Source organism: Equus caballus, chromosome X (assembly GCF_041296265.1).
Source record: "Equus caballus isolate H_3958 breed thoroughbred chromosome X, TB-T2T, whole genome shotgun sequence".
NCBI classification, from domain to species: domain Eukaryota; kingdom Metazoa; phylum Chordata; class Mammalia; order Perissodactyla; family Equidae; genus Equus; species Equus caballus.
The window spans coordinates 75,757,157-75,818,104 of record NC_091715.1 but is presented as its reverse complement, the minus strand read 5'-3'; the positions used below and the strand labels follow the sequence as shown (position 1 = coordinate 75,818,104).

Genomic DNA, 60,948 nt, shown 5'->3' with positions numbered 1-60,948 from the left:
ATTCTGGTGAGCTAGTGTGTATATGACAGGTAAGCAGAGTTTTGTTAAGGATATATCATCAGTCTGCTGCTGGAAATAATATTCTGGGATTTAAAAAGGCTGAAATTAGGCCGAATGAATGCCATGCACACCACAGCAGGGTTGATTCAACTCTTCTCAATGGCTGATATAGGGGAAAGACAATGAGTTCACTTTTAAATATGATGAGTTTCAGGTGCCTGTGGGTCGTTCAAGCAGAGATGTCAAGTAGGCAATTGAATTATGGAATTGGAGGTAGAAACATAAATGTGGGCATCATCAGCCTACAGATGGTAATTGAAGCCATGGGAGTGGATGGTAACAACTAAGGAAAGAATATAAATTTAGAAGAGAAAGTAGTCCATAAGTGAACTCTTAGGTAACTCCAACATTTGATGTCAGATAAAGATCAATTCAGAGCGAATGATCTTTCCACAATATCAGGCTATCTCCCAGACAGAAGGCGAATTGCATTTAATCATTTGACACAATTTTATATTAAGCACCTTTTATATGCCAGAAATTACTGTGGGAATTTGGATAAATCAATAAACAAAATTCCAGACAATAGGGGAGCTTACTGTACACTAAGTTTCTTTATAATGAAACAGAGGTTCTAGGAGTCTTCCCTTCTATAAAGCCTCTGGTTCTCTGAGAACCTTAATCCCCCACCTTCAATATTAGAAAGAAATCCTACATGCCACCCTATCCTCCCTTTTCTCCCACTCCAGCATCTTCTTTCAGTGTTGCAAGTGACTTTAGCTTTCTTACAAATTTTCTGGTTGCTTTGAACAAGTGAAATAGATAATAGAGCAATCCAGAAATCAGAGAGGCATTGACCTTGGACAAAAGGAAGGAGAAAGAATGTCACATAAAAAGGAATGAGAGGCATTCATAATGAAATAACATTATAAATCCAAGTAAAGATAAGTGGACAAAGAAATCTCAGTTCCGAGACTGACAAAATATAACAAAGATGGGACAACATAGCTACACAGTATTGGAGGGAGTCAGGGTAAAGGGGTAGGCCTGGTTTGAAAATGCCAGCATGCATCAGGAAAGGAAGAATTAGAGGGAAGAGAGGTGAACTCAATCATCTTTCTGATTCTGTATCTTTGCTCTTGTTATCTTGGACTGAGTTTTCTCCCACCAGAAAACAAATTGATGTGACTCAGACCACACAAGAAATGCATTCAACTAAAATCTGATGATAAAACTTTAGACTTTCTCAGCACTTTTGAAATAGCCCTGTTATTGTAGGGGAGAGGAACCACTGATAGAAAGAGCCCAGTAACACTTAATGAAAGTTTTTCTGCTTCTCCTTAAAATATATTAGTTGTGTGAGGCCTCTTTCTGCTTTTGTGCATCCCAGAAATTTTATACCAACCAAAGAGCCACTTTTAAACAAATATGAAACTCCAGGGTTTCATCTGGCAACCCAAGGATACTTATAAAATTTATAATTTCAGTTCCTAATGATTTCCTTTGTCCTTTCAATGCCCCTGGCTACTAAGAAATGGAAACCTGCATAGTATCCTGTCCCAGGTCTCAGGAGCTTATTATTGTACCAATCCTGGAATTGTAAATGGAGAACTAATAAGAATCTTCAGAGGTGAGGGGCTTTTTGAAATTTTACATTCCGTCTTCCTGCCCCGTGTAGATTATAATACATACCTCTTATCCTTGTACCTAAAAGTCATGGCTATAGTGAGGCTCTATTTCTTATAAGAAAGGGATTCATCCCTCAGGTGTGTTAGGAAGGTAGAAAGGTTGAAGAAGACTGAGCTGTTTGATGCATTTAATATATTCCACAGATATACCTCTGTGACAAACTTCTAGTCTAAGTAGTAAGTAGTTTTCCATAGTTGCAGTATTTCCAGGCTAATATTTTAAAAATACGTCTTCAATAGTCTGGAGATGGCATTCCTCAGCCAGACCTGTCTAGTAGAACATTCTACTTGTTTGGCTAAAACCTGGTTTAGGAATGAAGAGTGCTGGCTATCAGGCCCTGTTCCAGTTACTATTGCTATATAACAAAGCACCCAAACTAAATGGCATGCAACAACTGATTTATTATGCACACAGATTCTGTGGGTTAGGCATTTGGAAAGGACACATTAGGGATGGATTTTCTCTGCTCCATAGTGTCTGGGGTCTCAGCTGGGAAGATTCAAAGACTGAGGGCTAATATCATCTGAAGTCTCACTCACTCCCACGTTTGGCAATTCATGCTGATTGTCAGCTCTGATTTCAGCTGGGACTGTCAGCTGGAACATGTGACCTCTTCATGTAGCTGCTTAGACTTCATCATAGCATGATGGCTGGGTTCCAAGAGCAAGTGTCCCAAGAGTCACAAAATAGAAGCTCTATCACCTTTTATGTTCTAGCCTTGGAAGTCACACAGCATAGCTTGTGCCATAGTTACAAGCCCACTCACACTGAATGGGAGGGAACAGAGACCTCAGACCTCGATGGAAGAAATGTCAAAGTCATATTTTAAGAAAACCATGTGATATGGGAGATATTGTTGTAGTCAACTTTGGAAAATACAATCTGTCACAATCTTCCCACTATTACAACAATTAACATCATTCCCACATACAAAATGTACTGATCCCCTCCTCCAAATCTAATCCCATTGTAACAGCAGTTTAACTACCAGATCTCATTCTCTAAATAAGATCCAGGTATAAATAAAGATAGCCAGATTTGGTTCTTTGGGTACAGTTCCTTGAGTTTCTCTTAACTTGAAGATATGCAAACTAAAGTTACACGTTATCTGCTTCACATACCCAACATACAATTGTAGGGGCAAGCCTAGCATAACCATTATTGACACTTTGATGAAAATGAGAGGAGGGGGAATGGAAAGAATGCAGAAATCACTGGTCCACAGCAATTCTGAAATCTAGGTATGGACATGATGTCACTTACTTTTTTTGTCCTACGGCTTGGAAGTTGCTCTCTATCATTCCTCACTCTACCCTCTGGTCACTTGGTTCCACCCTCTGAGTCATTTTTCCTTGTTTCATAAAAAAATAGCTCATGTTTGCAGCTGAGTAGTTTTCTCAGTCTGCTTCCTCTTACAGTAGTCTGGGAGTCTGAGGGCCTCCATTTTGTATTATCTCTATCCCTCTAAGTCCAAGATAATACAAGTCCCTGAACAACATTTGGGCTTTCTGTGTACTAATTTATAATCCACTCCATTAGATAAAAGCCATAACCAAAAGAGATTTCTCTAGCTTTGGCTCCCTGTGAAGCTACTATGGGATAATTATCTTAAAGTTCTTAGAGTCCTTATTGTTTAGCAAAAAGGATCTGTAAGATATGTCCTTAAGATCCATTGAAGGCCTTTGTCTGAAAAATTCTAGGAGGAATTGCTTTACATCTTTTTGAGGTTTTAACAAAAGATTTTACAACACCAATCTGGTTTTGATCTTCGGCCTAAAGCCCGTTCTTTTTTGAGAATCATTGACTAGAGAGGCTGGGAAAGAGAAACGGTTTTCTATTTCTATTTCCAAATCTAACAAGTCCTGGATTTTTTATAGTAAAAGGTAATTCTTTACCTCACATCTTTCCTTCCACATGTTATCATATTCAGTGAAAAGAAGGAAGGAGACACATTCAATATTTTGCCTGTATATCTCTATATACATGTAGATCATCAGATGTATCATGTATATGTCCTATTTTACATGTTACCGTCAGCATTGCTGATTTTCTGCTACTACATAACAAGGGCTTCCTTTCCTTCAGCTGTACATTTTCTGTACATTTTTTCCACTACTCTCTTCAAGGCCTTTCAATCTTTCATCTGCTGCTTGGTCCTAAAGCCAATGTCATAAATTTTGGGTTTTGTTATAGCAGCACTCCACTTACAGGTACCAACTTCTATTCCAGTTAACTCTTTCTGAGTAACAATCATCCCAAACTTACAAGCACAAAACAAGAACCAGGTTATTATGCTTACAGATTCTTTGGGTTAGAAATTTGTAAAGGACACAAGGCTGTCTTGTTTTTGTTCAAAATTCCTAAGGCCTCAGCTGGGAATACTCAAAGACTGGGAAATGGGACCATTTGAAGACTCATTCATTCACATATCTGGCAGTTGATGCTGACCATTGGCTAGGGCCAGAACCATTGGCCAGAACTTCTACATGTGGCTACTTGAAGACTTCTTTTCATTTAGAGAGATCACCCTGAGGGCACTCATCATCACGTGTCCAAGGGGTCAGTCATTACAATTTGGAAAAATCAGACCAATCAGAAGGCACAGCTCGTCTGATGCATTAGGCACTGTTCTGATGGCAATTCAAGTACAAAATATGCATATAATAGGTAACCAGAATCTCTGGATGGACACATTGTCATGCAAGCCTGAACAATACAGGGTAACAGAGACCATTTAACCCCAAGAGGTTCTCCACCATGGAAACATTATAGCCACCCATTGGCAATTGGATATAACTCATCAGATACAAATGGCTAGCAGATGGTTACACATAGCCTTGTGTAAGGCACTCTGTGAAAGACACCAAAGTTGTAGACTGAACTGGGAGCCCATGGTACAGAATGATTAGTTGAAGATGTCAGCTCAGACACTCTGCACACAAGTTGTATGCTTCTGGACATTACCACATGGTCTTCCTGAGATACTGATAGTGAACTTTATGAAATTTCTACTGATCTTGCATCTAGAATGATGCCCTTCAATAAATCACAAATGTTCCTCAATCTAGAAGCAACCAACAAGTCCTAAAGCTGTTAAGATATCCTTATTAAGGTTGGTATAAGATTAAGAGTTGAGATCATATTGTAAATACAATTTGAATTGGCCCTCTTTACCTAATAATATTATGCATAAAAATGGGCAATATTAAGCATTTTTCTGGTAATTGCATTGTCTTCCTATCTGGAAATATTAATTTCAATGGTCCCCCTACATTCTCTCAAGGTTTAGTTTGCATAAGGCATATTTGAATGGCAAACAATAACGTCAAAGTACACCAATAAATTATATCTACATTTCAAATTTCAGAAATGAATATTGTGTAGGGATATGTTTTAAAGCAAAGGAAAAGTGTCACTTTTTAATTCATATGTTGAGTTGTGCTTTCATCACAAATATCCTTTTTAAACTATTAAAAAACTGATAGAATTTCACAGGTGAGTTAAATAGTAACCAAGAGAGCAAAATTATCCTAGAATCTTTGCTTATCACCTTGACTACTATTTGAATTCTCCCTTTGGCTAAGATCACCCTTGATTCATCCTATTACCCAAGACCCTGTGTGGAGCATTTCTACTGGACTCTCCACAGCCTAAGTGTGTCATATTATAAAACCCATAGCTCCAGAATCACTACACATATGGGCATAGATGAGCTGGCAGCAATCCTGCAGTCTTTTCATTAATTTTTTGGAGGAAAACAATTACAGAACTATTGGCTTTATAATCAAATGTCTTACTCCTACATAGCAGGGCACCACATCTGCATAACTGCCCAAACATTTAATACCTTTTGAGAATAGTTAACCTTATCTGGGCCAGGTGATGAAATTCTTTATTTAACTCCATGGACACTCAGGCCTCACACTTCTGAGCAAGGCAGAACATTTTAGATATCCTGCTGATGGAGAAGATACAGAAATGGGTCATTCTGCACGTTCAAAAAAGTCATTCCCTATGCCATACTTATGTTGGATTAGTATTAGTGCTCTGGATGGTATGTGATTTCCTGCTCATGAAGAGATGCCAATACTTCCAGAGCAGGAGGCAGACAGTGCAAGAGTTCCAGTTGCTGGAAAGGGTATGCTATGGAATGAAGTTGTCCTAAACGTGACATTCTAGGAAAGGCTTTCTACACTTTTATGTGAACAACTGATTTAGAAAGCCAAGGCTGGCAGCCTGGAACTGTGTGTATAGTTGAAAGGCTACCTGGACATTTAGATCCATCTCCTAGCCATCCTGGTTCAGTTTGGCACCAGCCATGATGGAGTAAATGCACCAGCATGAAATACCTTATTGCAGAAAAGTTGGCCACTTTATGTATGCAGGCCAGGCCCACCAGCAAGAAATACTGCAACTATCCAATAATGACAAAAATCAGCCCAGTTTTTTCCCTCCAGCTTTACCTTAAGTCAAGGCAATCTTGGCTGCCTATATAATAACCTGCCTATAGACACATATGACAGATTTCAGGGCATTGGGGAACTCATTCATAGCCTACGTGCCCAGACTTACTCTAAGCCTCTGCCAGATTTAGTGGGAACATGTAATGGGCATCTGCTGCTAGGAGAGACCTATCATCCATTAGAACTTACTAAGGTAAGGAATTACATGGGGCTACTCATACTGATATTGGTCCTTGAGCTCAATTGGTCTAGACCCATAACTGAACTATCATCTGGAGCATCCCTAACTATTAGCTTCATCTTTGCCTACTGACAATATCAATGATCACAGATTTTTCAGGCGTGCCTGCTTTATCAGTCACACTGACAGCCAGAATGCCCAAAAGGAAATGAATCTACTGAGAGGTCATCTCTGAACAAAATGCAGGGGAGATACCCTGTTTATTCACTTATTGAATAAGTAATTACTGAGGACTTGCTATGAAATAGACACTTGGGATACAGTGGTGAGCAAAATAGACAAAAATATTTGCTCTATGAGGCTTACATTCTAGTGTGGAAAACAGAAAATAAACAAATCAAAAAGTAAATTAAATTAAATAGAAGATTAAAAAGTAATAAGTGCTATGGAGATAAATAAAGCGAGGAAACGGGATAGGGAGTCTAGTCTTAAAATGCGATCATCAGGGAAAGTCTCCCTGAGAAAGTAATATTTAACCAAATACTGGAATGTTGTTCTACAGTTTAACTATTAATATGTTGAAGGACACCAGAGTTTTTACAGTTTTCAGCTAGTATGAATAAAGCCGCTATGAGCATTCCTGTGCAGGGTTATGCATTAACATAAGTTTTAACTTTGGGGGGTAAAATGCCCTGGAGAGCAATTGTTCAGTTTTAGGTTAATTGCACATTTACTTTTATAAGAAATGGCCAAACTGTATTCCAGATGGACTGTACCATTTTACACTCCTACCAGGAATGCCTGAGCAATCTAGTTTTTCTACATTCTTACCAAAATTTGCTGGTGTCACTAGCTTTTATTTTAGCTTTTCTTATAGGTGTGTATTGATGTCTCCTTGTAGTTTAGTTTGCATTTTTCTGATGCCTAATAATATTAAATATATTTATATATTATTATTGTATATTATACAATATTATATATTAATAATATATATAATGTATATATTATATGTGTATATAACGTATAATAATATTAAACACCTTTTCTTGTGCTTATTTGCCATCTGGATATTCTCTTTGATGAAATGACTGTTCATGTCTTTGCCCACTTTCTAACTGTTCTTAATTGTCAAATGGGTCATGGTTTTATTTTTTTGTTAAGTTTTGAGGGTTATTTATATATAATCAACCTTCATCAGATATGTGATTTGCAAATATATTTTCCCCATTTGTAGCATGTCTTTTCATCCTCTTCACAGCATCTTTCACAGAGCAAAATTCTGTAATTTTGATGAGGCATGATTCATTAAATTTTTCGGTTATGCATTACGCTTGTATGGATCATACAAGAACTTTTTGTCTAGTCCAAGATCTTAAAGATATTCTTCTATTTTTTTTCCTAAAAATTTTACAGATTTATGTTTTACATTTAAATCCATGATCCACTGTGAGTTAAGTTTTTAAACAAGGTGTGTGGTTAGGATCAAGTTTCATTTTATAGCTTATGGATAGTCAGTTGTTCCAGCACCATTTGTTGAAAAGAATATCCTTTTTTTATTGACTTGCTTTTGAACCTTTGTCAACAATCAGTTATCTATATCCATTGATCTTTATGCCTACTCCTCTGCCAATATCACATTGGTTTTTTTTTTTTAAGATTTTATTTTTTTCCTCTTTCTTGCCAAAGCCCCCCAGTACATAGTTGTATATTCTTTGTTGTGGGTCCTTCTAGCTGTGGCATGCGGGACGCCGCCTCAGCATGGCTTGATGAGTGGTGCCATGTCCGCGCCCAGGATTCGAACCAATGAAACACTGGGCCACCTGCGAGAACTTAACCACTTGGCCACGGGGCCAGCCCCCAATATCACAGCTTTAATTACTGTGGAGATATAATAACCCTTAAAATTGCAGGAGTGATTCTTCTTTTTCCAAATTTGTTTTAGCTATTCTAGGGCCTGTGCATTTCCATTTCAATTTTAGAATAAGCTTGTCTATGTTTACAAAAACCTTGAAATTTTAATATGAATTGCATTAAATATATAGATCAATTTGGGGAGAATTGACATCTTTACTATATTGAGTTTTCCATTCCATGAGCATGGTTATGCCTCTCCATTTATTTAGGTCTTATTTGATTTCTTTCATCAGTATATTGTAATTTTAAGCATACAAAACCTGTACATACTCTGTTAAGTATATACCTAAATATTTCATTTCTTTACAATAGTTATTAATTGTATTGTGCTTTTAATTTTGGTTTCCACATGTTCATTGTTAGTATATAGAAACGCAATTGATTTTTGTGTGCTGATCTTGTATCTTCCAATTTTGCTGAACTCACTGATTAGTTGTAGACATCAGTGGATTTTCTATGTAGACAATTATGTCATCTACAAATAGGGCAGTTTTATTCCTTCCTTTCCAATCTGTGTACCTTTCATTTCCTTTTCTTGCCTTAGTGTGCTGGCCAGAACTTCCTGTAAAATATTGAGAAAGAACGGTAAAATCAGGCACCCTTCCCAATCACAGGGGGAAAACATTCAGTCTTTTACCAATAAAAATAATGTTAGTGCAAGGACTTTTATAGATGTTCCTTATCAAATTGAGGTAGTTTCCCTCTACTGCTAGCTGGCTGAGAGTTTTTGTAATACATAAGTGCTGAATTTTGACAAATCTGTCTGCTGGGTATGTTGATATGATCATACGATTTTTCTTTTTTAGCCTGTTGATGTGGTGGATCACTTTGATTTTCAAATGCTGAACCAGCCTTGCATACGTGGAATAAAGCACAGTCAGCCATGGTATGTAATTCCTTTTATATCTTGTTGGATTCAGTTTGCTGATATTTTATTGAGGATTTTTGCATCTAAGTTCATGAGATATTTGTCTGTAGTTTTCTTGTTTTGTACTATCTTTATCTGTTTGGGGTAGCAACATAATATCAGTCTCATAAGTTAGTTGGGAAGTATTCCTTCTTTGAATTGTTGGAAGAAATTGTGTAGAATTGATGTTAATTATTTTTTAAATATTTGGTAGAAAAGACTGTTTCATCTTGGTTAAGGCTTTGTAGTTTGTGGTCTTCAAGAAACTGGTCTATTTCTTCTAACTTTTGCAATTTATGAAGATGGACTTGTTCATAGTCTTCCCTTACTACCCTTTCAGTAGCTGAAGGATCTGTAATCATATCCCATTTTATTCCTGATATTGGTCATTTGTGTCCTTTCTATTATTATTTTTGACAGTCTTGCTAGAGGTTTATCAATTTTATTGATTTTTTAAAGAATCAGTTTTTTATTTCATTGATTTTTCTCTAATGATTTCCTATTTTCAATTTCATTGACATATTGCATAATCTTTATTATTTCATTCCTTGTGCATGCTTTGGGTTTATCTTGCTCTTTCTAGTTTCTTGAAGAGCTTAGATTATTGATTTGAGATCTCTCTTCTTGTTTATTATAAGCATTCAGTGCTACGAATTCCTCTCAGTACTGCTTTAACTGCATGTTCTATGTTTTGATATGTTTATTTTTATTTTCACCTAGCTCTATGTATTTTTTTTTATTTCCCTAGAGAGTTTCCCTTTGACTAATGGATTATGTAGAAATGTGCTTTTTAATATTCAAGTATTTGAAAATACTCCTGTTGTCTTTCTGTTATTGACTTCTAATTTGATTTCCTTATGGTCAGAGGACATATCTGTATCATTTCAATTCTTTTACATTTGTTAAGATTTGTCTTATGGGTCTGGATACAGTCTATCTTGGTGAATGTTCAATAAGTGCTTGGAAAAATGTGTTTTCTAATGTTGTTCGGTGGAGTGTTCAATATATAATAGATCCTATCGACTGATTGTATTGTAGAGATCTACATCCTTGATGATTTTCTGTCTAGCAGCTCTATCAGTGGCTGAGAGGGGCATGCTGAAATCGCCAATTATACTTGTGGGTTTGTCTCTTTCTCCCTTCAACTCTGTCAGTTTTTGCTTCACCTATTTGTTTTGAGGCTCTATTGTTTGATGCATAGACATTTATGATCCTTATGTCTTCCTGGTGGATTGATCCTTTTATCACTATGTAATGTCCCTCTATCTCTAGTAATTTTCTTTGCTCTAAGGTCTATTTTACAGGTTATTAATGTAGTAACCCCTGCTTTTTAAAATTAATATTTGCATGGTCTATCTTTCCTTACCCTTTTACTTTCATCCAACTCATGTCATTGAATTTGAAGTGAGTCTGTTATTAACAGCATATAGTTTGTTCATTTTTCTATTCACTCTGCCAATATCTGTCTTTTGATAGATATATTTAGACCTTTTATATTTAACATTATTATGGACATGTTAGAGCTTAGGTCTGACATTTTCTTATTTGTTTTCTGTTTATCATCTCTGGTTTGCATTCTTCTGTTTCTCTTTTCTTGCTTTCCTGTTTATTACTTAAACATTTTTCAGGGTTTTATTTTGAATTATTTATAGTGTTTCTGAGTGTATATCTTTTTACAGTTTTCACAGAGGTTGCTCTGGGTATTGCACATATATATGTGACTTATCACAGTCTACTGGTTTCAATATTTACCACTTTGAAGTGTGGAAACAATACTCCCATGGAACCCTCTTTACCTTCCGCGTTTTTTAAGTGTTATTGTCTTGAATATTTGATGGTGTTATAATTCTTGTTCCAATCATAAAATATGATCTATAAAACTCATGAGGAAAAGGATAATCTATTGTGTATACCATATTTTAACAATTTTATTAAAACATCATTCAGATACCATATAATTCACTCATTCAAAGTGTACAATTCAATATTTTTTAGTATAATAGGGCTGTGCAATAATCATCACAATCAATTTTAAAATAGTTTTGTCCTTCTAGAAAAAGATCCTGTACCCATTAGCAGTCAATCTCCATCCCCCTAAACTCTCCCCACCCCTCCAGCCCCAGGCAACCACCAGTATATTCATTTTCTGTCTCTATAGATTTGCCTTTTCTGAACATTTCACGTAAATAGAATCATATCAGATATGGTCTTTTTGTTCTGTTTTCTTTCACTTAATATAAAGTTTACAAGGTTCATCCATGTTGTAGCATGTATCACTACTTCATTCCTTTCTATTGCTGAGCAATATTCCATCGTATGAATATACCACATTTTACTTATCCATTTATCATCTGGTGGACATTGGGTTCTTTCTACTTGTTGGCTATAATGAATAATGCTGTTATAAACATTAGTGTACACATTTTTGCATGGATGGATGTTTTATTTCCTTTAGATATATATTTAGGAGTGGAATTGCTAATCATATCAGATCTTTTGCCCATTTTTAAATTAGGTTATCTTTTTATTATTGATCTATAAGAGTTCTTTACATATTCTGAATAACAGTCTTTTATTAGATACATGATTTGCAAATATTTTCTCTCATTGTGTGGTTTGTCTATTCACTTTCTTGATGATATTGTTTGCAACAAAAATATTTCAATTTTGATTAAGTCCAATTTATCTATTTTTCTTTTGTTGCTTATTCTTTTGGTGTCATATCTAAGAAATCATTGCCTAACCCAAGGTCATGAATATTTACTCTTATGTTTTCTTCTAAGACTATTATTGTTTTATCTCTTACATTTAGGGACATTATCCATTTTGAGTTAACTTTTGTGTATGGTGTGAAGAACGAGTCCAATTTTACTTGTTTGCATGTTAGCACCCACTCTTTCCAGTGCCATTTGTTGAAAAGACTTTTTTCCCTATTGAATCTTTTTTGCACCCTTGTCAAAAATCAGTTAATTACATATGTAATGGTTACTTTGTGGATTCTCAATTTGATTCCATTTATCTATGTTTATCCTTATGCCACTGTCTTAATTAATGTTACTTTGTAATAAGTGTTGAAATTGGGAACTGTGAATCCTCCAACTTTGTTCTTCTTTTGTAAGATTTCTTTGGCTATTCTGGGTCCCTTAAATTTTCGCATGAACTTAGAGATTGTGTTAAATGTGCAGATCGATTGAGGGGGAGGTAGGGGAGAGGGGGTGTGACTGATAATGGGTACAGGTGCTCCTTTTGGGGTGATTTAAATATTCTAAAATTGATTGTGGTGATCGTTTCACAACTCTGTGAATGTACAAAATACATTGAATTGTACACTTTAAATGAGTGAATTTTATGGTATGTGAATTATATCTTAAAGCTGCTTAAAGAAAGAAAAAATAAATCTAATGATGAAATTTGAAGTTTTGTCATAACAAATTTAAAATATTAAAGAACCCAAATATTAGATCCAAACTCATTGCAAAATTCAAGTTCAATATGAAATTAAATGATAGTGTTCAAACACAATGCGAAGGTTCTAAATCGGTTGTGATCAGTGCTTGTAATCAAAGAGCACAATAACACAGTTGAGAAATGGCATTACAGCACATAGCATGATTTCTAAGAGGCTAAAGTTCAATATTTAGTCAGCTGCTATGTTTATATTAGCCAAGTTTTGTAATATGCATAAACACTGTGTTTTTTTTAGAGTTGCTCTTGTTTGCCAGATGTAAATCTACTCAGGTTCGTGATCAATACATTCATTTACTTTTTGGTACTCACTGAAAACAAACTTAGGTATTTTCATCCTCATTATAATAAAACAATTTTAATGGAAATAAAATTTAGTAAAATCACAATCATTTTCATATTTAAAATTCTAATTGAAATATTGAAGTGAATTGGCAACCAAAAAAACAGGATTATTAAGTTAAAAAGGTAATGGTTTTAATTGTTCATATGTCAGTGAAATTATATGGTATACATGCCACAAGTTTGCCAGTCTTATCTAGTCCTAATATTATGCAAAGAGCCCGAATTATTCCACAAATCAGCTGGCAGATCCACACCTGCCCCTGCTTGCCTAAAATAGTAGCTGGTCAAGATCACATTTTCTATTTTGACTGGGTACTGATATAGTCCTCTCCTCCTCAATTCCAGCACAATTCCTTTGCATGGGTTTACCTGTTGGTACTCGAGGTAGTGTCCCACTTCTCTCTAGCCAAGCAACAAAAAAGAAATGCTACCCATTCAGCGCTTAATGGGAAATACATAACCCAAATAGTCAACAAATTATCCAGTTATATAAAAAACTCTGGCAGCTGCACTGAGCCATGGGAACAATGCCAGTGCCTCTGAGGAATGCTTTTCAAAGTGTGGACACACTACCACAGGTGGTCCACAAGATAACTTGGGAAGTATTCTAACAGTTATGTATTTTTTAATGTGTATTATGAAAAAGAAATAATTAGCACAAGTCGACATTTTTTTAGGATGAGTAAAAAAATACAGAATTATTAGTAATTCTTTACTTGGAATGTCCATCCCTCTTCTTTTATTTTTACCTTCTCAGTAAAGCCTTCCCTGATCTCCCCAATTTCAGACAGGGTTAGGTGCTTCTGACTCTGATTCTCATACTATTTTGCACATGTCTCGATTATATCACATTTCAGATTACATTGTAGTTTTTGTAGGCACACCTATCTCTGTACCAGACTGTGAGTTCCTCAAGAGTCAAAGTCAAATCTTTGTATCCTTAGTGCCTAATGCAGTGGCTAGGCCCTGGGAAGTGCTCAATGAATATTTGTGGAATGAATGAATGTGAATTACAGCTGTGGTCAGAATAATTGCATTCTACAAGTGTTGCTCTAGTAGCCATTTCACAGTTGGAGGCAAGATGGCACTGTGTCCAAGAGAGAATTGAAAATTTAAAACTGCAAGACGGGAAACCAAACATAATTAATTCTCTAACATTAGCAAAATTTTTTATGCTGAGTTTTCTTATAATGATGGATTTCTGAACTAAGATTCAAAAGCAGAATTACTGAATAAAATAAAGGTTGAAAGAACTGAAATGTAATTAAAAAAACACAGTCTCTAGAGTCAAACTCATCTGAGTTTGAATTCTGGCTCAACAATTATAGCTGTATCATCTGTAAACTGAGGACCAGAGCTAATTCATATAAAGCCTGAATAGTACCTGACACATAGTAAGCTTCTAATAAATGGTAGCTGTTACTATTAATTTAACCTGAAGAAAACCAGGAAATAATTTACTAATAACTCCAAGTAGTGACTTTGTGAAGGTCTGACCAAAGAGAAAAATATAAAGAAATCCAGTTCCCCCTCTTATCTCGCTCCCATTCCCACCCTAATCCCTCTCATGATAGCAATGTGATCATTATCTTCCCAATTTCTACCAAGCACCAATCTAAAGCACAGCTGGTGTCTCCTCCTGAAGTTCCTAGTATAGATCTTCTCAATACGAGGAAATAAATCATTTTCTAATTCACACTTTCCTGGTGGCAAGCAGATAATTGTTTATAATTAAAAAGCTTTTTCATCCAATTTCTACTAGGTTAGACTACATCACAATACTGTCAAGCCAGGAAAGTACTTAATTAAGCAGAGGAGGTGACAATGAGTCAGTGTATTTTTCTGGAAAAATTACAAGCCAAGAGTTGAAGTAGGAGACCTGATTTCTATTCTTAACTTTGCTAATAACATACTTAGAAATCTTAGGTGAGTTACGATTGCTCTAGGCCTCAACTTCCTCAGTTATAGATGATTAGTTCTATGGCGAAACAACCGGCTCATATTTTGGAAGAAAATAAAGCTGTATCACCCCTCACTCTTAAAAAAAAATAAAGTCCAGAGGACTGAACAAATATTTAACTATAAAAAGTGAAACTATATAATTTCTAGAGAGAAGTGTGAATGGATGTGTTTATAATCTGAGAAAGGGGGAGTTCTTCTAAAAGAAAACACAACCAAGAAGTTATAAAGAAAAAGTGATAAGACTACATAAAAACTTAAATCTTCTGTCTGCAAAAACATATACCATTATAAAAAGCTCAAAAGATGAAAGAGGAAAATCAAATAGAAAAATAAAGGGTATGGCCAAACAATTCACAGAAAAAGATACAAATAGCCATCAAACATATAAAAAAGATGTTCGACTTCACTCATAATTAAAGACATGCAAATCAAAAGGAGATATTTTAACCTATCCAATTTGTAAAAATTAATATGTTTTAAGAAACTAAATGCTGGCTGAGGTAAGGAAGTGGGCACGCTTCAGTGTTGGTGAGAGTGTAAACTCGTGCTGCTCTCCAGAGCTGCTTCTTGCTCCCTGTCTCTGAGGCACTTCTGTTCCAATCATTCTTAGAGATACTCCTCTTACAGTATTCCTGCTATCTCGTTTGGAATCCCACAGCCATATTTCAATCCGGGACACTGTGTGTAAATAGGTACACTGGTCTCACTATCCCATCGCCTATCACCTCTCTACCTTGAGGGAAGTTCAATGTCCTCCCGTGTGGCTTTTTTCGTCTATTCTACACTTTGGGACTCCATTCTCTCTTTGATAAACAAGTTCCACAAATTCCAAGAACCTAACCAGTGTAATTCAAAGCATAGCCATCAGCAACTGGCTGACAGGAAGAAACAAAGATTTGGCTAAGTTCTTGAAATGAAAACAAAATACAAATTAATGTTTGAATAAATTATCCTGCCACAGTTATTTTAAAGATGAAATTAAGGTGACTAAATATAGTAAGATATTACTTCATAGTGGCAAAAGTTAGCATAAACTCACAAAATAATGTTTCTGTTTTCAAGATCTACACAAATAATATTTTTCACAGAACTAAACACACCTCGTGAATGAAAATAGCATGTATTTTACTACTTTTTAAAAATCTTCAGTGTGGGCCTTATCCAGAAGAAATTATGTGCTGAATGGCCATTAATCTCACAATAAATTTAGAAGTGAATGAGAACGTAAAAACAAAAGGAAACTGAAGGAGTAATTCTATTTTCTCTTCAATTTGAATAAGCAATGAGTCCAAACATGAAATAGACGAAACAATATATAATCCAACAAATAAACTATTTAGCGGGCATATTTTAAAAAGATATTGTCTTATTTGCATTTAGACAATGTAACCCTGAAACCAAAGGAAGAAATTTCAAAGATACGTTTAGTTTATTGGAAATAATGAAAATATGTAAATGTAGATTTATAATATTGTCATTAAAATGTATAAGAATTAAGCATGCCCATTTGCTTGAATGGTTACTCATTTCAATATAAAATATAATTTCGCAGGTTTTAATTAAGTGGGAAATGAATGAAGCATGTCAGCTATTGTTTAACAAATGAATTGAACATAGACTGGCTTAGTCAAAAGAGGAGAGGAACAAACAAACAAAAAGAATGATTCCTTGAAAAAGAAGTAATAGAGGGAACCCTGCAGTAAATGTTTTTCACTGTTCTTAGAATTTAAGAACAGAGAAATGTGTATAAGTGACCCCCAAAAAATGAGTCTTAAGAGATAATTTCTTAATAATTCTTCTCCAGCGGATCTTATTTTCTCCCTTCGTCCCTGCTTCCTTTGCTGTACAGTCTGAAGCATTTTCAGACTTAACACATTTGTTGTACAGCTATTTGTTCATTTATCATCTTGAAGGAATATACAGTTAGTGATAACAATAGCATAGATTGCCAATTTCTCAAAACAAAATCTACTTGAGTTCTAGTACTTCATTAAAACGTTCATATCTACAGTTTGAAGATTGAAGAAAACTAGTTTTAATTTTGCTATCACACTTTAGATATGACTAAATTTAAACAAACTTCAGTTGACGGCCCATGTGTTTCAAGTAAATTACAATAAAATAAAACAATTTGGAGGGCTATATGGTGCTTATTATAAAACAATCTGATATGTAAGTCTCTAAGTGAATGAATGAAGGCCAAAAACAGAAAAATGGGGGAAAAACCCTAGCATGATGCAAAGTTAAGAGAATCATTTCTCTATGGGCATCTTAAAAATCCAGCATTTAACTTTAGCTTCTGGTTAAAATGGCATCAGTTTACTAAACTGAATTTTTTTATTAGTGAAGACGTTGGTTTCTGACACACAATCTATTTGACAGCTTGCCACTATATTCTCAGTGAACAGTGATTGTTTCTAATCAATTCTCATTGATGAACAGTTGGACTATGTTAAAAAAAAACTGATCTATCTTCTCTTGAAAATAGGCTCTAGTTTCATATGGGCAGCCTGGTGCATTTATCAACTTTTTAATTAATTTTTTTAATAAATTCTTTTTATAAGGGTAACTGGCAGTAGTGAGTTTTCTAAGGAAGTAGAAGCCTGGAGCATCAAGGTAAATTAAAAGTTAAGACACTAAAATATAATTCTTTTAAACTGAAGGTGCCATTATCTTAGAGTACCATAATATTCACACAACTTGTAGAGATGTCCCAATCTACATCTTAATAGTTTATAAGCTATGGATTAATATCTATGCTTCTCTAAGATAAGGCTGATGGTAAAATATTAGAAAAATTTTAAGATTTTAAAAGTTTTATATTTCATTCAAAAACGTAAATATTAACCATACCAAAACCACAAATTTAGTTCACTGGATAGAATTTAGTAAATTCAAGGGAACCAGAAGTCTTTATAGCTATAGTGAGAAACTTTGAGACTCTTTTCAAGTAAATGAGGACACCTACTGGAAGTTGGAAATCTTCGAATAACTTTTAGACAATGAGAAAGTTCATCTGAAATTTTATTTGAAAATTTCTCTTCTGGGAAAAGAAAGAGAAAAACATGGGCAAGTATTTGGCAAGGTATAGGTTAAAAACTCACATTCACTGGAATTACCTTAGGCCAAAAAGAAGGAAAAAAAAGAAAAAGGAAAAGGTGACAGAATTTCTCTCCCCTAAGTTTTCTATTTTCTTGAAGTAGTTGAAAACTGACTAGAGAATTCAAGCTTAAAATCATAGATGAATGGAGGATCCAGCGAATAAGCATAAAAAATTATCTAAAGTAGGCTGATGACCAGAGTTCCTTCTTGAGTTTTGCAGTCTCTGAAAGTGAATAAAATTTGTATTTACCAAATACGCCACGTAGTCACTAACATTTCTGTGCAAGTTGTGTAATTGCTACTATCACAACCATAGATAAATTTTTTAGTACAAAAATGAAAAGAAACCTGCTTCACATTTAATAGATGATCTTAGGCAAGTCATTTAAACTCTCTGGGCTTGAGTTTATTCATATGTATTTCAAGGATATTGAACTAGAAAACCTCTAGTAGTCTCCTGGAAGCTTTAAGGTCTGGCAGCCTAAAAGTAGGATCGTTTCAAATTATTACTTTAAAAGTAGGTAGAAATTTTGCAACTAACAATACAAAATTGTATTATATTCCTTTTTTCCCTAGAGAGCAGCTCCATTTATTTTTACCACTGGAAACATATCTTCCAGATCCTTCATATCAGGGATTACTCATTAATTCAGTATTCTGTTAGTCTCAGGCCTGCTGTGAATAAACATAGGACATGGGAAGCTATAGGTCCTCAGGATTGTAGGTTTTCCAGAGTCTCAGCTAAGTGCTGTCATCAATCTAAGCTAATTCTTCAGATCAATGTTAAACAAGGCTCAAAAATAAATGCATTGATGTATTTTGATCACTGTAGACTTACCATTTATTTTGCCCTCTGAAAATACCAACCAGCAATATATTTAAAGCACAGTATTTTAATTATATGCTAGAAGTCTTGCATCATTAATTGGTAAGAATAGTAGGAAGTTTTCTAATATTTTTCATTGTTTTGAAATATAATGGGAATAATAATGGTAATGGATGAAGCCAAAATTAAAGATAATTTAACAGGGAACAGAAAGTATATATTACTAGTCAATCAGTATTTTTGAGATCCCATTAGCATGCAAAGCAGTGTATAAAAGAAATACTTTTAGTTATGTACCATATATATCATCTTAAACTATGAATATACAGAACATTGGAAGACTTCTTTTATCCTAACTGCCTAGCATCCCTTTTCTCATAAACACATAATCTTAATATTTTCTTTTGGATTCTCTGTCTCAAACAATTTAATGTTGGTGTTTTTCTTATATAATTTTTCACATCTCCCTATGTAATTTCCCAAAGGTTACTAAATGGACATGCTACCACTCCTGTAAGTTTTGAGAGTGGTAGTAGGTACACTTAATACCCAGGGGAAATTAGAAAGTCTTGTGGAGAATTGTCTAGCAATCAACCTTCAAAATCATTAATAAATAATTTAAAAAGAGAAATAAACCAATGAAATTTTAGAAAAAAGTTGTGCCAATAAAAAGCCTCACTTTGACAATTATACAAAAATAAAAACTTTACCTAAGGAATAATACATCAATTTTAGAAGAATAGTTTCTAAAATTAGTAAATCCTATAGGAGGTATTTAGAGCGTGATATACTGAGAAAATATTTAAGCAAGGGGAAATAAGTATATAAAATTTTAAATCAATGTGAAGTTGTAGGACTGAGTGGCTGGGGAGAAAGTAGAAAACATTAAGCTTGCTTGTGTCATATGAGTGGTATAATCTAAATTCTATAGTATAACAAGAAGATAGGATCTTTTAGGGCTGAAATGATTGGAGAAGGCTTTTGATATTTCACTTGGATCTGAACAGTTTCATAGACATTTGATAGGCAAAGAAATAAGAGAATGGGGCTGCAGTCAGAAGTAACAACATAGCAAAGGCAAACAACCTAGGGCAGTTTGGTTGTACAAAAGACCACCCTGGTTAACGGTTGGAAAGAACATGGAGGGGTGGGAGTCAGGAATTAGAGAAATGTTTCACACTTAGAAAAATGTTTACGCATGCATGATTATTTTTTAAATCTAATAAGACATAAATAACAGTTGCAATAAGTTAGACTGTAAAGATAAAAAAAACTGACCGAAAAAGAAAATTGCTGACAAACTTAAGAGGAATCTTAGAGCCCACCGACCTGCATGTTTTTGCTTTGTCTCCAAACCAAGCCTTACCTGCCAAAACTCCTCGTGTTCATTTGTATCAATCCACTTGGACTAGGCATTCTGTTCCTTGAAACAGTACAAACTTTTCCTGCCTCAGCATTTGCTATAATATAACAGTCTACCTAACAGATTAGAGCCACCTCCTCAACAAAAGCCTTCTGCAATGATCTCAGTCCTAGATGATAGTTCCCTTCTGTTTTATTATTGAACTTACATTGCACCACTCATTTGCTATAAGCAACTTTGGTTTATAAACATGTATGCATCTGTTTGCTTTATCCTACAAAATTATAAAAATCCTTAAGAGCAGGAACAGTGTAATGCAACTTTGCATGTCACAGGATTTTGCATTTTCATAAGCTAGTCTACAAAAACAAAATCCAACTCACAAAATAATGCTAAAAATACCAATTTGTTTAATGAATGTGTTCCAGTGTTGATACATTTTACTTTCCCTTCATGTTTCTCTTTATCCTTATGAGGCAGTCCTTATATTGAACTTAATTTTTATGCTTACCTCCTAACTCTTGGAAAATAAAATGATTGAAACATATTTGCGCTCACCCAACAATGTTCTCACCATATGGGTAAAAAGAGACATCCAGAGCACCTAGGTATGATCCCAATAACTGTGGGCAAAGAAAGTAATTTAAATGTCCTCTGGCTTTACCTACTTGAATCAGAATGCATTATGAGGTTGGAGGAGGGAAACCGAGCTGCAGTCAGTCTCATACTACCTGATGTGTTTAATTTCCACTCTGTAGGTGCTGGGGAAGAACAGGCAAAAATAAAAATGATACGCTCTTCTGTTAGGCTGTATTTTAGTTTGAAGGGATGGTTTGGTATTCTTTTGCAGCTATGAACATTTATTTTTTAAACTGACGATTCCAATTTTTTAATCCACATAAACATAAAAGGAATTCTTCCTTTAAGTAATTGTTCAAAAGGTTAATTTTCTTTTCTGAGTAACCTTTCAGAATAGGGTTTTGGGCTGTCCTTGAAGCATTTTTAAACCCAACTAACTGTTACAACAACCAAAGCAAGGGACTCAGAGAAAGGGCTTTGGGGACCTGGATCCTCCGTTTTACCCATAATTATCCTCAAGTACCTTATTCTCCAACACCCACCCCGACTCCTACAACCTTTAGGCGTCAGTAACGAACTTTGGAAGGCAGATAGAAGCCTCTTTTAGAGTAGAAAGTCACCTAAAGATGGCTGGGACTAGGGTAAGGCTAGAGAGGACTCTCCTTAGGCACAAAATATAAGGGAGCACCCCAAAACTCAGTAATGAAGATAAATATTTAACGTAAATTAATGCAAAAAGTCCATGATGAACAAAATTTTAAATAAAGACAGGATCCTACCTTACACTATGACTCACCTCAATTGCCTCACCCTAATCTCCTGAGTTTTCGGCATATCCTGAAATTTTGTGCCAGAGGTGAGTGCCTTAACCACCTTACCCTAGTCCAGGCTCTGAGTCCCAAACACCTTCATGTGTGCACCTTCCCGGCTCCCTTCACTAAATGCCACCTTTGGATTCAAAATCCATTGTATCAGCACTTTTCCTCTGCATAGACCTCCGTTATTACACACTTCACGCGGGGTCTCAATGAATTCTTGGTGGACTCTCACCAAAGTGGCATAACGGTATTTATGTGGTGTCCCTGCCTTCAGGCGCCTCCCGCTCTTTCAGCTCCCAATTTTGTTGCTACTCTCCACTTGCGGGAGACACGCCATTTTGGCACCCTCCTCGTGCCAAGACCACAGTCCTGCTTTGGTGGGAAGTTCCCACAACCAGAGAAAAAGCTCCACTCTTTTCTACTTTCTGAATGAGTGCTCCCCTCAGTTCGTCTCCATCCTCCTGCCAAAAGCAGAATGGAAAGGCTGGAGCCTAGACTCAACCCGGGCTCAAAAACACTTTACCCCCTGGGAAGAAGTAAAAGTGGCGCCTTTGGAGACTGTAGAGGAAGGAACTGCAGTGACTTTCGCCTGTCATTACAACATAGAAAAAAAAACCCTATTAAGAAAACTCCGCTTTCCCGCCGGTTCTATGCTTGAGCACTTTGCGTCTACTAAGTCCGCGCGCTCCTCCACCCCAGCAGCGGTCGGAGCGGGCAGCGTACGAGGGCTTCGGGCTAGTTCGTGGGCCACACCCCCTGGGCTGGCCACCACCCCTTATTGGCCTGACAGCCTGTCATTCCAATCTGGCTCCCACTCCTGCTAACCATTCACGTAGTTTGGTTGCGTCTTGGTGTGTTTAATGTTGCCAATAACGAGGGATTTTTTTTTTTGGAAGCAAGTACAGGTCGTACTGCAATTAGTTCATTGAAAACTCAGTTGCTCTCCGAGCAGTCGGGCAGAGACTGCTTTCGGCTTTTTTTTCTGCTGACTGTTAAGATCTCCTTTAGAGAACTGCAACAATGCCCAAAAGAAAGGTAAGTGAAATGCGAAGGTAGAGGGGGGATTGCGACTGAAACACATATTTCCTAATCGGCAGAGATTTTTTTTAAGCATTTTGGCTTCTAGTTCGATTTTGTGATGTACTGAATGGAAGGGGAGGGAAAGGCAAAGAACCGTCGGTGTAAGGTTTAGGATGGTCTCGCATGCAACTAGTAGTTAGTTCACTTTGGGCTTGTTTTGTTTAAGGGAAAGAATCGCTTGAGAGGTGTCTCCATGCTGAATTACAAACAGCCATAGCGCTGTGCTGTCGCTTCCTACCCCACCCCCCTTCCTCCGCTTACCCTATTGGAGAACACTTCTCCCAACCACAGTTCCAGGCACCAATTTCCTCCTAAGCCTCCAGCTTTTCTCTGGGAACCGTCCTGTTCGGAGGAACGAAAGCCAAGGCTTTCTCCTGTATTTGCCTTTGTTCTTCCCGTTTTCTTTTTCCTTTTTTTTCCCCTTCCCTCCTCCACTGCTTGTCATGCCAGATGGCTATGCAGTGGTAATCCTGTGCCATTAGGCGGCGCAGACTTCAAACTGTCCTAGAGAAGGGAGAGATTCACCTCTGTAATGAACAACTTTAGAGCTGAGAAATCTGGGGCTCTCCAAGTTCTCTAAAGGCGGAAAGATGATAGAACTGCGTCAGATAAACTATTGGTGATGTTGGGTAGCATGGATTTGTTCACTATTTAGACATGCAGAATTGATCTGAACTATTCAAGGGCTTGTACAGGTCTTCTGCAAACCTTCGCTTCAAAATTCGTGGCGCCCCTCTTAGACGGGAAATAAATTCACGCTAGGCGTTTGTCTGTTTTGTTTTTTGGGGGGGGAGGGTCCCTAAGAAGTGAAATAGAGCGCTATTTCGTTGCTTGATAAAATTGTAAAACACTGTGCTAATGTAAGGCGTTATGATTTTTTTGATATTATTCCTATTTATCCTTCCGCCTTCCCTATTTCTAGAACATATGAATAAGACCGAAACTCCCCGGTTCTCTGGAGCTGTAAGAATCGTGCAATAGCTTGAAAATTCCCAGGCTAAAGGGCTGCTCAGATACGGAAAGCAGTGGTTTCTGATCACCATCCCCCTTCCTGAGCTTCCCGCCGCTGCACTTTTCTAGGCTTGTGCAATGGGTCTTGCTATTTTACAGAGCTGACAACAACCTTGCAGCAGGTAGTGGCGGGAAGTTTTAAAATCCGCGGCTGGCTCCTCAGAATAACGCATTGACGTTGTAACAAAGAGGTCCCCTCCAAAGCATTGTGGGGGTTGTAGTTCTTGTATGCAGAACTTGAAGGGGAGAGTAGTCCAGAGTCAGTAGAGAGGGTAAGATAAGTATAATTGTATATCGAACATAAGGCAAAACAGGCAGGGAATTACATGAAGCTCCGCCTTCATTCTGCCCGCCTCCATGCTTTTTTGGCTTTAACACTGGCTACAGCAGGTGGATTTTAAAATTAAAAAGGTTTGTTTTTAGGAGATGCAATTTACACAAGAGGATGAAATTAACTATCAGTTGTGAAACATGTCTTGAGAATGCATTTACATGTTGGTGCACATTTGCACGTTGGTAGACAGCAGTATGTTACATGCTAGGAAATAACACGTGGCTACTTGAGTGGGAATCCAGGAAAAAAGTCATAAGCAGTTATATTGCAACTGTAATCCATAAGCAATATTTTCTGATTTATATGTTTGTATCGATGATCTCATTTCTATGTGGTTTTCTCCTCTGTACAGGCTGCAGGTCAAGGTGATATTAAGCAGGAGGTGAGTTTCTTTGGTTTTAGAATCTGTGCGAAAAAGTCCACTCATTTTATAAACTTGAGACACACAAGCAGCTAAAAAGTAGATGCTTTTTAGTGTATTAATACCACGTGAGTACCAATATGGTATGCCAGTGAGCTCTCTCAGAAATATAGTAGGTATTGAAAACTCCAAATTTCTTGGAATTTAAGACATTATTGTGCTTGTTAAGATCTGGAGAGAGCTTCTTCCTTTAATCAAAAGAATTCCTTTGTCAGTTTGCAAGAGGGGGCTATATTTTCATTTCTCAATATGTTCCTCATTACTAGCCATTGTGCTCATTTAGCGTAGCAGTTGAAGTTTAATTTAATTTGAGATTTTTTTCCCTTAAGCTGTATGAAAGGTCCAGAGGCAAGAAAAATCAAAACTTATATTTCTACTACGATATTTTCTAATCGAGTTCACAGTTACTTCTTTAATGGCAATATTTATGTAGTGTTACACTACATGTTTTCACCACAATATAAATAATCCAGTTTTGTGTATCCATAATTCTCTTAACTGATTCTTTTTTTTCACTTATAGCCTAAGAGAAGATCAGCCAGACTGTCTGCTGTAAGTAGTCTTTTTAAAAAGTGGCCCATGTATTGTAAAAGGTAATTTCAAAGTTCAGGGAATCATAGACAATACTAGTTATTTAATGCAAAATTTATTTTTGATGTTTTAAGAAAGAACTTTCACACCAAGGAAATGTTTCATTCCTAGTGCTGAATTTGAACTATACCTACTTATTTTCATTGAGAGGTTGGATTTAATTGTTAGTAATCTTTCTTCTATTATCATTTCTTCCTTTTCTCCCCCATGACTTGTATTCTTTTTTAATTATTTTATTGAGGTCATATTGGTTTACAACATTGTGTAATTTTAGGTGTTCATTATTATATATCAGTTTCTGTATAGACTGCATCATGCTTACCACCAATAGTCTAGTTTTTGTCCGTCACCATACATATGTGCCCCTTTCGCCCTCCTCCCACCTCCTTCCCCTCTGGCAACCACTAATATGTTCTCTTTATCCATGTGTTTGTTCATCTTCCACATATGAGCGAAATCATATTGTGTTTGTCTTTCTCTGCCATGACTTGTGTTTTTTGATGCAGATGCCTGTGCCCACTACTCCAGAGTTGAAGCCCAAAAGAACATCAACTCCAAGGGTAAATATTCAACATGCAATGTTGCAAGAAAATTGCTTTTCTTCAGAAACAATTTTTTGGGAAAGCATGCAGCTTATCATTTTACTTTCTTTATTTTCTGTTCGGTTAGTAATATATTACATTACACCATATGGTACATGTAAGCCCTTTGAATGGGGAATATTTGTTCATGTTCTGTGATTGTCCACTGTGTTTTGATATTTTCATTAGGAAGAGACAGAACAAATTTTAGTTGGATAAACCTGTAAAATGTACATGCTTTTGACATCATATAGTCACAATATTGATATTCCTAGGAAAGCAAAAGGTGTAAACTATAGTAACAAAAATGGTGCTTTGTAATAATTGTAGTAACTAAGATTTGATAATACTTTAAAGTTCGAAAAGTGCTTTCACATACTGTACTTTTATTTTTATTTCCATTTTGTTTTCTTGAGGAAGATCAGCCCTGAGCTAACTGCTGCCAGTCCTCCTCTTTTTGCTGAGGAAGACTGGCCCTGAGCTAACATCCGTGCCCATCTTCCTCTACTTTATATAGGGGGCGCGTACCACAGCATGGCTTTTGCCAAGCGGTGCCTTGTCCGCACCGGGATCCGAACCGGCGAACCCCAGGCCGCCTAGTAGCCGAACGTGCGCACTTAACCGCTGTGCCACTGGGCTGCCCCGATACATACTGTACATTTAAATGGACACAATTGACTTCATATATGCTTCTATGCTCTGATGTTGTGGCTAAAGACATTAGAAATAGAAATAGTCTCAATATTAAGTTCACTAATTCCCCTATATATATATATATTTATTTATTTATATGTGAATGTGGGTGACTATAATACAATTTTATTTCTTTTTTTAAACTGCTTTATTGCGGTATGGTTAATGTTTTAAAGATTGGTTAAATTCTCAAAATCATAAAAGCTTAAAACTAGGAGAAACATTACAGATTATCTAATTTCATCATTTTGTGGTTGAAGAAACTAAATTATAGTCATGTTCATAAAATGCTTTGAAGTCCTTGATTAAAATATATTGCTAAAACTAGGGCAAGTGAAGTTTTAGTCATAATAGTAAGTAATAATAGTAGGTGACAACAGAAGAGAAAGTTTGTTTTTATTTTTTCTCTATTTCACATTTCAAGGTCACTATTCTCTGAAATCAGGTACTCCATATATGGGTTATTAAAATAGCAAACACTATTTATTTACTTTAAAAATAGAAGATAGTGCTAGAATAAAACAGATACTCTATAATCCTGGACTTTAAAATACTTAATCTTCCTTGGCTCGCGGTTTCTCATGCATTAAAAGAATAATAACATATCCATATTGCATTTTGCAGTTTCTAAAGCAATTTCCCATATATTTTATCATTTACTCTTTATAATGTCCTTATGAGGTAAATGGTATTACTCCCCTTTTCCTATTAAAAAAACAAGCTTAAAGAGATTTATGCTTTTGCTCAAGATCACATCAAGTAGGTAGCAGATCCAGAATTCAAGCACAGGTTTCCTGTCCCCTTTACCCAGTGCTCTTTCTACTACATCCACATTAAAGCAAAGCACTTTCTTGGCAAAGCAATCATGATTCAAGTCATTCCAAAACTTGCAGATGCAAACACTGTATCACCTATGTCCCCCGGTGGTCTCTTTCAAATATAATTAAATTGATGCTCTCAATAACATAATGTTTCTCTTAATTATTACGAATTGAGGCTTTGCAATCAACAAAACCCTGTTGCTAATTATTAGACATGACAAAGATAAACTGCCCCCTCTAGTCAAACAAAGTTAATTTATTGAAGTCTAACCCGATGCTGGCAGTTGGCCCAGAATGGCCACTGGTCAACATTCTAACTTGCTGCTTCTCATCTGAAAGAAAATTTCTTCGATTTAGATCAGGGTAATATTATTTATTTTAATGCCTCTTCAAGTTTACAATGAAATTAAAAGTGTCAAGTGATAATTTTGTTGACATTAAGTTTATACAGGTATTTTACAACTTTTCCATAAATTAGTACATAGCTGGTAAAATAACTTAGGCCATTTAATCAATGCACCAGTTGAATTGTATATTTATTTTTATTATTTTGTGTTGCTGGACAGAAAATTAAGACAAAAAATGATATGATGGAAAAAAACACAGATACAGGTGCCAAAGCAATAGCTGAAACCAAGAAAGAAGAAATTATTAAAGAAGAATACAACAATGAAAATGGAGAAGCCAAAATTATAGAGGTATCTTACAATATTAACAGATTTTGTCCATTTGAAACTTTAACAAGGGGCACAACTGAAAGAAATCTTATTTGCCTTATGGTTTAATAGTTGAGAAACATTAAATGAGAAAGTAGTGGTTCTATAGTATCTTAGTCTGTTCAGGCTGCTATAACAAAGTACCACAAACTGGTGGCTTATAAACAACAGAAATTTATTTCTCACAGTTCTGGAGGCTGGGAAGTCCAAGATCGAGGTGCCAGCATTTTTGATGTCTGGTGAGGATCTGCATCCTGATTTATAGATGGCAGCCTTCTTGCTGTGTCCTGACATGGAGGAAAGGGCCAGAGAGCTCTCTGGAGTTTCTTTTATAAGGACACTAATCCCATTCATGAGGGCTCTACCCTTAGGACCTAATCACCTCCCATAAACCCCATGTCCAAATACCATGACAGTGGGGATTAGGTCTCAGCGTATGAATTATAGGGGACATGAACATTCAGCTTATAGCATATAGTATAATAGTGTCTAAGTGGAAAAGAAAGAAAAGAAATTTCAAATATGAGAATTTACCGGTATGGGTATTGAGAGTAGTGGGTTGATATTGCTATTAATAGAACAATGCTGGTGATTATGAGTTAGTAGTAAATAATGACTCTCTTATTAAATACAGATCAATTGTCTATTCATTTTGTGAGCACATGGGCTATTTGTAAATCCCTTTCCCAGACCATATAATTCTTTTTTCCTCCTGTAGATTGCAAAAAAAAAATCATTATGTAAATGTTTCTAATAGGTCTTTCTTTGCATATTTAATGCATACCGCATTTTTAGGTATTGTAGTAAAATATTGAAAATGGAATATAGTGCATAGTCTAAAAACCAAGCCTCTGCGTATAGGAAAAATCTTTCGTAACTCATCCTATGATATCTAGTAAAAGACTTTTCAGGTAACTTTTTATAAAGAAAACCTAAATCTTACCATTATAGAAAAAAATTTATTATTTCTTCAAGGAATGTATTTTGTTTATATGCATGCTACTCATTGAGAATTACTGATATAGAATAATGGCATTTTTTTCTGTATTTACTCCATTTCCTCATATTGGTAGCAAATCATTTATATGAGTAAGTTTTCCTCAATTTATTGTTCCAAATATCTATTTGTGCATGTTTGTATGGAGATATTTTAATTAATCTTAGTTCTTAGAATGTTTTCCTTATCATGTGACATTTAGAAGGCATTTTCCACAAAAAAAATACTTTCTTGTAAATGAAGTATTATTATTTCCATAAAATAGATATAATCCTGTCTAAATATTTAGAGGAAACAGTTCTAAATTTACAAATATAATCTTGTTTTTTTCTCTATACATATAGGCACCAGCTCCTGAAAAAGAACTTGAGGAAATAAAAGAAGAAAAAATTGAAGATGTCAAAGAAGAGGGAGAAGAAAAGAAAGAAGCAGTGGCAGCAGAAGGGAAAGAAGATGAAAAAGAAGATCAGAAAGGAGATGGAGAAGATCAAAATAAGGAAGAAGAGAAAGGAGAAGATGGAAAGGAGGACATGAAAGGGAAAGAAGAGGGAGCAGAGGATAAAGATGGAAAAGAGAAAGCAGAAGATGGAAAAGAGAAAGCAGAAGGTGGAAAAGAGGAAGAAGATGAAAAAGAGAAAGCAGGCGAAAAAGACGGTGAAGATGGAAAAGGGAAAGGAGAAGATGGCAAAGAAGAAAAAGATGAAAAAGAGAAAGGAAATAAAAAAGAGGATGAAGATGGAAAAGGGAAAGGAGAAGGTGAAAAACAAGGAGAAGACAAAAAAGAGAAAGGAGATGGAAAGGAGAATGAAGATGGAAAAGAGGATAAAGATGGAAAAGAGGATAAAGGTGGAAATGAGGAGGAAGATGGAAAAGAGGAAGAAGATGGAAACGGGGAGGAAGATGGAAAAGAAGATGAAGATGGAAAAGAAGAAAATGGAAAAGAAGATGAAGACGGGAATGAAGAGGAAGATGGGAAAGAGAAAGAAGATGGAAAAGAGGAACACGGAAAAGAAGAAAGTGGAAAAGGAGATGGGAAAGATGGAAAGGAAGATGAAAACAAGGCTGAAGTTGGAAAAGAAATAGCTGAAAAAGAAGAGGTCAGAAAAGAAGATGGAAAAAAAGAGTCTCAGAGTATTGTTTGAAGCTGCCCTATATAATTTGATAATTTGGTAAGATGTACCTCCATGTTTTAATGTTAATAGAGATGAATATTTTTATCAAATATTTTATAAATACAGCTTTTCTTTAGCTCAATTTCATTTCAGAACATCTTCATAATGAATATTATCCACAAAGTTCCTAACATGAAACCTTTATCTATAAATTTTGTGATTATAATAGTGGAATATATAGAAAAAAAATATGCTTTTGACTTTGTCAGTGAATTCCCTTTTGTGTAAGTTATGTGTTAAATATTTTAATTTTAATTTTACTCCTATATGTGATAATTTCACAAAGTGGAGAGATCCCAGAAGTAAAAGTTCCCTCCAACATTCTTGTGGTTCTCTAGGTTGCTTTTATAAAGAAGGTGAACTATTTTCCTGTGATGCTAAGAGTTAGAATTATCTTTCCCAAATATAACTTTATTATTAGCTTGGGAAAAAATTGTAATTCCATTTCTAAAAGAAATACAAATGTTTATTTCAGAAGGGCGGTTCTGATTATATGTGTATCCACAAAAGTTTTTTGGATTTATCTTAATAAAAATTATCTTCAAAGATGATTGTGTTTGAAGATGTAGTTAATGAAACATTATAATGCTTGATTTTTTTTCTATTGTGATGTTCATGAAAGCATTTTTAAAATTTTTTGCACTGAGATAAAGTTAACACAACACAAAATTCACCATTTTAACCATTTCAAAATGTACAGGTCAGTGGCTTTTAGTATATTCTCAATGTTGTGCAACCATCACCACTATCTCATTCCAGAACATTTTCATCACTCGAATAAGAAACAAAGTACCTATTAGCAGTCTCTCTCTATTCTCTCCCAAACCCCCTCCCCACCCACTGGTCCCTGGCAACCACTAATTTGCTTTCTTTTTCTATGGATTTGCCTATTCTGGATATTTCATATATCACGCAGTATGCGGCCTTTTGTGGCTTCTTCCATTTAGCATGTTTTCCGGTTCATCCATGTTGTAGCATATATCATTACTTCATTCCTTTTTATGGCTGAATAATATTATATTGCGGTGATATACTACATTGTTTGTTGATGGGCGTTTGAGTTGTTTCCAGGTTTTGTCAATTATGAATAATGCTGCTTTGAACATTCATGTACAAGTTTTTGTGTGCATGTATGTTTTTATTTCTCCTGGGTATAAATCAAGGAGTGCAACCAGTGGATCGTATAATAATTCCATGTTTAACCTTTTGAGGAAATTCCAAACTGCTTTCCAAAGTGGCTTCAGCATTTTATATTCTCACCAGCCATGTACGAGGGTTCTAATTTCTCCACATCCTTGCCAACATTTGTTATTGTCTTGTCTTTTTATTATAGTCGTCCTAGTGGAGTGATTTGGGGGTGATCAAAATCATGGTGATTTCGATTTGTACTTCCCTAATGATGTTGGGCATCTTCTCATGTGCTAATTGGCCATTTGTATATCTTCTTTGGAGAAATGTCTAACAAATCCTTTGACCATTTTTTGCTTGGGTTGTCCTTTTTAGCATTGAGTTTTAGATGCAAGTCCCTTATCAGATATAATGTTTGCAAAAATTTTCTCCCATTCTATGGGTTGTCTTTTCACTTCCTCGATAGTGTTCTTTGATGTACAAAAGGTTTTAATTTTGATTATGTCTAATCTATCTACTTTTTTTTGTTGCTTGTGTTTTTGGTGCCATATCTAAGAATCTAGTACCAAACTCCAGGTCACAAAGATGTATACCACATATCTTAAGACTTTTATGTTTTATCTCTTACACTTAGGTCTTTGATTCATGTTGAGTTAAATTTTGTATATGGTGTGAAGTAGGAGTCTAACTTTATTCACTTACATGTACTTGTCCATTTGTCCAAGCACCATTTCTTGAAAAGACTATTTTCCCATTGGATGGTATTGGCACTCTTCAATAATCAATGGACCTTGGTTGTATGCATTTATTTCTGAACTCTTAATTCTATACCATTGATCTGTATGTCTATCTTTATGTCAGTGCCACACTTTTGATTACTGTAGCATTGTGGTAAGTTTTGACATTAGAAAGTATGTGTCCTCCAACTTTGTTCTTGGTTGTTCAGGGTCCCTTACAATTACATATGCATTTTAGGATCAGCTTGTCCATTTCTGAAAAAAAAAAAGGCAGTTGGAGTTTTGCTAGGGATCACAATAAATATGCACATCAATTTGGGGAATATTGCCATATTAACAAAATTGCCTTCCAATCCATGAACACGTAATGTCTTTCCATTTATTAAGGGTCTCTTTAGTATCTTTCAGCAGTATTTTGCAGTTCTTAGTGTAAAAGTCTTGCACTACCTTGATTAAATTTATTTCTAAGTATTTTATCCTTTCTGATGCTGTAAATGGAATTGTTTTCTTGATTTCCATTTTGGATTGTTCTTTGCTAGTGTATAGAAATACAACTAATTTTTGAATATTGATCTTGTATCCTGCAACTTTGCTGAAATCATTTATTAGTTTTAATAGGTATTTTGTGGATTCTTCAGAGTTTTCTAGTTAGAAGATCATGTCATCTGCAAATAGAGATCATTTTACTTCTTTCTTTTGAATTTGGGTGCCTTTATTTCTTTTTTCTTGTTTAATTTGCCTGGCTTTAAAAAGGCTTCACAAACGTTAAGAATAAAAAAGGAAATAGCACAAATTCAGAAGTCCAGTTTCAAAGCACAGACCTCTGACTCTACTTCTTTACCAGGGCTGGCAGGCCCTGCACCATGTGATAGCTTGTCTCAAAACTTAACTACAGTGCTACAGTAATAAAAATCAACCTAAAAGGGCTGGTTAAACTTCTAAGCACCTTGCCTAGACCCCTCACTTCCTAGCCATATTCTGCAACCACAGAAAATTTGCTTCCAACACAGAAACTGGTCTTTTAAGCACCTTGATCTCCTTCACTGTCAAGGCTAAAATAAAATAAAAATCCTGGTTTCCTCTTTAAAAACGCGTTCCAGGTGATGGACAGAACTGTGGTAATGAGTAACCTTATCTTTTCATGTGAAATTCTACCGTCTACATAAAGAAGGCAGCCACCTTCACTTTTCAACATTGTTTTAACTATATAATAAAACATTCATATAACAAGAATGCCACAGTATACTATAAGAGGATCATTCCTTCACACTATGATGCTAAAGTAAACTTTCTTCCCCAGGGTTCATATCATTTTATTTCCTGATGTTTTAATTGAATCCTACTTTCCCTTTACCATCAACATTTTGCTTCACACAATTTCCCTTCTAAAAGGCTCAACAATAGTAAGATATGAAGAGAGGAGTGGAGTAGGAGAGTGCTAATTTATAGAAACAGCACATCATCACTGTAAGTAAAAGTGAATATAAACTATAAATCTACTATAGCAGAACAAACCTTACTAAAGATGTGGAGAAATAGACAAACCTATAAAAAAATCTTGAGAGAACCCCACAGAGAAAAGTTATTTAAGTGCACTTGGAGTTTCTTTAGTAATATGAAGCATCTTTTATTAACTACCTCATTGGCAACACAAGTTATGGTAATCTATAATACTGATTCATCAGAATAATTGGTTTTTTGAGTATATAGTACTGAAATCTTAATGTAAAATTTTCTGTTGTGACTTTAAATGGTTTGCTCCATTCAAAGCATGATTTTGGCTGGGGAAGGCTTGTCTCAGAATAAAAAATTTTTAATGGAAATAACTTTTGAAATCTTATTGTAATTAGATAGGAAAATATGATTTACTTTATTGATGTACCTTGAAAAAAAGAATAATTATACCCAATTCTTTAGGGCATATTTACTGCAATATAGCAAGGCCGGCCCTTAATCTTTCCCCTAATAATATTTAAAGTGTTTAATGCTAAACACTATTAGTTATTATAAAAATCTCATGTTTAGGATAGTAGGAGCAAACGGATACATAAACCAAGTACTTGTCAGAGCTGGAGTTTAATCTCATAAACTATAATATAATAGGTATTATTAATGACCTACAAAGATCACACAGATAAATCTTGACATCATCTTTAAAAATCAGGTTTTGAAAATCCTCAATCAGTAATGTTTTGGTCCTAAAAGAATTATTTTTCTTCAAGATGCTATTGCAGCAATTTTCCAAAATTAAGAAAAAAAATTGTTGAAACAAGTTGGTTAACATACAAGGAATGGAGAAAAAGCCTATCAAGTCAGCTGGAGTTTGAAGTCTCCTGTGCTAAAATTAAGTTAAGTTAAATCTAAACCATGATAGTCGGAAAATGACGCGTGAAGGTACTTTTATAGAATACATAAAAGGTTTTTGGTGTGATATTTACACTATGGAAAAGATATTTTTTATCGTAAAATACGTAGATTTAAGACTATTACCTGTCATTAATAATGATTAATTTGCCTCTTATGAATACAATAGTTTTTCAGATTATGTTGACTTCCTTAAGCAGGAAAATAATAAGTAGACAAACGTCCAATTTTATATGGAGTAATAATCATTTTCTCTCACATATCTCTGTAACTGGAGTTGTTGATTCTGATTGTTTATTACAGATTTAAAAAATTTTTATTTTAAATTTTGTTTTTCCCATGAATATTGTCATCACATTTTTATATCAAGTATCACATAATAGCGTAGATCAAAATGGTTTCCCTGTCTTTAAAAGAATTAAACATTAAATCCAGAAAAAATAAATATTCCTTAAGAACCAAAACTATGATTTAGTATATGTTACTCGACAACATATGCTTTAGTCTCTTAGCAACTGTATTACGCAGTCTAGGCTTGGTGAATTTACGAAATAATATAAATGAACTCTAATGTTTATAGAAATTGAGTTCCAGATCATATAATTGAGAAGGGTGTGTGTGTGTTTTCTAGAGGAGGGAGAAAGGAGAAATCACAGAGATGGATGAATTTGAAATATTTTAGCATCAGTGGTTTAAAAGGCTATTTTTTTCGTATAACTTATGAATTCTGACCAAGGGTTAAATAACTTCTTCAAATATTTAACACGTATAAAAGTGTTTATTATGTGCCAGGCACTTTCTTAACTTTATACATGTACAAAACACACCCACCCACACACACACACACACACACATATATATATAAAGCATACTTACATATTTACATATAACAACCCTATGAGGCAGGTACTATTATTATTCCCATTTTATAGATGAGGAACCTAAAGCACAAAGGCCAATCAGTTTAGTTCACTTGTGGCAAGTCCATGGTTTCCGGGATTTAAACTAGGTTATGCTGTCTCTCAAATAGGCTTAACTCACAAGCCACTCCTTCCCAGTAGGAATTTTGTTTTGTTTTGTAAAAATAAAATTAGAAATCCAATGAAAGGTGACAAGCCACCCACCAGTGTTACAATTTAGATTCTTTAATTCATTTAGTTAATAAATATTTATTGAGTACCTACTATGTGTCAATTAGGTACTGGGGTTACATCTGTAAAGAAAACAGGGATCTTCCTTGCCCTTGTAGGTCTTATAGTCCAGCAATATATTTTTTAATCACATAAACAATTATATAATTCCAACTTTTATTAATGCTATTGAAGAATAGTAAGGTGGCTAAAAAGCAGTTTGACAGAGATCTGGGAGAATCTAGCACTCGTGGGTGGTTAGAGGTGCCAATTTTCATGTAATGTAGTGTCTAATCCACTCACTCAGACTTATGGGTTGATTGAACTCAGCTGGGAGGTTGGTGACAACTAAAAATGTCTTCAGACATGGCCAAATATCTCCTGGAGTAGGGGCAAAATAACCCCCAGTTGAGAACTGATTTAAAAGATTAGTGGTTTCTGCTTTCTAATTCTTGGAACACCCGCTTTTGGAATGTGTGCTCTAGGGAAATCTAGCCTCCATGTGAGAAGTCTGACTTCTGTGAGAGAACCATGCTATGAGGAAGGCTGCATATGGAGAGAAATAACCAACTGATCCTCAACTGTTTTAACCTCTCATCTGAGGTGCCACACACATAGATGAACAAGCAATCTTGGATGGTCAGCCAGTAAAATTTTCAGATGACTCCAGCCCCTGTTACCATTTGTCTGTAACCACATGAGGGACTCCAAATGAGAACCACTCAGCTGATCGCTGTAAACTCACATGATCTTGAGAGATAATAATAATTTTTTATTTTAAGCCATTAAATTTTGAGATGGTTTGTTACAAAATAATAAGTAAATGGAGCATAAATTATCAAATAAATAATGCAAGACCACTTTCACGACTAAAGTACTTGAAATTATGGATTAAAAAGATCTATCAAGTGCCCAGCTCAAAGAATTAAAAAGGAAAAGTGTCAAGGGACATCATATGGAAGTTTGAGAACATTATTAATTAAAAGAAAAGCATAAAAGCTTACAATTCTCGTTCTCTATTCCTCTCTCCCTCCCTTCCTCTCTCTCTCAATTGTGCGAACGCATGCATGCATGCATGCACGCAAACGTACACACGTACACTCCATAGAAATCAATTCACATACAAAAGAGAAGGAATAAGAATGGCAAAGGACTTCCCAACTATGATACTGGAAGTTTGAAGACAATGAATCATGACTTCAAAATTAGTATTTAAAGTGATTTACAATCTAGAATTCTATATCTAGACAATTTATCAATCAAGTACGGAAGTAAAATAAGAACATTTTCATACATGAAAAGTCTCAAAAATTTTATCTCCTATAGACTCCCTCAGAAAAATAATGTAGGAAAATTCTTTATTCATGTGAAGTTTGGAGATTTGATTCTTTTCCAAAAAAAACATGGAGTGTCACTTTCTATCTATAGGAATTATTTTATATTACCAATTTCTTAGAAAGAATTAGCATGAGTTTCAGGCCAAATGAAACATATAAGGGCAGGTTCTGTGATGAGAGTCAAAGAATCTCCTAGGTTTGGAATGCCTGAGGGAATCAGAATTCTTAGATTGCTCCAACACCCATTATTAAGATAAGAAAAAATACCTCTTGGTGTCCATTTTCATGCTCAATTTTTTCCATTTCAAAAATATAAAGAAAGAGCTCTCCCCCTACAAGTGGAGGAGAAAAACCAGCCTGAATACAAGAGCTAAGAGAATAACAGAGACATAGAACTAAAGCCTGTATCAGAGCATACCTGGAAGGATTCCTGCGTCTGGACTTCATGCTATGTCAGATTAACACTGATTCCCTGAGGCAGCAGTATGAAAGACAGTTTGGAGGATATAAAATACATGTGTTCACAAATAACTAGAGTTACTTCAGATTCACAAAGGACTCTTAGATGAAGGCAAAATCTTCAACCATCCAGTCAAACACGGAAAATGACTGGGGACATGAGAAAAGGCTAGCTGAGTGGAAAGGATAGCTCTGGAACAATTCTAACCACAGCCACCTCACATTGATGATTACAGCAATAGTACCCAGCTTGTTAATATCATAGAAAAGACACACCAGCAAATTAAGTGTTCCAAAGAGATTAGTCATTGTGATGTAGCAATTTCACTCCCAATATTGTATATCCATGGATATGTCATGAAAATGGAGGAAGAAGAATTTAAGTGTTCCATGGGAACTTTAAGGTTGTAAGCTTTCATTGATGAGTGTTTCAAAATCTCAATGAGAAAATATTAGAAGGTATTACTTAAAATGGATGATAGATTTTTTTATATAAAATACCAAATGGTTAATACTGAAACGAATTCAAGGTTTAATGAATAAAGCTAATTGGGCATAAATGATGCAAAGAATCACTTGTAAACAAGCATAGTGAATTAGCTCACTGATCAGATGAGTGATCAAAATATGCAAGCATCAAAAGAAGTTGTGATGGGGCCGGCCTGGTGGCACAGTGGTTAAGTGCACACGTTCCACTTCAACAGCTCGGGGTTCACCGGTTCAAATCCCAGGCGCAGACATGGCACCACTTGGCAAGCCATGCTGTGGTAGGCGTCTCACATATAAAGTAGAAGAAGATGGGGATGGATGTTAGCTCAGGGCCAGTCTTCCTCGGCAAAAAGAGGAGGATTGGCAGCAGATCGTAGCTCAGGGCTAATCTTACACACACACACACACACACACACACACACAAACAACTATTAAAAAAGAAAAGAAAAGAAAAGAAAGAAAATGTGAAAACCATAACGTTTCACATGGTACTTCATGTAAGTAGCTATTAGGGAGTGGAAACTGGAAGCCAGATGACCCAATTTGGCCTGTACTCAAGTTGGCTGTTTTGCTCATATAGTTTGTTTGTTTTTGTTTACCTACATTCAAATATACATATAGAAATGTATATAAGTCATAAGTTAAAATTCGAATAATTTTCCCAAATTGAGCACACAAAAATCAAGAAACATAACATCACAATCCCTCCAGAAGTCTCTCTCAGGCTCCTTTTCAGTCATTACCCACTCCTCTGGCAAGAGCAACTCCAATCCCAACTATTAACAATGTGGATTAATTTTATCTCCTTTTGAATCGTATATAAATGGGATCATAAAACATGCCCACTTTGGCATTTGACTTCTTTCACTCAACATTATATTTGTGAAACTCAATCATATTTATGTGTGAAGTGGCATTTTTGCCAGTATGTAAACATACCAGATTACATTGTGTAAACATAGCATGATTTATTCATTTTGCTGTCGGTAGGAGTTTAGGTAGTTTGCAGTTTGGGACTATTATCAACAAAAGTTACTACAAATATTCTTGTGCATATCTTTGATGGCATGCATTTCTGTTAAGTGTATACCTGGGAGTGGAATTGCTGGATCATGGAGCTTGTATCCATCTTGCCAACCAATTCTCTAAAGAGGTTTTATCAATTTACACTTCCATTAGTACAGTGTATCTTAGATGGTATAAAGCTAGATGCTACAGACTAAACTAATAAATGTAAAAGTTTTGATGAAAGAGAACTTTTGGGGAGAAAATAGAAATTATTAGGTGGAAGACACTACTAAATAGGTAGCTTAATATTCATTATCAACTCCTCTCCTCATTGCCACTTCTAATATAGAAGTTAGAAAAGCCAAATAGTTGGGCTCATAGATTCTCTTACAACTAGGGATAGCCAAGTAATAAGTTTTGGCTAATATGATACAATAAGAAGTTTGCTGGGGTCTCCTGGGTGAGCTTTTGCCTTCCTGACAGTAGAGGCGTGAATAGAAAGTAGTATTTCTTCTGACGCTATGGCAGCCATATTGCTATCATGAATAAAAGGCCAAGAGAGACACTATCCATGATATTTTTGAGCTCTTGAACCAATGTCAGCATCTGTCCACCTCCAAATTTATTATTATATGAGAAAAATAAATGTCTATTTGTTTAAGCCACTGTGAGTTGTGTTTTCTGTTACTTATATTTGAAGAAATTCCTAAATGATAAATACTGAAATTCACTCACAAATAGAGAATCTAAACAGTAAGTTTGCGAGCTTTAGCAAATAAAAATACAAGACACTTACCAACAAGTAGAATTTTAAATTAAAAACACAATACCATTTACATTAACAATCCCCAAAATGAAATACTTATGTACAAATCTAACAAAATATATACAAGATTTATTTGAGGAAAACTACCAAAGAGAGATATTCCACGTTCATGGATATGAAGCCTCAATATTGTCAAGATGTCACTTCTTCCCAAGTTATCTGTGAAATCAATGCAATCCTAATCAAAATCCCAGCAAGTTATTTTATGGATGTGGAAAAACTGATTCTAAAGTTTATGTGGTGATGCAAAAGACCCAGAGTAGCCAATACAGTATTGAAGGAGAAAAACAAAGTTGGAGGACTGATGCTGCCAAACTTTAAGACTTACTATAAAGCTACAGTTGTCAAGACTGTGTGGTATTGGTGAAACAATCAACAAATAGATCAAGGGAACAGAATAGAGAGCCCAGAAATAGACCCACGTAAATAGAGTCATCTGATCTTTGTCAAAGGAGCAATACAGTTGAGCAGAGATAGTCTCTTTGACAAATAGTGCTGGAACAACTGGACATCCATATAGAAAAATTTAATGTAGACACAGAACTTACATCTTTCATAAAAATTAATTCAAAATAGGGGCCAGCCCTGTGTCTGAGTGGTTAAAGTTCCACGTGCTCCACTTCAGCGGCCCAGGTTCACAGGTTCGGATCCCACGTGCAGACTTACTCCACTCACCAGCCATGCAGTGGAGGCATCCCACGTACAAAGTGGAGGAAGATTGGCATGGATGTTAGTTCAGGGCTAATCTTCCTCAAGTGGAAAAGAGAGGAGGATTGACAATGAATGTTAGCTCAGGGTGAGTCATCCGCACACACACAAAAAACATAACTCAAAATAAATCATAGCCCTAAATGTAAAACAGAAAAATATGAAACTCTGAGAAGATAACGTAGGAGAAAACTTAGATGACTTTGGATATGGTGATGCCTTTTCAGATACAATACCAAAAACACAATTCATGAAATAAATAATTGATAAGCTGGAATTCATTACAATTAAAAACTTCTGGTCTATGAAAGACACTTTGAAGAGAATTAGAAAACAAGCTACAGATTGAGAGAAAATGTTTGCAAAATACACATCTGACAAAGAACTCTTACCCAAGATATCCAAAGAATTATTAAATATCAACAATAAGAAAACAACTCAACTAAAAAGTGGGCCAAAGATTAACAGGCACCCCACCAAGGAAGATATACAGATTGTAAATAAGCATACGAAAAAGGCCCTGCATAATATGTCCTCAGGGAAATATAAATTAAAACAATAATGAGATACCACTACACACCTATTAGAATGGCCAATGTCTGGAATACTGACAACACCGGATGCTGGAGAGGACGTTCAGCAACAGGTACTCTCATACATTGCTGATGGGAATGCAAAATGGTACTTTGGAAGACAGTTTGAAGGTTTCTTACGAAACTAAACATACTCTTACATACAATCCAGAAAATGCACTCCTTGGTATGTACTCAACAGAGATGAAAACTTACATCCACACAAAAACTTGCTCATATATGTTTATAGCAGCTTTATTCATAATTGCCAAAACTTGGAAGCAATTAAGATGCCCCTCAATAAGTGAATGAATTAATAAACTGTGGTACATCCAGGCAATGGAATATCATTGAGCACTAAAAAAAAATGAGATATGGAACAATGTAAAGACATAGAGGAAGCTTAAATGCATATTACTAAGGAAAGAAGCCAATCTAAGAAGGCTACATACTGCATAATTCTAACTATATAACATTCTAGAAAAGGTAAAACTTTGGAGTCAATAAAAAGATCAGTGGTTGCCAAGAGTTGGGGAGGGGAGAGATGAATAGGCAGGGCACAGAGAATTTTATTTTTTAATTGAGCTAACATTGGTTTAAAACATTATATAAATTTTATGTGTACAACATTATCATTCCACGTCTGTATACACTACAGCAGGCTCACCACCAAAATCTAGTTTCCATCTTCACCATACAATTGACCCCCTTTACCCATTTCGCTCTCCTCCAACCCCATTCCCCTCTGGTAACCACTGATCTGTTCCACAGAGCATTTTTAGAGCAGTGAAAATACTCTGCCTGATGTTATAATGACAAATATATGTCATATACATTTGTCCAAACACATTGAATGTACAACACTAAGAATGAACTCTTAAGTAAACTATGCACTTTGGGTGACTATGAGGTGTCAATGTAGGTTCATCCTTGGTAAAAATTGTACCATTATGGTGAGTGCTGCTGGTAATGGGGCAGGCTATGCATGAGTAGCGGCAAGAGGCATGTGAGAAATCTCTGTACATTTCTCCAATTTTACTGTAAATCTAAAACTACTCTAAAATTTGTCTTCAATTAAAACAATAGGAAACTCAGTTAAATTTGAATTTAAGATAAACATCAAATAGTTTTTTTTATAAGTACATCCTATGCAATAGTTTGTTTTGCAGTTCTATTTAATCAATAGGCATGGAATAAATTGAAATCTGTTGTTGAAGAACTACCATGAACAAAGGCTCTAGAGACGATTTTTACAGCGAGTTCTCTCAAAATTTTGAAGGAAAAAATAATACTTATATTAATATAAATTATTCTAGACCATTAAAAGGAAGAGAAGTTGCATAATTAACTTTATAAAACTAAGATAGTCAAAGCCAAACATAACACAATAAAGAAAAATATTAGCTCAATCTTAATAAACTATGTGCAAAAAGTTCAAATAAAATGTTAAAAAATTAAAAGTTGAGCACATTAAAATAATACATATTGACAAAGCAGGGTTTATCATAATAATATAAAGATAGTGTAATATTAGGGAATATATTACTAGAATACATTTGTATTTTGAAGCAGAAAAATCATAAATTTTCCTCATAAATTTTCCCTGGGGAAAAAAAAATTGGAAGTGGAGATGGGGTATATGAAGAAGGAATTTCACTTTTTATTCTGCAAGCTTTGGTATCATTTGACTTTAATGATGAAAATATATTTCTGTAATAATTTTTTGTGTGTACATATTTAAAATGACAAAGGACATCTAAGACTGGTATTACACTATGATCTAGAAAGCACAAGATGCTTGCTAATGACATTATTTAATATTGTCCTACACATTCTACACAATGCAAAGTAAACTATAAAGAGGAAAAAGGAATCACAGTATTTGAAAGAGACAAAAGTCATCATTATTTGTTGATGATATGGTTGTATCATAGAAAACCCAAGAGAATCAATGAAAAACTCCTGTAACTAATGGAAGAGTTCCATACAGAGGTGAGTTGAATAGTGAATAAATAATTTTCAATAGCTTTTCTGCATATTATAAATAATCATCTTAAAAAAAGTAGAAAACATGATGCCATTATCCATAGCAATAGAGAATACAAAAGACTTAGGAAAAAAGATAAATAATAGATATATAGAACCTAGAAGAATAAAACCAGAAAACTTTACTAAGAGGAGTAAAAAAGGCAAATTTCTATAGATTTATCTTTAAGTTCTTTCTAAATTAGCCTACAGATATAATGCAATTTCAAAAACACTCCCAACAGAATTTGCTGAGAGCTAACACAGTGATTCTAAAGTTTATATGTAAAAATAAATAGGAAAGAATAGGACAAAATTTTTTTGGAAAGAATAAGGAAGAACTTCCTCTAACAGATATTAAAACATATTACAAGGCCACAATAAGTAAACAGTGTGAAACTGATGCACAAACTGAGAAATTAATGAAAGAGAAAACTACAAAACTTACCCAAATATATAAGAATATAGTAAATAATAAGGTTACAGTTTAAATCCGTGGGGAAAAGATGCATTGTTTACTAAATGGCACTGAAACCATTGATTAATTATATGCAATAGGGTGTGGGAAAGCAGATCTTTACCTCATGACATTCTCCAAAAATAAAACCAATCTAGATGAATTAGTTAAATACAAGCATAGTAAAATAAAAAGAAAATATGGGTAATTTTTTTATTTTAAAATATGGAAAGAACTTTAACCATAAAATAAATAGAAGAAACATGAAAAGAAAAGACAGATATGTCTACACGAATTTGAAAAAAACCTGTATAAAAGCAATTAACACATTTAAAAGACAAATGACAAATTCAGTGTCACATATCTGGAAGTCAAAGAGTTACTATTATTTTTATCCTTTCATTTATTTTTTTAGTGAAGAAGATTGTCCCTGAATTAATATGTTGCCAATCTTCCTCTTTTTGCTTGAGGAAGACAGTCTCTGAACTAACATCTGTGCCAATCTTCCTCTATTTTTCATATGTGGGATGCCACCACAGCACAGCTTGATGAGCAGTGTGTACGTCTGCACCTGGGACCTGCACCTGCGAAACCCTGGCAGCCGAAGTGGAGTATCTCAACTTAACCACTACGCCACCAGGCGGGCCCCAAAGAGTTATTATTCTTAATATATAATTAGCTCGCATAGATCATTAAAAAACCAAGAATAGCCCAATAAGATGGGTGATGAAGATAAATAGAAAAATCACAAGAGAAGCTAATTGCCAAGAAGTATCAGAAGACATTAATCCACAAGCAATCAAAGAAATATCAAACAATGAGATAGAAGGACATCCTTGTTATCCAAGTATTTATTTTCTACACATCTGAGATTACAAGAATGCATGGGGAACCTAAGGTCATCATAACACAAAATATTCCCTAATGAAATGACTATTTATAAAATTAGTCTTTACTCAAAGTTTTTTCCCCACTTCACACTAATGAATTCTTAGGTATTTTGACAACATCTTTAACAATTGGTCACTAAATGTAATATCACCACACATAAGAAAATATAATGCAAATACAATGCAAATTGATCGCAAAATAAAATTGCAAAAGATGCAGAATTTTTTGAAATAAATGAAAGAAATGATGGGCAACAGCTTGAACAACATACTGAGATACTGATAAATGAAGATCTGGCAGATTTAGACCAGTTCATAATTGCAGATGAAAAAATTTACCATAATGATAATATAACTACAAAAGAGAAATTTTGACTGTCAGAGGATTAAGAGAGCCACATGGGAAATTTGATGAAGCCCGCAATTACTTTTTGTAAAATGACTCTCTTTATGATCATGCTATGGAAGTCAAATATGGAATGGTAGATACCATACCACATATGTCATCATTTGTTTGAAAACTTACACTATCTCGCCCCCATATTAACACTTAATTCATTGTACAAATAAATTCTCAAATGTAATTATGACCTACTTTTATTAAATATAAGATGAAATAAATTTATTTTCATAATTTATTTCATTTTTCAAGATAAAATCCTAATCCTACAATTTACTCTGACAGTTTAAACGGCCTTTCTTTCTGACCAATAATCCTTAAATAATAAGAAATCCTTTGTTATTTTTCACCTATCAAGTTAGGCAAAAGTTTTAAAAAATGATAATATTCTTTGTTAAGGATAATGGATAAGGAAGAAAGTACTTTCACATACCTCTGATGGGAGGGTAAAACAGTGCAAATTTACTGAGGGCAGTATATCAATATGTATGAAAAGCTTTATAAATTTTATACTATTTCAATCAGTGATTCTACTTCTAAGAACTTAATCCTTAGAAATAGAGAGATGAAAAAAGATGTTTTCACAAGGATGCTTATCATGCTATTCATAATAGATAAAAGAGGTCAACAACATCAATATTCAACACACTATTCTGTTTGTTTGTTTGTTTGTTTGTTTTTGAGGAAGATGAGCCCTGAGCTAACATCTGCCACCAATCCTGCTCTTTTTGCTGAGGAAAATTGGCCTTGAGCTAACATCTGTGCCCATCTTCCTCTATTTTATATGTGGGATGCTTGTCACAGCATGGCATGATAAGCGGTATGCAGGTCTGTGCCTGGAATCTGAACCAGTGAACCCCAAGCTGCCAAAGTGGAGCACACGAACTTAATTCATAAGACACTGGGCCGGACCGTATTCTAAGTTTTTAACATGAATTATCTCGTTTACTCTTCAAAACAAATCTATGAGGTACATAGCACTATTAACTCCATGTTTTTCAACCCTGGTGACCAATAGAGTGACAGATGTCACAGCCAGATTGCCCTCACATCCTCCATTTTTTTTTCAGATGAGAAATAAGATGTACAAAATATTTAACACATTAAAATGAGTCATATATATACATGTCTTTTTCTGTCAGCTATCTTTATTCAGTTTTTGGAATAAATGAAATATAATACAAATAAAATATTTAAAAATTTAAATATATATATAGAAAACTGGACTAGATGAAGTGTTCTCAAACTGGGGTCTAGTGGTCTCTGTGTGTCCCAGGACATATGTGTTCTCATGCATCTTTGAGCACCTAAAAGTTTTAAAACATTTTTTTGCTTTAAGCATTTTTGGTTTTCATTTCAAAGATATTCTAACAATTTTATGGATTACCTGCATATCTACCATGATATTTTAGTGCCCAGGTTAGTATTTATGTTTATGACCATATTAGTGTGCCGTGATCACATAAAGTAAAAGTGTTTAATATTCCATAAGCATGTATAGCTACGTTAGGTTGGTATATCCTGATGTCAAAATGCTGAGTCCTGCAGCTGCAGAATTCACAATAAATTCTTTCACCTTCATTGTATTTATCAGTATTTGCAATTTTAATTTTTATGTACTTGATTGCTTGTGTATTGTCTGTCTCCCACCACCAGAATGGAAGCTCTAGGAGGGCAGGAATCTTGTCTATCTTGTTTGTTGTTGCATCCCAGAGCCTAGAATAGTGCTTGGCATATAATGAGTGCTCAATATATTGTAAATTGAACGAACAAATGAGAAATAGATCCTGATTTACTATCAGGCTATGATGAAGACTGAATACTGAATATTTCTCTTCAGCTGAGTACGTGATTTGAACTGCTTACCACAAATTATATACAATCAGGTCCACATAACCATAAAGTACCCCATCATCAAGTAGAAGTATTACATAGGACATTCATCCAAAGCCCACCTTAAAGGCCCAAATAAGTAACACTGACACTTTGCTTACACTCTGTGGAATACCTTCTTCTGTCACACTGTTGTATCTCTTCCTGGCTTTCAACTATATACTCATAAAGTATTGACCTAAGATGACATTGATTTTAGATATATGGCTCTTCATAATAACACTTGCCCAAATTGGAGAGATGTGGCATCATAGCCTCACTCAGGAGAAATGAGAAGATCAACAGAGAAGAGAAAGACCCACTGAGGGCAGAGCTTTAAGCAAGATATATCCCCGCCTGCTTTGTCTTAAGAAAGGCTAGCTTAAGGTCAGAGTATACATTGAATCATAAGCAGTGACTAATGGTTTAGTCAGAAAGTCTGAGATTTGAAAGGAATGCAATTGATTACTATAGTTTAGGAAGGTAACTACTCCAAATAGACCCCAAATCATAGCATGTTTAAGTCCCATATAAAAGCTCATCTAAAAGTTATCATTAGGAGCTATTAAAAGCATAATTGACTACTTGGACAAGCACAGAGGTGTGAGAGATGACCAAGAGCTGGGGCAGGACTGAAGAAAAAGTTTCATCTTCTATGCAAGGCCACTCCTTCAAGACTGGGAGAGGTAGTTGTTTTGTCTACTGTTTAGAACCAACACAGGGAATCAAGCAAAATGGAGAAACATAGGAATATGTTTCAAATGAAAGAACAAGATAAAACCTCAGAAAAACACCTTAATGAAATGAGATGTGTAACTTACTTGATAAAGAGATCAAAGTAATGGTCATAAAAATGCTCATCAAATTGGGGAGAAGAATGGATGAACACAGCGAGAACTTCAACAAAGAAATGAAAAATATGAGAAAGTACCAAATAAAAGTCATAGAACTGAAGAGTAGAATAACTGAACTGAAAAATGCACTACAGGGGTTTAAAAGAAGACTAGATGAAGCAGAAGACAGGATTAATCAACTTGAAGACAAGGTAGTGGAACTCACCCAATCAGAGCAGCAAAAAGATCAAAGAATGAAAAAAAGTGAAGATAGCTTAAGGGACTTATGAGACAACATCAGACAGACTAATATTTACATTACAGGACTCCAAGAATGAGAAAAGAGAAATGGGCAGAAATCTTATTTGAAGAAATAATGGCTAAAAACTTCCCTAACTTGGGGAAAGAAACAGACATCCAGATCCAGGAAATTCAGAAAGTTCCAAATAAGATGATTCCAAAGATATCTACACTAAGATACATTACAATTAAAATGTCAAAAGATAAAGAGAAGAAGAGAATTTTGAAAGCAGCAAAAGAAAAGCAACTTGTTATGTACAAGGGAACCCCTGTAAGACTATCAGCAGATTTTTCAGCACAAACTTTGTAGGCCAGAAGGGAGTGGCATGATGTATTTAAAGTTCTAAAAGAAAAAAACTCTAAACCAAGAATACACTACTTGACAAAGTTACCATTCAGAATTGGAGGAGAGATCAAAGAGTTTTCCAGACAAGCAAAATCTAAAGAAATTCATCACCGTTAACTGTTCTTACAAGAAATATTAATGGGACTTCTTTAAGCTGAAAAGAAAGGGTGCTAATTAGTAAAAAGCACACATGAAAGAATAAAACTCTGTGGAAAAGTAAATATATGATAAAGATAGTGGATTAGTTATTTATAAAGATAGTATGAAGGTTAAAAGACAAAAGTAGCAAAAGCTATGATTACAGTAATTAGTTAAGGGATACTAAAGATAAAAAGATGTAAAATGTGACGTCAAAAACACAAAACGTAGGGAGGAGAATAAAAATGGTGAGCTTTAGAATGGGATTAAACTTAAGTTATTGTCAACTTAAAATAGACTGCTATGGATATGAGTTGTAAAATGTAAGCCTCACGGTAACCACAAGGCAAAAACCTATAGGAAATACACAAAAGATGAAAATAAAGGAATCTAAGCAAAGCACTAAAGAAAGTCATCAAATTACAAAGTAAGAGAGAAGAAAGGAACAGAGAAGAATTACAAAAACAGCTAGAAAATAATGAACAAAATAGTAATAAGGACATATCTATCAATAATTACTTTAAATGTAAAAGGACAAAATTCTCCAATCCAAAGATAAAAAAAAATCAAGACCCATCTATATGCTGCCTACAAGAGACACAGCCTAGATATAAGGACATATAGGGACTAAAAGTAACGGCATGGAAAAAGATATTCCATGCAAATGTAAACCGAAAGAAAGCTGGAGCCACTAGTCTTATATATAGACAAAATAGACTTTGAAACAAAGACTGTGATAAGAAACAAAGAAGGACATTACATAATGATAAAGGGGTAAATCCAACAAGAGAATATAATATTTGCAAATATTTAGGCACCCAATATAGGAAAACCGAAATATATAAAGCAAATGTTACAGACATAAAGGGAAAATGGACAGCAATACAATAATAGTAGGGGATTTTAATACCCCACTTACATCAACAGATAGCTCTTTCAGACAGACAGTCAATAAAGAAACATTGCCCTTAAATGACATGTGAGACCAAATGGACTTAACAGATATTTACAGAAGATTCCATCCAAAAGCAACAGAATAGACATTCTTGTCAAGTACATGTGGAACATTTTCCAAGATAAATCATAAGTTAGGCCACAAGAGAAATCTCAATAAATTTAAGAAGATTGACATCATATCAAACATCTTTTCTGATCACAATGGTATGAAATTACAAATTAATTACACAAGGAAACTGGAAAATTCACAAGTATGTGGAGATTAAACAACATAATACTGAAAGACCAATGGACCAAAGAAGAAATAAAAAAATACTTGAGACAAACAAAAATAGAAATGTAACATATGAAAATTTATGAGATGCAGAAAAAGCAGTTCTAAGAGGGAAGTTCATAGCAACAATGCCTACCTCAAAAAGCAAGATAAGTCTCAAATGAGAAACCTAATTTTATATCTCAAGGAAATAGAAAAATAAGAACAAATGAATCCCAAACTTAGTAGTAGGAAGGAAAGAAAGAGTAGAGTAGAAATAATTGAAAAAGAGACTAAAAAGAACAATAGAAAAGATCAATGAAACTAAGAACCGGTTCTTTGAAAAGATAAACAAAATTGACAAACCTTTAGCTAGACTCACCAAGAAAAAATGAAGACAAACAAATAAAATCAGAAATGAAAGAATAAATTTAATCCTAGATATTTTATTTTTTTGTTGCAATTGTAAATGGGATTGTGTTCTTAATTTCTCTTTCTGATAGCTCATGATTAGTGTAAAGAAATGCAACAGATTTTTGTGTATTGGTTTTGTATCTTGCAAATTTAATGAATTTGTTTATCAGTTCAAACAGTTTTTTGATGGAATCTTTAGGTTTTTCTATGTATAATACCATTTTATCTGCAAATAGTGACAGTTTTACGCCTTCCTTTCCAATTTGAATGCATTTTATTTGTTCTCCTTGCCTAATTGCTGCCGCTTGGACTTGCAACACTATGTTGAATAAAAGTTGCCAAAGCAAAATCCCTGTCTGTTCCTGATCTTAGAGGAGAAACTTTTAGCTTTTCACCATTGAGTATGATGTTAGGTGTGAGATTGTCATATATGGTCTTTATTATGTTGAGGTACATTCCCTCTATAACCACTTTTTTGAGTTTTTATCATAAATGGATGTTGAATTTTGTCAAATACTTTTGCAGCATCTATTGAGATAATCACATGATTTTTATCCTTAATTTTATTAATGTGGTGTATCACATTGATTTGTGGGTGTTGAATCATCCTTGCATCCTGGAATAAATTCCACTTGATCATGGTATATGATCCTTTTGATGTATTGTTGAATTTGCTATGCTCATATTTTGTTGAGGACTTTTTTATCTATGGTCATCAGGGATGTTGGCCTGTAGATTTCTTTTTCTGGGGCTTTCTTGTCTTTATTAGGTTATCAGGCATATGCTAGCCTTGTAAAATGTGTTTGGAAAAGTTTCCTTCTCTTCAGTGTTTTGGAAGAGTTTGGGAAGGATTGGTATTACTTCTGCTTTGAATATTTGGTACAACTCACCAGTGAAGTCTTCTAGTCCTAGACATTTGTTTGCATGGGGGTTTTTGATTACTGATTCAATCTCCTTGCTAGTAATTGGTTTGTTCTGATTTTCTATTTCATCATGATTCACTCTTGGTAGGGAGTATTTTTCTAAGAATTCATCTATTTCTTCTAGGCTGTTCAATTTGTTAGTGTATAATTGTTCAGAGTTGTCTCTTATGGTCCTTCATATTTTCTTTGTGCAGTATCAATTTACTTTGTGGTATCAATTGTAACATCTCCTCTTTCATTTCTTTTTTTTTCACTGTTTTTTTTTTTAGGAAGATTAGCCCTGAGCCAACATCTGCTGCCAATCCTCCTCTTTTGGCTGAGGAAGAGTGGCCCTGAGTTAACACCCGTGCCCATCTTCCCCTACTTTATATGTGGGACATCTACCACAGCATGGCTTGACAAGCCGTGCCATGTCCGCACCTGGGATCCAAACCAGCTAACTCCAGGCTGCCGAAGCAGAATGTGTGAACTTAATTGCTGCGCCACTGGGCCGGTCCCTTATTTCTTTTTTTTATTGCAGTAACATTGATTTCTAATATTATATAAATTTCAGGTGTATATTGTTATGTATTTTGATTTCTCTGAAGATTTGATCATGTCCACCACCTGAAGACTAATTTCCATCCATCACCACACACATGTGCTTAATCACCCCTTTTGCCCTCCTCCCTCCCCCCTTCCCCTCTGGTAACCACCAATCTAATCTTTGTTTCTATGTGTTTGTATGTTGTTTTTATTTTCTACGTATGAGTGAGATCATACGGTATTTGACTTTCTCCCTCTTACTTATTTCCCTTAGCATAATACCCTCAAATTCCATCCATGTTGTCACAAATGGCCGGATTTCGTCATTTCTTATGGCTGAGTAGTATTTCATTGTGTATATATACCACATCTTCTTTATCCAGTCGTCCTGTGATGGGCACCTAGGTTGCTTCCAACTTTTGGCTATTGTGAATAATGCTGCAGTGAACATAGGGGTGCATGTATCCTTATGCTTTCATGTTTTCTTGTTCCCTGGATAAATACCCAGCAGTGCAATAGCTGTATCATTTGGTAGATCTATTCTTAATGTCTTGAGGAATCTCTTTACTGTTTTCCATAATGGCTGCACCAATTTGTACTTCCACCAGCAGTGTATGAGGGTTTCCTTCTTTCCACATCCTCTCTAGCACCTATTGTTTTCTGTCTTGTTAATTATAGACATTTTGACAGGAGTGAGGTGATACCTCATCATAGTTTTGATTTGCATTTCCCTGATAGTTAATGATGTTGAACATCTTTTCATATGCCTGTTGGCCATCTGTATGTCTTCTTTGGAGAAATGTCTGTTCAGATCTTTTCCCCATTTTTTAATTAGGCTGTTAGTTTTTTTGTTGTTGAGATGTATAAGTTCTTTATATATTTTGGATATTAACCCCTTATCAGATATGTGGTTTGCAAATATCTTCTCCCAATTGTTAAGCTGTCTTTTTGTCTTGCTGATGGTTTCCTTTGCTGCGCAAAAGCTTTTTAGTTTGATGTAGTCCCATTTTTTATTTTTTTCTATTCTTTCCCTTGCCCAGTAAGACATAGTATTTGAAAATATGCTGCTAAGACTGATGTTGAAGAGTATACTGCCTATGTTTTCCTCTAGAAGTTTCATGGTTTTGGGTCTTACATTCAAGTCTTTAATCCATTTTGAGTTAATTTTTGTGTATGGTGTAAGATAATGGTCTACTTTCATTCTTTTGCATGAGGCTGTCCAGTTTTCCCAACACCATTTATTGAGGAGACTCTCCTTTCTCCATTGTATGTTCTTGGCTCCCTTGTTGAAAATTAGCTGTCCATAAATCTGGGTTTATTTCTGGGCTCTCGATCCTGTTCCCTTGATCTGTGTGTCTGTTTTCATGCCAGTACCATGCTGTTTTGCTTGCTATAGCTTTGTGGTATATTTTGAGATCAGAGAGTGTGATACCTCCAGCTTTGTTCACTTTTCTCAGGATTCCTTTGGCTATTCAGGATCTTTTGTTGTTCCATATAAATTTTAGGATTCTTTGTCCTATTTCTGTGAAAAATGTTGTTGCATCTTTTACAGGGATTGCATTGAATCTGTAGATTGCTTTAGGAAGCATGGACATTTTAACTACGTTAATTCTTCCAATCTAAGAACATGAAATATCTTTCCATTTCTTCGTGTCTTCTTCAATTTCTTTCAACAATGTTTTACAGTTTTCAGTTTACAGATCTTTCACTTCTTTGGTTAAGTTTATTCGTAGGTATTTTATTCTTTTTGTTGCAATTGTAAATGGGATTATATCCTTAATTTCTCTTTCTGCTAATTTGTTGTTAGTTTATGGAAATGGAACTGATTTTTGTATGTTCGTTTTGTATCTTGCAACTTGACCATATTCATTTATTATTTCTAATTTTTTTTAGTGGATTCTAACTCATTCTATGAAGCCAACATTACCCTGTTACTGAAATCAGAGAAGGACATCACAAAAAAAATAAAATGACAGGCCAATATCATTGATGAACATTGATGCAAAAATCCTCAACAGAATAATAGCAAATTGAATACAACAATACATTAAAAAGATGATACACCATGATGAAGTGGGGTTTATTCCAGGGATGCAAGAATGGTTCCACATCTGCAAATCAATCAACATGATACACCACATTAACAAAATGAAGAATAAAAATCACATGCTCATTGCAATACATACAGAGAAAGAATTTGACAAGATCCAGCATCCATTTACAACAAAAACTCTGAGTAAAATGGGTATATAAGGAAAGTACCTCAACATAATAAAGGCTATATATGACAAGCCCACAGCTAATATCATTATCCATCAAGAAAAATTGAAAGCTATCCCTCCATGAACAGGAACCAGACAAGCATGCCCACTTTCACCACTCTTATTGAACACAGTATTGGAAGTCTTAGCCAGAGCAATCAATAAAGAAAAAGAAATAAAAAAGATCCATATTGGAAAGGAAGAAGTGAAACGGTCACTATTAACAAATGATGTGATTTTATATATAGGTATTTTTTTAAAGAAGACATACAGATGGCCAACAGGTACATGAAAAGATGCTCAATATCATTAATCATCAAGGAAATGCAAATGAAAACCACAATGAGATATTACCTCATACCTGTTAGAATGGCTATTATGAAAACAGACAAGAAATAACAAGGCTTGGCAAGGATGTGGAGAAAAGAGAACATTTGTGCACTATTCTTGGGCATGTAAATTGGTTCAACCACTTGGAACACAATATGGAGTTTCCTCAGAAAATTAAAAATAGAACTACCATATGATCTAGCAATTCGACTTCTGAGTATTTATCCAAAGAAAACAAAACCACTAATTAAAAGAAATATACTCACCCTCATGTTCATTGCAGCATTACTGACAATAGCCAAGAGACGGAAACAACGTGTCCATCAATGGATGAATGGACAAAGAAATTGTGATATTTATATACATGTGTATATATATATATACACAATGAAATATTATTCGTTCATAAAAAAGAATAAAATCTTGCCATTTGCAACAACATGGGTGGACTTCAAGGTCATTCTTCTAAGGGAATGTCAGACAGAGAAAGGCAAATACTGTATCATCTCTCTTATATGTGAAATCTTAAAAAAAAAAAACAAGCTCTTAAATACAGAGAACAGATTGATGGTTGCAGGAGACAGGGCGTCGGGGGTGGGAGAAATGGGTGAATCACTTTTGTTATTTTTTAGTTTAAATAACTGGAATAAAAATGAAAAACAAAACAAAAATCTAACAAATTCAATTTTTTTGTTTAGTTTTTAAAAATTAGTTTAATTTACTTAAGTAATATGATTATAAAAATCATTTTTACTAACACTGAGGGTGTGTGAAAGCTTTTTTGTTTCTTTTAAAAGTGGTCTATTTAAAAAATAAAATGATTAAACTATTCCCAATGTATTTTTAATTATCTTTTTATTTTGAAATAAGTGAAGATTCACATGCAGTTGGAGGAAATAATGCACAGAAATTTTATGTACATTTCACCTGGTAGTAGACTGAATAATGGCCCCTAAAGAAATCCAGGTCCTAATCCTTGCAACCTATCAATGTTGCCTTTATGTGGCAAAAAAGACTTTGCTGATGTGATTACATTAAGGGTCTCAGATAAAGAATTATCCTGGAATATCTGCATAGGTCCTAAATATACCACAAATGTCTTTATAAGAGGGATGCAGGGGAAGATGTGAGTACACATGAGAAGGTGATGTGATGATGGAAGCAGAGATTGATGTGATGCACTATGGAGATGGAGGAAGGGGCTACAAGCGACTGGAAACTGGAAAGGTCAAGGAAACAAATTCTTCTCTCAGAGCCTCCAGAAGGAATCAGTAGTTTTACCAACTTGATTTTAGCCTCATTAGACTCATTTTGGACATCTGGCCTTCAGAACTATATAAGCATATATTTCTGTTGTGTTAAGCCACTGAATTTTATTATAGCAGCAAAAGGAAACTAATACACCCATTTCTCCCATCTTGAGGATGTATTGGAGCACTTGTAACATCTTAGAAAACTATAGTACATTGTCATAAGCAGAATATTAACATTTATAAAGTTAATATACAGAACATTTCCATTGCCACACAGGTCTCTCATGCTCCCCTTTTATAGCTACACCCACTTCCTTCCCACTCACACTCCATCCTTACCCCTGACAACCTTTAATCTGTTATTTATATAATTTTGTCATTTCAAAAATGTTATATAAATATAATTATACAGTATGCAACCTTTGGAATTGACCTTTTTTCAGTCAGCATAATTCTTTGTAGATCTATTCAGTTTGTTGCTTGTATCAATACTTTGTTCCTTTTTACTGCTGAGTAGTATTCCATGGTATGGATTCATCCACTGAAGGGCATCCAGGTTGTCTCCAGCTTTTGCATATTATGAGTAAAGCTTCTATAAATATTCAGATACATATTTTTGTGTGAACATAGGTTTTCATTTCTCTGTGACAAATTCTTTTTAAAGATTTTATTTTTCCTTTTTCTCCCCAAAGCCCCCGGTACATAGTTGTATATATTTTTTTAGTTGTGGGTCCTTCCAGTTGTGGGATGTGGGGTGCCACCTCAGCATGGCCTGATGAGCGGTCCCATGCCCACACCCAGGATCCGAACTGGTGAAACCCTGGGCCACCAAAGCTGGAGCGCGTGAACTTAACCACTCGGCCATGGGGCCAGCCCCTCTGTGCGACAAATTTTAAAGGGTGTGATTGTTGGGTTGTATAGTGATTGCATGTTTAGTTTTTTAAGAAACTGCCAAACCATTTTCCACAGTGGCTATACCATTTTACATTCCCACCTGCAAAGTATGGGTGATCCAATTTCTCCACATCCTTGCAACCGTTTGGTGTCACTATGTTTTTTTAGCTACCCTAATAGGTGTTCAGTGATATTTCATTATAGTTTTAACTTACGTTTCTCTTCTGGCTAATGATGTTGAACATCTCTTCATGTGCTTATTTGCCATCTGTGTATGCCCTTCAATGAGATGTGTCTTTGCATCCTGCAAATTTCTAATTAGACTTTTTTTAACCTTTGAGTCCTCACAGAGTTCTTTACAAGTTCTAGGTATAAGGACTTTGATGTATACATGGTTTGCAAATATTTTTTCCCAGTCTGTAGCTTATCTTTTCATCTTCTTAACTGAGTTTTTCACAGAGAAAAAGTTATAAAGTTTGATGAAGTCCAACTTATCAAATTTACCTTTTATGGATCATGCTTTTGATGTCAAGTCCGTATAGACCTAGATCCTGAAGAATGTCTCCTATTTTTGTCTATAGGTTTTATAATTTTACATTTCATAATTAAATCCACGATCCATTTGAGGTTAATTTTTGTGTAAGATGTGAGGCTTACCTCAAGTTCATTTTTTTTGCCTCTGAATGTCCAATTGTTCCAGCACCATTTGCTGAAAAGACAATCCTTCCTCCATTAAATTGTTTTGCAGCTTTGTAAAAAAATCAACTGGATGTATCTTTTTAGTTCTAGTCCTGGGTTCTCTATATTGTTCCATTGATCAATACGTCTAACCTTCCACCAATATCACACTCTGTTGATTATTGTAACTATATAATAATTCTTAACAACAGAGTGATTACTACCACTTTATTCTACTATTCAAAATTATTTTAGCTATTCTAATTTCTTTGCCTTTCTGTACAAATTTTATAATAAGCTTCTCAACATCTACCAAAACATTGCTTGAATTTTAATAAGCATTATGTTAAACCTACAGATCAGTTTGGGAAGAATTGACATCTTTACTATTTTTGAGTCTTCCACTCTGTGAAGACAATATGCATTTCCATTTATCATCTTTGATTTTTTCATTAATATTTTGTAATTTTCAACATACGTATTCTGTACATGTTTTATTAGTTAATTCTTAGGTTTTCCATTTTTTGAAGTGAATGTATATAGTATTGTGTTTTTTATTTCTGTTTCCACGTTTTACGCTACTGTAAATCATCTGCTTTGAAACACTCATGTGCTATCTATTCATTGTAACATACTTTAACACCTAGAATTTATTCATCTTATGGTGCATCTATGAGTATGCAACAGCATTATTTTGTCTTTTTACGTCATTTTCTTAAACACTTCACAAACTTTTATGTAGAAGACAAATGGAAAAGAAATGAAGATAAACATGTCTCTTAGTAAAAGTAAAAAAGTATTCTGAAAGTCCACAGATTCTCCATGAGATTAAATATTCTTAAATAGTTTTATCTCTTTACAGCTGTTTATACATGCAACACATTTGCTTAAATATGTATAAAGGGTATCAATGTTCTATTAATGTTTGACATGCAATTTTAAAATATTTTCAATCATTCGTTTGATGAGACACAATTATGGGTCGGTTTGTTTGTTTTTATTAAGTTTGAAATTAATACATGCTGTACGCCTTAAACTTATACAGTGATGTATGTCAATTATTTCTCAATAAAACTGGAAAAAATAACAGCTTTTGATATAATTTTGAAGTATCCAAACAGAAAGGGGAAAAAAACCTTATTATGTTTGAAGCATCAAAATATCCTTTAAATCCCGTGCAGTTACACATTTATTCTATACGTTCATTTTGAACTCACTGAACATGAAATCCTATTTTAAAGTTTTCAGAGTAAAATATGTATGAGAATACACAACCCAAATGTATTTAAAGTTTCATGAATTCAGGAATACGTTCACTTGATTTCATTTTTGTATTTAGAGATAGGTTTTTGGAGCTATAAAGAAAATTGAAGGATACGATGGTCTTAAAGTTTGCATCTCCCAAAAATTCATATGTTGACATCTTAATGTCCAATGTGATGGTATTACGAGGTAGGGCCCTTCGAAAGTTTATTAAATCATGATAGTGGAGCCCTCATAAGTGGAATTAATGCCTTTATAAAAGAGGCTCCAAAGAGATCCCTGTCCCTTCCACTATGAGAGGATGCAAGAAAGCCCTGGCTATGAACCAAGAAGAGGGCTCTCACTAGAATGCAACGATGTTGTCACCTTGATCTTGGATTTCCCAGCCTCCACAATTGTGAGAAACAAATTTTGGTTGTTTATAAGCTACCCAGTCTGTGTTATTTTGTTATAGCAGCCTAAACAACTAAGACAGAAGGCATTTAGTTGAATATTCTTATTTTACACATGAGATAACTGAGGTACACAGAAATTAAGTAGATTGTCCAAGATTCTACAGCTCTTGAATGGCTGCACTGGCAGCTTGAACCCAGACTTCTTGATTCTCAGTCTGTTGTTTTCTCAATTAATGACAATTGTGATGAATAAGTGATTCTACATTGTTCAGTCAAATCTTGGGCGGTTCCATGTAAACAATTATTTCTCATAAAATTGGGTGTATCATGCAATCTATTTGATTTAATAACTGGCCAAAGATGCTAGAGTAGCCATAGTCCAATCTAGTATTTTCATAGAACAAACAAATTAGGTATTAGTTTATTATATACTGAATATTCAAACTAAATTAAAATTTCGGGCAGATTAATCCTCTACCTTCAGAGTGAAGTAGAGAAATGAAGTAATTTTCTCACTAATTCAGAAGGAAAGCCCATTATTTGAAATAGCCCGATATTTGAGGCAAGCAGTTCTCCCAGCCCTAAGTGGCCAATCGCTATAAATCCCCAATTCCTGTCGCTTACGTAAGTCTGGACTCTGATGACTATTATCAGTTCCAATAATAACATTATGGGTCTTCTCCAATCAGTAAATGAGATGATACGACATCTACCTGAGTAGCGAATTTGAAATTTGTTGTATAGATTTAATATCTATTAATAAAAACATTTCACAGTTTCTCACTTAGTATTTTTTTAATTAGCTATCATGCTGAGTAGCCACTGTGACACAATGCTTCATGAAGATGAGGAAATGAATTTCAGCATTGAAAAAAAATCAATTACAAAACAGATTTAAATAGAGGAACTTTCATGCTTAAAAGAACAGAGAACTGATCCTTGAATTTGAAGTAACATCTTAATATGTGAGAATTGTGCATTTTTACTGATTTTGATAATTTTCTAGAGGAGAAAATTACATTTTGCCAACCTTAGAAATCTTTAAAAATTGGAAAGGTAGTTTGATGAAAATAAGCACAACCTTTATCCATCTCCAGGGACTATGTTATCAGGTGTTCAAAGTGCCTAAGAGACACTGCCTTATTTACTTTTTCCACATTCCTAGAAAATATGCGGTCGGTAGCTCTCTAATACTGTTTCACATCCTCTGAAATTACTGAAAACACAAGGGTACTTCTCACCTTTATTTTAGGTTTCTTGTGGTTGGTTCCCTAGATACTGTCACTTTAATTATGTCTGAAACTATCTTTGCATTCTTTACAACTCTACTTGTTGCAAGTACTGTCTTATGTTGGAGGAGGCAGGAGAGAAAATCAACAACTATTAAAAAATAACTATATATGTATGTACACACACACTCATCATCATCATCATCGTCGTCGTCGTCATCAACATCATCATGGGCAAAAGGTCCTGTGAGGGCTTTGTAGTCTCTAAGACTCATTTTTTAGATAAGTAAACTGATGATCAGAGAAGTTGGGAGACTTGTCCTGAGTAAAATAAATGATAGATGTCAGAGTCTGGACTAGAATTTAGCATTTCCAATGCCAAGTCTAGCACTCTTGGACTACTACTGAGAGTACTCTTTATGCTTCTTAATATTCAGTCAACAAACTATAGATAAACTTTAATAAACCATATATAGGTAGATTTCAATTATCCCCGTATGACTTAATCCACAGCATGGTTTTAATCCTTGGTAACCTATGTGGGCAAGAAAAAGGAATAGAATGCACTTAACAATTTCAAGTCTGGTAACCCAGGTGGAAAAGGAAATAACAGAATTCACACAGTGTCTTAAGAACATGATGTGGGAGTAGGTGGGTCTAAAAATGAAACTGCAAGTCAAGCACAAGAGGATACAATTGGCTCTGCTGATAAGAGTAAGGAGGGAGCTGCAGATGGTACTGTGAAAGGAGGAATGGAATGCTATGGAAGGCTATGTACACTCTATGGCAATCATTCAATAAAAGCATGCTATTATTGATTTACAGCCAATTAGAAGTTAGAAGTAAAGCATGATTACTGTTGCTGTGTATGTATCCAAACAGAATTGCATTACGATTAGGCAAATGGAAAAGTATACTAAATTGCTGCAAAAGAAATTGGAGGCTAACTCTCCCAATTCTTAGTTTCACTGAGCAAGTGAAATTGAATATCAATCCTATCCCAAAATGCCAAGTAGATTTACCCAACATGTTTTTAGACCACCATTCTCCACTGTGCTTGTAGAATAGACAACATTTTAATATTTTCTAAAAGAAACATTATCTACTGTGAGCCAGAGATTGTGCAAGGTATTGGGACACATTGGTACAAATGATAATGTGTTCAAAGTTAAATTTAAATGACATGAAGTCGATCTTTTCCTATTAGTCAAGCAGAATGGGTTTGAATCCTAGTTCTGCCACTTATTAGCTGAATGACCTTGGGCCAGTCATTTAATCTCTCTGAATCAGTTCCATCAACTGTAAAATAGGGATACTAACACCAGCCTTATAAGGTTGTTGTGACCATTAAAATATATAACATATGAAAAGTATCTAGGATGAGCTTGGCACACTGTGGAAAACTGGATGTTAGCAAAAATGTTCTAAATGAAAGTTTCTTAAGCCTAAGCATAGATAGTGAATATGCCAAAACATGATGAAATGATTTTTTGCTAAGGTAATGTTAACCTCCCCTCAGTAGA

The 60,948-nt window shown here is 34.8% G+C and overlaps 1 protein-coding gene across 1 annotated transcript; it reads left to right on the top strand.

Moving 5' to 3' along the window:
* The first annotated feature begins 22,410 nt into the window (after positions 1 to 22,410).
* HMGN5 (high mobility group nucleosome binding domain 5) lies at positions 22,411 to 30,582 on the top strand. Its single transcript, XM_070257917.1, has 6 exons — positions 22,411 to 22,649; positions 24,392 to 24,421; positions 24,983 to 25,012; positions 25,558 to 25,611; positions 27,713 to 27,844; positions 29,204 to 30,582. Exons 1-6 carry the CDS (start codon positions 22,635 to 22,637, stop codon positions 29,999 to 30,001), a joined length of 1,059 nt encoding a protein of 352 aa, XP_070114018.1. The 5' UTR covers positions 22,411 to 22,634; the 3' UTR covers positions 30,002 to 30,582.
* Positions 30,583 to 60,948: the final 30,366 nt, after the last annotated feature.

Excerpts from the sequence above, each read along its gene's own strand:
- HMGN5 (XM_070257917.1), top strand. Across the intron at positions 25,013-25,557 it reads GATCAGCCAGACTGTCTGCT|ATGCCTGTGCCCACTACTCC; the intron begins GTAAGTAGTCTT and ends TTTTTGATGCAG. Across the intron at positions 27,845-29,203 it reads GAGAAGCCAAAATTATAGAG|GCACCAGCTCCTGAAAAAGA; the intron begins GTATCTTACAAT and ends CTATACATATAG.